This window comes from Lampris incognitus, chromosome 9 (assembly GCF_029633865.1).
Source record: "Lampris incognitus isolate fLamInc1 chromosome 9, fLamInc1.hap2, whole genome shotgun sequence".
Classification (NCBI taxonomy): domain Eukaryota; kingdom Metazoa; phylum Chordata; class Actinopteri; order Lampriformes; family Lampridae; genus Lampris; species Lampris incognitus.
The window spans coordinates 16,085,677-16,157,765 of NC_079219.1; the positions used below are offsets into that span (position 1 = coordinate 16,085,677).

The window sequence follows — 72,089 nt, forward strand, 5'->3', positions numbered from 1 at the left end:
TGAAGTATGCAAGTAGAAAAGACTTGTTCAGTGTTAATGCCATAGTGTTAATGGTTCAGTAAAGGGTCTACTGTTGAAGCAACTGATGAGTAGACCACATCTCAGTTGGAAAAGAGGGACGTGGTGCATTGGATCGAGCACTCGGTGCTCGATTGTGTTGGACTGTCACCACTACTGAGTTCTGTAATACACTGGTTGAGCCTAGTAGTGTGTGATGTCTCCGTCAGTAAAGATCAGACTCGTGCCGCATCCTCGTCTCTGTGTACTTATATATAATAGTGATTAAGTTAGTAACCCACGAATAACAACACTACAATAGCGTACATAAGAGAAGTCACAACAATTAAAGATAGCTCTAAATTAGTCATTGAACCAATTTCTGTACTTTTAGCTTGTTAATATCTTCAAAAGGACACCATCTTATTTATCTGAGCTAATACATCGTCATACACCAGTCATGTAGTAGACCAACAGCGCTACCTAGTGGTGGTTAAGCTAGGCTCTCATATACCCCGGATGTTGACTGCTGCGACTGTCGGAGAGTTACAATAAAGAGGACCAGACGTTGGGAATTGGTCTCCGGCTCAATCACTGTTATGGATATATTAGCAGTATAAGATACATCCAGGTAATATAGAGAATATATTACAGTGGCGACGACGGATGGGATACCTTTAATATGAGAAGGTAATCCCAGTAGTTAATAAAAGCGGACGAAGCAACGTGACGCTACAAGCTAGCTTACAGCCAGCTAGCGAGAAAAGACTAGCTAGCCAAGCCAAGCACAAGCATGGCGCATTTCATCGGCAATATTGCTGAATACAAGGAAGGTAAGGAGGACTTCGAGTCGTACCTTGAAAGATTGGAGCAATGGATGATCGTTAATGAAGTGGAGGACGGTAAAAAGGCCAATGTTTTCCTGTCTGTGATAGGCGCAGAAGCCTATGGCCTACTAAAGAACCTCTGCATGCCAGAAAAACCGAGTAGCCTCACGTATGCAGTACTGAGCGGGAAACTAGCATCCCGTTATAAACCCAAGCCACTAATCATAGCTGAACGTTTTAGATTTCAGAAAAGAAACCAACTAGAAAATGAGTCAGTGTCTGATTATGTGGTTGCTTTAAAGCACCTGTGCACACATTGTGAATTCGGTCAGCATTTAAATGAAGCACTGAGAGACCGATTTGTTAGTGGTTTAAAGGTGGAGGCTATTCAGAGAAAGTTGCTCGCAGAACACAATCTGACTTTTGCAAAAGCATGTGAGCTGGCCTTATCTATGGAAATGGCGTCAAAGAATACGCTGGAGTTTGCCAGCAAACCAAGCGGCGCTGCAACTGTGAATAAGATAGACAAGAAGAGAACAAGCAAGGGTGCGTGGAGAAGCAAGTCGTCCACCAGCGAGTGGAAAAGCGAGCAACCTACCAGTGATAACTCTAGACCACGGAGAACGGAAACGCACCAACCCTGTTACCGATGTGGAGGTAACAACCATGCAGCTCAGGTATGTAGGTATAAAACCGAGACATGCCACAAGTGTTCCAAGGTAGGGCACATAGCAAGAATGTGTAAAACTAAAAATAGACAGGGACATACACAGTATGTGGCTGAAGACCACAGTCCAAGTGAGAGAGGAGATGGAAATGAGGATGAACTGTTTGGTGCGTAGCCGATGAATACAGTGTACTCCACGAATACAGTTGGTAATGGAAAAAAGGACATTAAGGTCAATATTAAGTTAGAAGGAAACCCTGTAGACATGCAGCTTGACACAGGAGCTGCCGTAACCCTGGTATCTGAAATAGTATACAAGGAACATCTCTCACACCTGCCACTGAAAGAAAGTAAAGTGCGTCTGTCAACCTTTTCCGGTGAGAACATTCCCTTGATGGGCCAAGTGACTGTCAATGCGAAATATGACAACCAGAGTGGAGATTTACCTCTTGTGATTGTGAAAGGTGACAGACCAGCCCTCCTTGGCCGTAACTGGCTGGCCAATTTTAAACTAGACTGGGCAAGCATATTCTCAGTTACACCAGCATGGGGCAGTGATAACACAGATGTAGAGGCAGTGTTACAGAGACACAAAGCAGTATTTGCTGAGGAGCCTGGCACTATTCGTGAATTTAAGGCAAATGCCAAAGTGAAGCCAGATACAAAACCTGTCTTCAGAAAGGCAAGACCAGTGCCATACGCACTAAAAGACGCAGTTGAAAAAGAGCTAGACAGGCTGGAAAAAGCTGGTATTATCTCAAAGATAGACCATAGTCAGTGGGCTGCCCCGATAGTAGTTGTACCCAAATCAGACAAGCCAATTCGTATCTGTGGAGACTATAAAGTCACGGTTAATCAGAGTGTGGAAGAGGAGACCTATCCACTACCGAACGCCGAGGATCTCTTCGCCACACTGGCCGGGGGCACTCTCTTTAGCAAATTAGATCCCTCACATGCCTACCAACAGCGTGAGTTAGAGAAGGACTCAGAGAAGTATTTAACAATAAATACCCACAAAGGACTGTATGTTTATCACAGACTTTCATATGGAGTGTCGAGTGCACTTTCTATGTTCCAGAATGTGATGGACCAGATACTACAAGGCTTAGAGCATGTGACCTGCTTCCTCGATGACATACTAGTCACAGGCAGAACAAGAGAGGGGCACCTGAGGAACCTAGATGAGGTTTTGAGCCGACTGGACAGCTATGGGGTAAGAGTGAAAAGAGCAAAATGTGACTTCATGCAGGAGAAAGTAGAGTACCTGGGGCATCTGATAGATAAAGAGGGACTTCACCCCACAGAGACAAAGGTTGCCGCCATCGTAAATGCACCCCAGCCCACAAACGTCACAGAGCTACGGTCATTCCTAGGACTGTTAAACTATTATGGCCGTTTCATGAAAGATCTGTCGACCATATTGCAGCCACTACACCAACTCCTGAAGAAGAAAGTCGAATGGAAATGGGCACCAGAGAGTGCAGCAGCATTCAAGGCTGCCAAAGAACAGTTAGTGAAAAGCTCGGTAGTACACTACGACACGCAGAAACCACTGAGATTAGCTTGTGACGCATCCCCTTATGGGATAGGTGCGGTAATGTCGCACATAATGGAAAATGGGGACGAGAAACCAATCGCCTTTGCGTCACGTACGTTGACAGAGGCAGAGAGTAAATATAGTCAGATAGAGAAGGAGGCGTTGGCCATAATATTTGGCGTGACCAAATTTCATAAATATCTCTATGGCCGCAAATTCAGTTTAATAACTGACCACAAATCCCTCCTTGCCATCTTAGGACCCAAGTCAGAAATGCCTACACTAGCCGCTTTGTGTATGCAGAGATGGGCACTGAGGCTTATGGCTTATGACTACAGTATAGAGTACAGAACGTCAGCGGACAATGCAAATGCGGATGCGTTATCTAGACTGCCGGGGAAAGAAAATGACAACACAGCAGAGGAGAACAGCATCTTTTATTTCTCATTAGTAGATGAGCTACCCGTGCAGGCTACAGCGATTGCACAGAGCACTCTCAAGGACCCAGTCCTATGCAAGGTACTGGAACTGACCCAGTCTGGATGGCCGAGTTACATCAACGATGACACACTGAAACCGTACTTCAACCGAAGGAATGAACTGTCTGTGGAACAAGTGTAGCACACTTGATAAGAATGACACTTACAAGGGCTGGTGTTTTTGTTGTTTTACTCCATCTGTCAAATAGACATTACAAAGGACACGTTTTCAGAGCATGGCTCACTATACGAACGGCAACACTCATCTCCAATTTATACACAATAAGAGCACCAAATATATTCTTCCATAAATTCACATTAGTCTAGCCTACCGCTAGCAAAGCTAAACAGTATATAACGTTACGGAACATGGGGGGATCAAAATAGCAACACACATAGGCCTACCTTCATATTTACACAGTGTGGAGACACTAAACATAGTAAAGGGAGACTAATCACACATACAGACAATGTCAAAGCCAAGCTACAGAACAATGGGTTCAGACCGCGGGAGCTATGGCTATGCTAACGTTAGCAACTCGCTAGCAATCTAGCTAACGTTAGCCAGTGATATGACGTTATCAAAATAAATATGAAAGTCCCTTCGTGGGTATTTCTAATAGGCATCCATATCCCACCTACACATCATATTTAATCACCATCCTAATTCCATATGTCTAACTAGTCTGCTTACCTGTCAAATAGACATTACAAAGGACACGTTTTCAGAGCATGGCTCACTATACGAACGGCAACACTCATCTGACGACCCTACCCGAATGTCCCAGAGTGCACCGCGAGAGCCAGCACTACGTCACACAGGCTAGAAGCAATTAACCTGCAGTGCCCTCCTGTGGCGAGAACCGGCTATCACAACAACACAGCAGACAATTCCCTCTTTATTAGTAGTGAGTGGTCAATGAAGGTAAGTATATAAAATAAAAAATAGATGGGGGGCTACTAAATCCCAAGTACCCCACACAAGGATGCATTCTGTGGGGAATTCGAATCATCATCCCACCAGCATACAGAGAACGACTACTGTACGACCTACACCAAGGGCACCCCGGAGGGTGCAGGATGAAAAGTTTGGCGAGGGGCTATTTATAGTGGCCTCAGTTGGACAGTGATATCGAACGTGCAGTGCAGCAATGTGATGCTTGTCAGAGTGTGAGGAAACTACCTGCAGTAGCACCACTACACTGCTGGCAGTGGCCTACGAGAGTGTGGAGGAGGCTACATATTGACTTTGCAGAGAAGGATCAGCAACACTTCCTAGTGTTAGTAGACAGTCATTCAAAATGGCTTGAGGTGATCCCCATGGCAACAACTACCGCCGCCAAAACGATCGAAGTGCTGCGGAGCATCTTTTTATCCTACGGTCTTCCTGAGGAGATCGTCTCGGGCAACGGTCCACAATTCACCTCGCTGGAGTACAAAACATTCCTGAAAAGCAACGGCATTAAGCAGAACTTGGTGCCAGCTTACCATCCTGCTTCTAATGGTGCCGCAGAGAGAGCAGTCCAGACGGTGAAAGCTTCACCTCTGAAACAGCTGCTCGATGAGAAGAAACAAAGCGTCACTATTACAGTGAAACACAGGCTCGCCAACTTCCTGTTGTCATACAGGACCACACCACACAGCGTTACAGGTTGCACACCAGCAGAACTGTTCCTCAAACGTCAGCCTAGGACCAGGTTCAGCCTGCTAAAGCCAGACCTCGCTCGAGTGGTGGGGGCCATACAACAAAAGCAGAAGGACTATCATGACCAACCCGCCTCGAAGCTGAGACATCTGTCAGAGGGGGACTCAGTACTGATCCGAAACTTCCATGGAGGAAAGGAGAGGTGGACGAAAGGGACAGTGGAAAAGAGACTCGGACCAGTCACCTACCTGGTGTGGAATGGAGTGAACTGACGTTCAGTCCACATTGACCATCTGCTGTTCGACCGACCCTCCAGTCCTCCTGAGGCATTTCAGTTTCAGGATGACCAGATGGGCATCAGCAACACCTACCCCGCAGTTGCGGATTTGGGGGGGAAAGGCACACCTGGAGCCGTAGGTGCTAGCCCGTACTCACCTGAAGATACACCCGTTCAAAGGATGCAGGCTACGGAGAAGCTTGCAACACCCTTACGAGGTTCGGTGGGCAAGGCCGTGTCACCTCCTCACCGAGCATCCACTTCCCCTGAGGTGGTTAAGCGCCGGTACCCTCAGAGAGAGAGGGCACCTCCAAAACGACTGTCTCTGTAAGATCAGCGAGTTCCTGAATAAAAGAGTCCTGAGAGACTAAATTGTTCAACTCCTGTTCAGAAAAATATGTGAAAAAGAGTTCCTGAGACTGATATGTAAATGGGCAAATGTGGGTCGAAGTGGGTTGTGTAACCAGTAATGACCAAGTAAAAGATGTTGAAAGTAATTTGCCATATCAGCATGTTTTAGAGTGATAATATTTTATTAGGGGAACTTCATAGTTTACGGGGGAGGAGTGTAGTAGACCAACAGCGCTACCTAGTGGTGGTTAAGCTAGGCTCTCATATACCCCGGATGTTGACTGCTGCGACAGTCGGAGAGTTACAATAAAGAGGACCAGACGTTGGGAATTGGTCTCCGGCTCAATCACTGTTATGGATATATTAGCAGTATAAGATACATCCAGATAATATAGAGAATATATTACAAGTCAGAGCACTCAGGTCAACAAACCAGATGCTCTTACATGTTCCCAGATCCAGGCTTAAGAATATGGGTGACAGAGCCTTTGCAGTGGCTGCCCCTGATCTTTGGAACAACTTACCAGTACACACAAGATCTGCTCAGATCCTAGACACTTTTAAATCTTTGTTAAAGACCTACCTCGCTGGCATTCAATTCAAGTTGAGCTGGACACTGTGATTTTATTATGCAATTATACTTTTACTCTTATATTTTATATTTTTTATTTTATTACGTCTTCTTTACATGTATTTTTATATTCATATGTGTCACTTATTTTATATTGTATTTTAGAATTGTGCGACACTTTGGTTCAACTGTGGGTGTTTTAAATGTGCTATATAAATAAACTTGACTTGACTTCAAATATGTGATCTGGGGCAAACCATTTCCTCTGGACGAAATTACAAAATGTACTCATAATTTTTCTTCTGCTAGTATAGTCAGATAAAAGTATCAAACCACCTGTTTAAAAAGCACCTGAATGCAATCAATCCATCCATCTAGTCTTTTAAAAGAATTCTGAAGGAGGACCCCCAGAACCCCCCCCCTTAGATTGTCCCACCCACACTTTCAATGCTGCCTACGCCCATGTGGCAGTTGGATCTTACCTCAAAAGAAAGAGCAGCAGCAGCCTGACAGAGGAGGGAAGGTGCGAGTGATTCCGCCTTGGACACCGCAGCGTTGCCACCTCTTCTTCAGGTAGGGTTTGCTTGCCCTCCATTAACTCAACCCATGCTGACGAGCTGCCATCACGTTTGATATCAACACATTCAGCACTGCTTCGTCATCAATAGATTTTAAAAACGAAACAAAACACGCACACACAAAAAAACGTCAAAGATTTCGTCAATACTTGCATACTTTGAGTGAGGACTGAAGTTTTATTTTAATTATTCTTAACCTACTTTAGTCGACGAGTCGTAGTTTAAAAACGACACTGAGATGTGATTTTTAAGGGAGCGCATCGGTGTTTCGTTTTTTTTTTTTTTTTTTTTTGGTCAACGTTGGTTTTGACCCATTTATCACAAATCCCGGCCGTTTTCCCCAAAGGGCACCGTCGGTTTTCCAGAGTTTGGTGAAATGACTCGATTTCCCCGTTTCTAACGTTCAGCCTCCAGGTTCTGTCGTTACATCGATGTTATCGCGGAGCAAGACGTTTGAATCTGGTTTGTAAAAAAGATCTTTTTTTCCCTTCTTTTTTTAACTTTATCGGAGGACTGCTCTCAAATCAATCCGCGGTGGACGTCTGAACACTCACTGCGGTGCTTCGGTCTGCCGACACACCGCACCGAGCGACTCTTAGGTCCCTGTTGATTTTCATGCCAGACTGAAATTATTGAGACCAATGGCCTGCCCGGAGGATAGGAAGAACGTCGTCACACACACACACACACACACACACACAAATCATCTTTAAACACCATGCCAAACTTTGGAAAATTGTCGAGAGCAACGTAAAAGTCTGCACGATTTGTATTAAAATGGGCTGAAACATGCAGAAACACCCGTCTAAATGTTCCCCTGGGAGCGAACGCGACGGCTAAAGACAGCGGGCGGTTTAGGGATGGAGGTAAAGGCGCAAAGAGAGAAATCCAAAATGTAGTAAATCTGCCCCCCCCCCATCTTTAGTCGTTTCTTCTCAAAACCAGCTTTAATGGGTAACTTAATGTCCATGATTTATTCATCAGTGAGAACAACTTGTAGCAGCCTTTGTCACTTGTGTGCCATCAGCTTAGCAATTAACACTTGCTACCCTTATTAAAAGGCAATCAAGTGGATTACACACTACATGGGACCACTGCCCAACTGTAATGTTGATTGTAGAATCGGTAAATCACCTGTCCAACAACCTTTACCACATTGTCATCACATTTTTCCAGTTTGCCTAAGAATATGTTTGCCGTGGCCCCATTTGAGGATGCCTTGAAATATTCCTGGGAGACTCATTTGGCAGTACTTTTTGTGGCATTTTGACTTGTTTCACTTGACTAACAGAAAAGGATTAAAAGATTTCAGAAAGCTTATCAGAGATGTTTTGGTTGGGAAAAACTTTCCCAACCAAATCAAAAATGCCAAAAAGTGCACAAAAGGAATTTTCCAGGAAACTGTCTAGGCATTTCCACGAGACGACCAGCCACACTGTGGTTCGTGGTCATCTCAAACGGGGCTACCGCTGCACTCGTATTCACTGCATCTGGTCAAAAATGTCAACAACGGTATTGTCTCCATTTCCAACAACGATAAAGATGGCAGTTAGTGGTATGTAACTTGATTCCCCGGTCCAGACGGATAAGATAATGTTATTATGATTCCTTACTGGAGAAAAATCACAGATTTCACCTTTAATTCTCAATGGCTTTTTCAAAATAGACACACCCAAACTAAATTTTGTTCAGTAACTGACTGGAAAACATTCACAGATTTGGAATATCATCAGCCAAGTGCAGCAGTAGCCAAATCAGCTGACTGAGGAGGGGAGCAAGGTGTGGCGAACCGGATTGAGTTTCCTGGACCTCCCCTGAAACTTGAATCCCCGAGGCCAAGCCACAACCATGTCTTCAGACCGCTACCTGCTGTACCACGGGCTTCTTATGCCCACTGTGGTTCACACAACGGAAAGCCTGAAATATGCCAGGGCATTCCCCGTAGAAGACACAGATGTGTTCGTGGTGACCTACCCCAAATCAGGTACAATCTAAAGTACAGGAGACAAAGTGACTTCAAAACAATTAAAATAGCAACAGGTATTTCACTTTTTTTTCCATTTGTGAATTGTTATGGTATTTTTGCGATTGCATCATCACTCCGAAGTCGTTGCGTAATGTAGCAGTACCATGTTAATGTAACACATTTAGAAATTCGGTCAGCAGTGTAGATTTATTTTTGACACTTGATTCATTTTTTTTTTCATTGAAAATAAAAGTCCCTTACAAGGGCATTTTTTTAAAGCCTGACTGAGCCTATAGCATAGATGCAGTACATTGGATGGGTAAAGTTGTTCAGCTTGGTGATTCAATTCTCTCACAGTGGGCAAGTGTTATCCTTCTGAGGGACCTTGAGAGTTTCATAGGCACACTACAGCACCTATCCTTTTAGCAAGATGTGTTGGGGAGCTTGAAAGGGAAAGACAACCTTCCTGTGGAAAAATCATGTTGGCCAAGAGACTGCGGCACATCCTCTCCTCGACTCTCAGTGTAAAGTGCTTCCAGAGTTTCATTGGTATTGCTCCTGCTCCTCTCTTTTTGAATTGGCCGCAAACACTAGCTGGCCCCAAGAAGCATCTAAGCCTTACTCCATTCAGGTGTAAGTAGCATGGAGTGATGAGTGTCCACACAACAGATAATGTAAGGATAAATCAAGTCAAGTTTGTGTAGCACAAATTCACAATGTAGCCCCAAAGGGCTTTAAAATCAGTACAATATAAAACAGTATGCAACATACAACACCCTCTATCCTTGGACCCTAAACCTGAATGAGGAAAAACGCCACAGGAAAATCATTATCAGGAAAAAATGAAATATGGGAAAAACCTCCGGAAGAGTAACAGAAGTGGGATCCCTCTTCCAGGATGTACAGACATGCAATAGGAGTCAAATGCACAAAATACACAAAAATAACTGAATTATGATGTAACATCATAGATTACACAGAGCAAGATAATGTAGAATACATAGTTAATGCATGAAATTTAGCAAATGTAAATGTGTTGGGTAGTAAACTTATAAAGAGTGTGCAAGGTATAGTTAGTGAAACTGTTTCCATTACAAGACGATGACAGGAAACCCACAGATGCAGTTAAAAGGTGGGACCCTGTGCCACAAAACCAGCTCTGCTCAGTGGAGCCGTGCAGCAAGAATAGACTTAACATTCACACAAGAGGTGAGGCAGACTTAGACACAGCATTCACACAGAGAGAGAAGAGGAGAGCAGTGATGCGAGTGATTGCTGAAGTCGCCATAGGTAAAACAAATAGTATAAAAGCAATTTTAAATGAGAACAGTGCAAATGACAGCATAAATCTCCAGGAGGGTGGTGGGACTGACCAGGGGAAAACAGGACATATCACAAACAAGCTCAGGTGGCTCAGGTGGTTGAAAGACAGAGAGCGAGAGAGAGAGAGAGAGATGATTCATGGTCATCAGACAGTCCGTAGAGGGAGAAAAATTCTCCTGGAAAAGAGAGAGAGAGGCGCACAAGATGGGCACTCGTGCTCAGCGATGCAAAAAGAAGGTTAGAATGGTGTGATGCACTCAGAAAGTTAAGGAACATTCTTGTTGGCAGCACAAACCCAAGAGATTACTGCTAAAACCTAGTTTTATATTAATTGAGACTGAGACCCTCCCAAAAGAGGATAGTTGTGACAATGCTCAGAGTGAAGTCACACTACCAAGGAAAAAAGACTAGTTTGTTTGTTTCTTTATTTACATATCTATAAAAAAAATCAAACCAGATACAATGCATAAATTGTAGAGAATGTGAAGGAGAATTGCCTAAAAACCCTCCAGGGGCTTGAAAAGTGGCATTCTCCAGGCAGCACACTACAAGAAACAATTACAGAAATGCAGTATGCACAATTGTATGCATTGATCAATAATTCCAGACTTAGTAAGAGATGGAGACACAGTTCAGCACAGCACCCAACAACCCTGCATCCCATAAATACCCATGTTACACAAGTACAATGAATCAGTCATAGTCACAAGACACACACACACACACACACACTGGTTTCATGATACGTGCACGTATACACAAACACTATCATTAACAGACTAATAATACACACGTGATATAGCTTAGAGTTTTCATAAGACAATGAAGTTAAAGGAGGGAATAAACACAAATCATATACTGTATATATGTGTGTGTATGTGTGGGGGAAAAAAAGAAAAGCAATATTCATAATAGGCCTATAGACTTGTATGACAAAGGAAAATATTGGTTGGATCCAGCTTACCCAGCATATGGAAAATACTGGTTGGTTAGGAGAAGTGATTTCAGGGCTGTTTTAAAATACTGCAAAGAAAAATTCAAGAAAATACAAAGGCAGATAATTCCATATTTTGGACCCTCGGTAGAATATACTAAACTGAAATTGGGAAGTATGAGAATGGGGGTCTAAGGGGAGAAGAACTACATGTTGAGTAAGTATGAAATTGATAATTGCATGCAAATATATCATGGAAAAAAAGGAGGGAGGGTTTGTTTTTAAGGATGGGTCACTTTGATAAACACTGAGGACCTAATTGAAGAAATAGAGGCTGAGAGGAATGTCTTCAATGTGCACAATTTATTATTCTTAGTGCTCGTTTTTTGTTTTGTTTTTTTGGATGTGTATTTCTGTCTTCTCCATTGCACGGCTGTGGGCTGGGAGAAATGGGCTGGGAGAAATGGTATTTCATTTTTATTTATGTGCGCAGGTACATAGTGAAAATGACTAAACAATAAATCTTGAATCGATTCTAAAGACGGTCTATGGGCTCAAGTTTGATCTGATGAGTACTAGCCCAAGCAATATTACAATAATTAATGTACAGCTAAACCATTGAATAATATAACATAGTGGCTACCTCAGTGTTGATCAAGTGATGGATTTTGTCTAGTGTTCCAATACTCTTGTCCATTTTCATGGTTATGGCCCTGATATGAGTTTTCCAAGATAAGGATTCATCAAGCAGGCCTTTAACTCTAAATATTGCACTCAAAATTAACTGGCTTAGACAATTCATTAATACCCCATCATCTTTATGGAACTTTATCCCAAATTTTGTATTCTCCAAAATTGGTGGCCTGGAGTTTCTTTTAATATGCAACTATACTATTAGTAAAATCCCAACCAAATTATCAACCTTTCATAAGCAGATGCTTTTGGCCTGGTCTCTCGTGTTTAAACAGAACTCATCGCACAGATATTACGTTTGGAAGAATAAGGACATTCTCAACAAAAACAAGTCTTCATTTTTTGAAACTGGTTCAAAAATGATTTAATTCTTGTTGGTCAACTCCTTGACTTAAATGGTTTGTTGCACAACTACTCAGACTTTCTGAGGAAATATCAAATTCCCATAACAGTTAGGAATATGCTGTCATTTTCGATGCAATTCTTTCTGGAATTATAACACTGCTGAGGGGTATTTACTTCCCATATTTGCATATGGAGTAGCCCCCCATGCTTTAAACAAACATGCGCAACCAAAGCCCTTAGGGGCGTCCTGATGGACGACCTAGGTTAGGTGAGGTGATTTACTTCCCATGGCCGCTTAATCACACTGTCAAATTATCTGATACCACTGTGGATGATTTGTGCTTTTCAGCAGAGCATCAGAATAAAAACAGAACAATTAGGGCTTTATTTCAAGAAGACACTGTCACAATTCCTTACATAATCCCATTTTGGAATGGTATAATAGAGAGAATGTGCCTTGGAGAAAGTCCTTACCTTGCCTGGTCCTTACCTTTCAAATATTTTATGACTAATAAAGTGAGAGAAGTTACGTTTAAATAAATTCACAGGTTCTACCCAGTTAAGTCTTTCCTTAAGAAGTATAAAAAAGACATTGAATCTGAATGCTCATTTTGTAAAAATTAAATTGAAAATGTTTCACATGCACCCTGTGGACCCACCACATGCAGGCATGAGCATTGGGGTAGGGTGCAATGCAGGCCGGGCGGCAGGCAAGGGCAGGGACCGGGGCATGTTGACTTCAGGCATCGCAGATTGGTCCTCGGGACGTGGAATGTCACCTCTCTGGCAGGGAAGGAGCCTGAGCTGGTGCGGGAGGTGGAGCAGTACCAACTAGATGTAGTTGGGCTCACCTCGAACCATAGCATGGGCTCTGGTATCAAACTCCTGGATAGAGGCTGGAGTCATTACTTTTCCAGAGTTGGCCAACGTGACAGGCGCCGGGCGGGTGTGGGGATACTCGCAAGTCCCCGGTTGAGCGTCGCCATGTTGGAGTTCTCCCCGGGGAATGAGAGGATCGCCTCTATACAACTGTGAGTCGCTGGGGGGAAGGCTCTGACTGTTGTGTGTGCTTATGCACCGAACAGCAATTTGGAGTATCTGGCCTTCTTGGAGTGTCTGGGTGGTGTCCTGGATAGGGCTCTGCCTTGGGACTCTATAGTTCTGCTGGGTGACTTCAACGCTCATGTAGACAACGATGGAGGAATGACCTCCCCAATCTGAACCTGAGCGGTGCCTTGTTATTGGACTTCTGTGCGAGTCATGGATTGGCAATAACAAACACCATGTTCGAACATAAGGTAATTCATAAGTGTACTTGGTACCAGAATACCTTAGGCCGAAGATCAATGATTGACTTTGTGGTCATATCATCAGATCTGCAGCCGTATGTTTTGGACACTCAGGTGAAGAGAGGAGCAGAGCTGTCAACTGATCACTACCTGGTGGTGAGTTGGATCAGATGGCGGGGAAGGCTGCCGGACAGACCTGGCAAACCCAAACGTGTAGTGAGGGTGAACTGGGAATGTCTGGCGGAGGACACTGTCCATGAGGTCTTCAACTCCCACCTCCGGAAGAAGTTCTCGTGTATCCTGAGGGAGGCTGGGGACATGGAGTCTGAGTGGTCCATGTTCAAAGCCTCTATTGTAGATGCGGCAGGCAGGAGCTGTGGTCATAAGGTCATCAGTGCCTGTCGAGGCGGCAACCTAAGAACCCCCTGGTGGACACTGGTGGTGAGGGAAGCCGTCAGGCTGAAGAAGGAGGCCTTTCGGACTTGGTTGGCCCAGGGGTCTCCTGCAGCAGCAGACAGGTACCAGGAGGCCAGAAGGGCTGCTGCTTCGGCAGTCTCAAAAGCAAAAACTCAGGTGTGGGAGGAGTTCGGCGAGGCTATGGAGGAGAACTTTTGGTTAGCCTCAAGGAAGTTCTGGCAAACCATCCGGTAACTCAGGAAGGGGAAGCAGGGCTTGACTCAGGCTGTGTTCAGCCGGGGAGGAGAACTGTTGACCTGGACTGGGGATGTTGTAGAGTGGTGGAAAGAACACTTTGAGGAGCTCCTGAACCCGGTTAACACGTCCTCAGTAGAGGAGGTAGAGTCTGAGGACTAAGTGGAAGCCCCACCCTGGCAGAGGTTTCTGAGGTAGTTAAAATGCTCCTCGGTAGCAAGGCGCCAGGTGTGGATGAGATTCGCCCTGAGATGCTGAAGGCTCTGGACATTGTTGGGTTGTCTTGGTTGACATGCCTCTTCAGTGTCGCGTGGAGACTGGGGACAGTACCTGTGGAGTGGCAGACTGGGATGATGGTTCCCACATTCAAAAAAGGGGACTGGAGGGTGTAAATGACCCATATAATTTTGTCATAATATTTTTTATTATTATTGATTTGTATGGTGCTCATTATTGATTTGTATTTGGTGCCTAAAGTACAGTCCTGATTGATATATTAACAGCGAATTACACTTCCTTTTGTTATGTGACCTTTATTTTGAAAAACTCTAGTCTCCCATGATGCTGTGCGCTGCTGCGAGAAAACGGCAGAACTAAACTGAAAGTCGGAGATGATGGTCATGTTCGCTATGCACAGAACGAATTCACAACTTATAGTTCATTGATCTTCATCATTTATTTAGCAGCTAGCTGGAAGGCAAACAGCTCTTACGGTGGTTCTATGGTGTGTCTACGGTGTGACTAGTAAATGCTGCAATAAATGGTCTGATACCGCACCATGGACCCATCAGTTGTTATTGGAGTGCATCGTCTGAATAAAGTGTGCTCCACTTATTGGGGCATCGCATTGCTCAGCCTTCCTGGGAAAGTCTATTCTAGGTTGCTCAAAAGGACGCGCCAACCAATTGTTGATCCTCGGATCCAGGAGGAACAATGCGGATTCCGTCCTGGCCGTGGAACAACAGACCAACTCTTTACCCTTGTGGAAGTGCTGAGAGGGGCGATGGAGTTTGACCAGCCAGTCCACATATGTTTTGTGGACTTGGAGAAGGCTTACGATCATGTACCCTGCGGCACTCTGTGGAGGGTACTGCAGGAGTATGGGGTACCGGAGCAGTTGCTACAAGTCATCCAGTCCTTGTATAATCAAAGTGAGAGCTGTGTCCGCATTCTTGGCACAAAGTCAAACATGTTTTCGGTGGGTGTCGGACTCCGCCAAGGTTGTCCCTTGTCTCCAATACTGTTTGTGATAGCCATGGACAGGATCTCAAGGCGCAGCCAAGGTGAGGAGTGTGTCCATTTTGGGAACTTAAGAATTGCATCTCTGCTCTTCGCTGATGTGGTGGTTTTTTTGGCTTCATCATAATGCAAACTCCAGGGGCAGTTTGCAGCTGAGTGTGAAATGGCTGGTATGAGCACCTCCAAGTCTGAGGCAATGGTTCTCTACCAGAAAACGGTGGATTGCTCCCTCCGGGTTGGGGGTGAGTTGTTGCCTCAAGTAAAGGAGTTCAAGTATCTCAGGGTCTTGTTCACAAGTGCGGATAAGATGGAGAGGGAGATTGACAGGCAGATTGGTGCAGCATCAGCAGTAATGCAGATGTTGTACCGCACCATTGTGGTGAAGAAGGAGCTGAGCCGAAGGAAAAGCTCTCAATTTACCAGTCAGTCTTCGTTCCAACCCTCACCTGTGGTCATGAGCTTTGGGTAGTGACCGAAAGGGTGAGATCGCAGATACAAGCGGCTGAAATCAGTTTCCTCCATAGGGTGTCTGGGCTCAGCCTTAGAGATAGGGTGAGGAGCTCGGACATCTGGAGGGAGCTTGGAGTAGAGCCGCTGCTTCTTCGCGTCGAAAGGAGCCAGTTGAGGTGGTTCAGGCATCTGATTAGGATGCCTCCTGGGTGGGGGGGGGGGGCCCGGGGTAGACTCAGAACTCGCTGGAGGGACTACATGTCCAGTCTGGCCTGGGAATGCCTTGGGATCCCCCAGGAGGAGCTGGAGGGCATTGCTGGGGAGAGGGATGTCTGACGTGCCCTACTTAGCTTGCTGCCAACACGACCCGAACCCCGAAGAAGCGACTGATGATGAATGAATGAATGTTTCACATGTGTTTTGGAATTGTTCTCATACAGAGAAATTTTGGTCAGCCATCAGACATAGTGTACATCCAAACATATTTCATTGCTGATTTTTCTTTCTATTCTAAGGATATTTTCTTTGGTATATTTGATTTTAAGGTACAATGTGAAGGAAAATACCTAATAATAAATCTTGTATTTTTATTTACTAAACATTACATCAACAAGAACAAATTCAATGGTTCTAAACCATTTTTCCGCGTTTTTAAAAATGAACTCAATGAATATATGGATGCCATAAAACATTCAAAGAACTGTAAAGCCATGAGGACTGTACTTTTGTATGAATCATTTGTGAACTTGCTGGACTGATGTTGGAGCAGCCTGAACTGAATTTGGTGCTGAGTTTTGACCTTTTTAACGACACTCTTTTTTGCCTGTACCCCTGGGCCTTGTGTTGTTCATGTTATATTTTGCATGTCTTTATCTGTTCTTTATATTTTGTATTTGATACTTCTTTCAATAAAGTTTATAAAAAAAACTGTGGACAGTCACTCTGTGGGGGGTACTGCTGTGGGGGGTACAGCTAAAGATCTGATTTGAGAAGCAAATCCGATTTGCCTACAGTCTGACCAAAGCCTAAGAGATTCCCTGAAAAAAATACTTTATAGATAATTAACTACAATACAAGTTTTGCGAGTCTGGCTTTGATATTTCCTGGTTGTACTGGAGGGTAAGGGGCTGAAGAGCAATGCGGCAGTCATCTGTTGGTAAAGACTTAGCGGCGTGATATGAGGCAGCAGAGATAAGGAAGGATTTGCATTGGAATGTTCAATGTTATGTACTGCAGCTCACATCCAGCTGGGTTGGATACCAGAGTTCTCCAAGAGATTCAAAGATTCAAATGTTTATTTGTCACATACTTAATGTACAAATGCGATAAGCAGTGGAATGATTTTTTTTTTGGCAACTCCAAAACTGTGCAACATAAGAAATGAACAAGAACAATAATGAAATGAGAATAAAATAAAAATTTAAGAAAAACATGATACAGTTTTTTTAAAAAGTGAAAAAAATATATCTGGGGAGTATACAGAAGGTATATCCCATGTGTAGCGAGAGCAGGGAGCAGGTTGAGGCAAGCCTGGATGGTATGCATTGGAGAGAAGAGGAATGAACGTTAGTTGGAGCAAGACGGAATACATATATGCGTGAACGAGAGGGAGAACAACAAAATGGTGAGGATGCAAGGAGTAGAGATGATGAAGGCGTATGAGTTTAAATACTTGGGGACAACTGTTCAACGTAACGGGGAGTGCAGAAGAGAGGTGAAGAAGAGAGTGCAGGCAGGGTGGAGTGGGTGGAGAAGAGTGTCAGGAGTGATTTGTGACAGAAGGGTACCAGCAAGAGTTAAAGGCAAGGTTTACACGATGGTTGTGAGACCAGCTATGTTATATGGTTTGGAGGCAGTGGCACTGATGAAAAGACGGGAGGCGAAGCTGGAGGTGGCAGAGTTGAAGATGCTAAGATTTTCACTGGGAGTTACGAAGAAGGACGGGATTAGGAACGATTATATTAGAGGGACAGCTCAGGTTGGACAGTTTGGAGACAAAGCAAGAGAGGCAAGATTGAGATGGCTTGGGCATGTGGGGAGGAGAGATGCTGGGTATATTGGGTGAAGGATGCTGAATATGGAGCTGCCAAGGAAGAGGAAAAGAGGAAGGCCAAAGAGGAGGTTTATGGATGTGGTGACGGAAGACATGCAGGTGATTGGCGTGACAGAGGAAGATGCAGAGAACAGGAAGAGATAGAAACGAATGATCCGCTGTGGCGACCCCTAACGGGAGCAGCAAACAGTAGTAGTAGTTGTAGCAGTAGTAGATACAGAGGGTATATCCCGATAAATCCATATATACAATGTTCAGTTGCTGTATACAATACAAGTACAAGTAAGTACAAGTGTGCAAATAGGCTGAATGAGTAAAGCGTCTGTGGCAGAAAAGTGGTAAAAGGAGATCCATCTCCCTTTCGGTTTAAAGGTATATAGAGGGCTTTTCCTAGTTTTGTCACTTGGTGTTACTTTAGCACATCGCTTCAAGATAAATAGGAGAAGCTAATGTCATGTATGGTTATGTAGACATAAAGTAAATAAGTTTAGCAGACATTGCATGTTCGAAGAAAATGGCCCAGCTCTAGATGAGTTTTTATTTCCAACTCATCCTTTTAATTTACAACGACAATCAAATGTGGACTCACTACAAAAATTCTTTTTTTGGTGTGCTGCCAGTCATACTCTTTTTCTTTTTTTTTTACTTTCTTTGCTTTAGCTTTTTCCACGGCTGCGAAATTGTGCCCAAGTGTTTGATTGCAACTCTACATTGTACTACATAAAACACGCCATTTCCTTTGCTCAGCTGCACATTCGTGTCATTTTATTGGTCGCACACAAGCAAATGGATAGGAAGATCGGAGCTTTCTCATGCTATGCAGTTTATTTCACTGAGACTTACCATTAAAAAAGCCCCCCATCGTGTTTTAATTTAACTCATTTGTTCTTATTCGGCTCTCTTCCCACTTCATTCTACTCTTGTCTGTTCTGTTCTTTTCTGCAGGTACCACCTGGATGCAGGAGATCCTCCCATTGCTGCTGAATGGGGGGGATCTGACGCCTGTACAAAGCATTCCTAACTGGGACAGGGTTCCCTGGCTGGAAGAAACCAGAGTGGCAACGGTTGTGGACTGCTTGGCATCTCCACGAGGATTTGTCACACACCTCCCCTACCACCTCATGCCCACTTCCTTACAAAATTCCAAAGCAAAGGTAGTTGGACATATTTGTGTGAACATCCTGTCAAAACATAGTTAATCTGCTCATGCAGAATCTCCAAAACTTTCCTGAAATACTCAGTGTTATTAGTACAATGATTGGCCAATGTAAGTTTGTATTTTTGAAACGTATTAGAAAGCTGTTATTGGTCTTTTTTAAAAGGCTCAATATTCAGACAGTGAGCTGCAATCGATTGCAGTTTTAATTTGGAGGCTAACAAAGATCAATAATCAAAAGCTGTCAGTCTGCACCTTGGCTAATGTTCATCCTTGAATGTAAAAAGAAGATATGGCATTTGCACATGCAAAGCTTTTAAGAGATGGCTTAGTTCTTAAGAGCTTTTCTGCTTTATCATACTTGGAGACTTCTGAAAAGGTTGTGTAGCCTGTAAACTCACGTTTTAATAAATGTTCTCTAGTTTTACTGCTACTTTGCATACGATGTAAATTAATTTATATCATCTTAATAGTCTTCTTTATTTATTCATCTCACTTAGGTTTTCTTGTCATGATGCTGTTGCATGGTTTATGACCCAATGTCCTCAAATGCAAATTAATGCAACCAAATCTAGTTAAACTTGAAAGTCAAGTCAAAAATTCATTTGTATAGCATCCGGGTGGCATAGAGGTATATTCCGTTGCATACCAACATGGGGCTCACCAGTTCGAATCCCCGTGTTACCTACGGCTTGGTTGGGCGTCCCTACAGACACAACTGGCCGTGTCTGCGGGTGGGAAGCCAGATGTGGGTATGTGTCCTGGTCGCTGTACTAGCGCCTCCTCTGGTCGGTTGGGGCGCCTGTTCGGGGGGGGGGTAGTGTGATCCTTCAAAGGGCTACGTCCCCCTGGTGAAACTTCTCACTGTCAGGTGAAAAGAAGTGGCTGGAGACTCTACATGTACCGGAGGAGGCATGTGGTAGTCTGCAGCCCTTCCTGACTCGGCAGAGGAGGTGGAGCAGTGATCAGGATGGCTCAGAAGAGTGGGGTAATTGGACAGGTACAAGTGGGGAGAAAAAAAAAGGGGGGGATTAATTTGTATAGCCCTAAATCACAATTCAGTTCCAGAGGATTGAATTCCTCTAAAATTTTCAAATGTGCTTCAACATTCACGGAATTGTTTGTACATCTGTCTCTGGTGTTATTGCAGTGTCACATTACCAGAACAATAAAAATGAAAATGATTTTTTTTCCACCTGTACTTAAGGTCATCTATGTAACAAGGAACCCAAAGGATGTCATGGTCTCATCCTACTACTTTCATCAGATGGCCTGTTTCCTTGATGACCCCGGGACATTTCAGGAGTTCTCTGACAAATTCCTTAAGGGACAAGGTCAGTGGATGCTTTACAGATGAGAGGTTTAGTCAGAGGGCTGTGTATATGCACTGCCTGAGTTTGTATACAAAAACAGGTTGATAGTTTCTATACCCATGCATCTTATTTTGTGTTTTCTTCAGGAGAAAAGGCTGTTTTATATGTAAAACAGCAGTTAGTATTGTGAGCAGCAAAGTATTTGAAATAGTTTGAGAGAGGACTGCTGGATAAAACTTAAAGCCTAATTTTCAGCTTGTCTCAGTTATTTTTCTTAAACTCAGGAAGAAACAGCGCCTCGCTTGCAGTTAAACTTCACTCCTCTACCTGTGTTGTCCACAGTGCTGTTTGGAAAATGGACAGACCATGTGAAGAGCTGGAGACACACAGAGCTGGGAGACAGAATACTATATATCACATATGAGGAAATGGTTCAGGTAAAAGCCATCAAAAATCAGTCAGTTAATCAGTCAGAGCCCGGAACACTTAGTACTGGCATAGACCTCTGCTTGGGTGCTGTAAGGGGCATTGGGTAGAGAATTGATATTCTCATTCACTGGCCTCAGTAGCTGAGGCCTTAATTATTAATCACCAAATTGATTTTGTCACATTTTTGCAATGTGCATTTCTTTGTTGTTTATTTTGCGATACATTTTGTTGCACATTCATTCTTGAATAAGCAACTTGAGTTTAGTTGGCGCGACTCATCACTGACTCACTATGAAGATCCAGATGAGCTATTCCTATGATCATTATCCAAATGTAGTGGTGCAGTAGCAAACTGACCTAAACTCGGCAGAGTCAATTTCAGAACCACAGAACCTGTTGATAAGAGATTATGGGAGATTGAATGCTGTGGGGCACATCAGCACCACCTACTGCATACTTTGCCACATTTTTGCTATGGGCCTTTCTTTGTTGTTTCGTTTGCGATACATTTTGTCAAATATTCATTCATGAATAAATAACTTGTGAGTTTAGTGGGGGCGACTCATCACTGATTCACTATAAAGAGCCAGATGAGCTATTCCTATGATCATTGTCCAAATGTAGTGGTGCAGTAGCAAACTGACGAGCGTTAATCACCTTGGCCAAGTTAGTGCTTATACGTGCAGAGTTACTTGTGCTAGAAAGAAAGTTAAGTCAAAAAACACCCATTTTGATCAGGGACATGGCAGGCAAAGTGTGCTTAAAGGCAATCTTTGTAATCTCGGAGGCTATTTCTTAAACGATACAAATGAAAATGTTTTTCAATATACAATACGTACCCTTCTAGGATTTGCCTGGAGCTGTAAGATGCTTTTCCGATTTTCTGGGCAGAAACCTCAGTGAAGAAGCCATTCAAAAGATAGCAGACCACTGCTGTTTTGACAAAATGAAGACCAATCGTATGTCCAACTACTCTCTGGTTTCTGAAGAATTTATGGACAGCAGCAAGTCACCATTTCTTAGGAAAGGTAAGGCCCTTTGGAGCATTCAGCAGAGTTGGGGGGGAAACACAAGATGTGCCTGCCAACATCTGCAGTAAGAAGTTTAAAAACCCCTCAGAAGTGCAACACCCTTTTGTCTAAATTTAGAGATTTATCTTTCACATTCCGACATGCTTACATTAAAAAAACGTTTGATATTTGATGCGCTAATGCTTAGTTGATGGAATTTTATTTGCCGACAGACAAAACTCCATAGTCATTAATGCATTCAGGAGGCACTGGGAAGAATCAGGGCCTGCTGACTTCCATGGCTGAAGGCAGAAGGCAATTTTGTGTGTAACAGAAACAATAAAAATTAACAAAATGAAAAGAAAACAGATGACATCCTTGGATAAAATATCTCCACTTTTTAATTTGTTCCATGTTGTGTTGTTTTTTTCTTTCATTTTGTGTTTTATCTATGTGTGCATTGCCTCCTTATCCGTGGCCTTGTTGCAGAGATGTTTACCAGCACCTAATACATATTATGTTGGTGTTGCTTTGAGACATGGCCAGTGAGCATAATTGGATGGGATATTTTTCCATCCGTGTCACAGATTTTGAGTGTTTGCTGTCCATCCTGTCTTCCATCTGACTTTGTGTCTGTCTGTGCCTATAGTAACCTGAGGACATCACATTAATTATTTGTTCCATCCTGATTAAAGTGGTCTCAGTTTTAAGGGTGGTTAACAATTCAAATTTCAGGAGTTTCTATGTGTGCTTTTTTACAAATCTGCAAAATTTAATCATTTCACTGAAGTATACTTTTTTTTTGGTTATATTTATTAATGTCTCCTCCGTCTTTTACACTGATTGGTAGTTTGAAAGTTGGTACAAATGAATGGCACAAACCTTTCCGTTCTCATTCCTGGTTAAGCAATAAACCTAACGGCCAAGCCTCTTGAATAGGATCACATTTCCAACCTGGCTATGGCTGATGAGGTTATTCTGGTGTGACATACGTGTTTATAAGAGGTTGTTATGTTCGGAGTGGGGCTCAGTCATTTTATCAACCTGCATTTAAACATAGTCTCTGTGCTACCGTCTGTTTGTGTTTGTCTTTGTTTAATGTGGTGTACAAACACATACTACAAAGAAACCTTTGTTGTGTTTGTACATCACATTTAGAGTTTGTTATTTAGCAGATGCATTTATCCAAAGCGACTTACAAGAGAGCCAGCAACCAGCAGATATATTTGTATGTCAACCTGCATGGATCTAACAGCACTGCCCTGTAATCATATCATAGCAAGAAGAGCATGTCATGTCAAGTTCAATTCATTTAAGTATGCAACATGAAGATGGCCAATATTGTAATAAAGTAATAGGCGATCACAAATTAGCTGGACCATATATCAGTATCAAAGTCATGCTTGGGGACCATCATTGGATTAACATAGGCCAAAATGGAAAGCTTCTTCCTCAGTGAAATAAGTGAGTCTGCATCCCTGATGGAAGAATGGAGTTCATGCCGCCATTTTTGGGCCATGCGAGAGAAAAGTCTTGACCTACACTAGTGTTACGGACTAGTCGGGTCTAGGGGTTAAGGGTTAAGCACACAATAATAGTCCTAACCTGGAGTGTGTACAAAAGATGAAAAACGAGGGGAGAAACAGAAAGAAGGACTGATTTCCAAGACTGAGAAATAGCCGGGAGGTGGGCTAGCTTACCGAGGTAGCAGGCTAGCAGGTCCCTCTGACAAGGCCATATGGGTCTCAGCTCCCGTAAGCGGCAGACTCCGTCTTGGTAGGTCAGTTCAGTTTAGGTTGATGGTCTTGAGCTGGAAAGGTGTGAACTTGTTGTGTCCTGAAGAGCGTTTTCAAAATGGCATATCCTGAGGCGTATGTATGCAAACTGCCGCCATTAACTAACTCCAGGGGATGCACTGGCACCTCACAGTGACGTCCTCTTATAAATGCTGCTTAACCACGCCTCCAATTATTTCTCATAAGAAAAGGAAGAGGGAAAAAGGCAAATATAACCCCTACCACTTCTAACATTCCTCCCCCTTACAAAAAAGGGTTTCAACCTATTTGTTTTTTTTTCTTTTCGTTTTATCCTTTTATATTAATAATTTTAATAATTTTCTCGTTTCTTAAAACAACAACAACAAAACTATGTGCAATTACAATATATTCATTTTTCTTTTTTTTAATCCATTGATTCACAAGCATTACTATCAACAATTCACTCCCAAACTTTTCAAAATACCCAAACCATATGCTCATCACCTTGACAGGGTGTCCGCAATAACATTTTCTCTGCCTGGCAAATGCACTATCATCAGGTTATATGGTTGTAAAATTAAACTCCAACGGAACCCTCTCTGACTGGATGTTTTGAACTTTGACAGGAACGTAAGTGGGTTGTGATCAGTGAGGACTACCAGATCAGCTCCAGCACTAGAGACGTACACTTCAAAGTGTTGGACTGCTAGGACAAGAGCCAGGGCCTCCTTCTCAATGGTGTAATATTGCTTTTGATGGCAATTCAGTTTCTTAGATAGATATGCAACCGACCTGTCTATTCATGGCATATCAGTCTGTAGCAGCACCGCCCCCACTCCAACATCACAAACATCCACTGCAAGCTTGAATGGGACAGAAGTCTGGAGCAACCAGCACCAGTTCACGAGCTAAAATAGCTTTAACCATTTCCAGAGCTGTCTGACAATCTGCTGACCGGCTAAACTTAACTCCCTTCTTTAACAGGTTTGTGAGTTGTGTTGTCACTACTGCGAAGTTGGGAACAAACCGCCTATAAAAGCCACACATGCCCAAAAGGCACATTAGCTGACATTTTGTTTTCAGAACTGGCGGGTCTAAAATGGCTTGCACCTTGGCAGTCCTTGGTCTCACTGAACCTTGACCCACCTGGTGCCCCAAATATGCGACTTTCTCCTTTCCAATCTTGCCCCAACCTGACAAGCATGACCGCTACAACAGTACGAAACCACATCTTTATGCATTTTGGGCCAGTAGAAATGTCTACTGATTTTCTTTTGAGTTTTACAGATGCCTAAACGACCTGCTAAGGATACGTCATGGGCTAAACACAAGACTTCCTTCCTGAAACTCTCAGGCAACACAATTTGAGTTACAACGGTCCACAGTTCATCCACAGGACAATCGCGAGGCCACCATTTCCTCAACAAGACTCCACCTTGAAGAAAGAAACCTTCAGTCACAGCTGTCATGTCCTCAGCATTATCAGCCATCTGTCTTAATGGAGCTACAGAAGGATCTTTTCCGTGCTGTGATGCAAGGGCTTCCTGAGAAAACTGGGAGCAGGGGGACACCTCAGCTAGCCTAGCAAAAAAGATATCAGCCAAACCGCCACACAGTTCATCCTGCTTGCTGGAATTTCCCTTTTCAGCAGCCAGAGCCTGAGCACGTGTCACCACACATGCCATAAACACCTCCGGATGTTCTCTCTCCAAAACCATGGTCTCAGGGACCTCACAAGGTGTCTCACTCACAGCAGGTGTCACACAAACCTCAGTACCAGCCAAATCATTGCCCAACACAAAGGCAACTCCTTCAATCGGCAAGGAAGGAACAATACCCACCACTACCGGTCCATTTACAATATTAGATGCCAGAAATGCGTTGTGCAGAGGGGCACTAATAAAACCATCTCTTACCCCCTTCACTAGGGTAGAAGCTTTTAAATAGGTGGCGGGCAGTAGATCTATCACACCCTGAACCATTAAGGACTGTGTGGCACCGGTGCCCCTCAAAATTGATATAGGGTCCATTTCGCCATCGGGTGTACCAGAAACTGCCCCTTTTGATACAAAATCTTCAAACCCCTTCACCATTGGGCGGGAAGGTAGGTTCAAACTACCTACTTCACAGGGCCCAATCTGAGTCTGGGTGCTAATCAATCCCACAATTTTCCCATCTCCATTTTTCCTCTTGAGACTAGGACAACTGGACTTTATATGGCCAGGTTTTCTGCAATAATGAGAGATGACATATTTTTAAAAAAAATAAGTCTTCTCATATCTCTTCCCTGGCCCTGGAGACTGAACAGAGGTGGGAGTAGATTTTCTCATGACAGCCTCATCAGGCCTGTCAGTTACAGCCTGCCTCCTGTCTGCCAAACTTTCCTTTCCATGGCACTTCTCTGTGAGTTAACTCATAAGAATCTGCTGCCATTGCAGCTTTTCTTAATTTAGTAATGCCCATCTCATTTAGATGTATCTCCATATGCCGGGGTAAACTGGTTTTGAACTTCTCCTCCAGCATAAGTTGCTGCAACTCTTGAAAGGTGTGAGTGTTAGTGCTTGCTAACCACCTGTCAAATACAACCTCCTGTTGCCTAGCCAAATCAAGGAAAGTTTCACTTGATTTTCGCTGCAGAGACCTTAACTTTTGTCGATAGGCTTCTGGCACCACCTCATAGGCTACCAGAACCACCTTCCTCACAGTATCATAGTCTCTGCTGTCAGAAGCATCTAACGCCACATAAGCTTCCTGGGCTCTGCCCTCAAGCACACTCTGGAAAAGCAACGTCCACCTATTCTCGGGCCATTCTAGCTCTTTGGCAATTTTCTCAAAAGCATCAAAGAAAGGGCCCACATCGTCCCAATTAAATTTTGGCATGAGCCTCAAAGAGCTGGACACATCAAAACAAGCTACATGCTCACTTTAAGCTTCTCTTGTTCTAATGTCAGCTTTGCTAACTCAAGCTGAAACAGCCGCCCCCCCCTCCCCCTCTCTCGCTCTGCTCGTTCATGTACGTCATCTTTTAGGTGTAACACTGAAATCAGGGTCTCCACAATCCCTGGCTTTTTAGTCCCTGGAGTGACTGATGTCTACCAAACAATATTGAGCTACTGCAAGTAAATCTTCTTTTTTAAGCTTACGCAACTCATTGCGCCCAAAAACCACCTCCACAAAACTCCTCTACATTGAACGTTGCCATGGTTATTGTTATCAAATTCTCCCAAAATAGGCTAACTAAAAGAGACAAGACTCTCACGAAATTACCTCTAAGTTAACTATTACCAATTAGCCTTACCAACAAAACATATAACCTGCAACAAGAGGTAGCTCATAAATCGCTATTATTCCCAGAAATTGATATGAACAGGCCGCACACAGAGCGCTCATGATGTTACTCGAAGACCACAGGCCACACCAGTACACAACTGCAGTACACACCAGCAAAACACCTGCCACCATTAGCCAAGTAGCTATCAGCTGACCAGCCAAACCAGCCTGTTAGCACCCTGTAGACCTATATCCCCGTGTTTAACCTCAACACACGGTCCGCAGTGGTGTAGCGGTCTAAGCATTGGCTTTGTGTCGATGCAGTTGCCCACTGGGGACCAGTCTCATCAGATCTGACTATGGCTGGACTCGATGAAGCAGCAATAATTGGCAACGCTGTCTTCGGGAGGGGGGCAGAGTCAGCTTGTGTTTGTCACATGAATGCGTCTCTGGGTGTGTCGGAAAAAGCAGTGGTTCGGCCTGGATTCGCCTTGTCACGAAAGTGGCGAGGAGTCTCCTTGGAGACTGCAGGCCGGAGAGATGCAGTTGGTGAATACACGCAGTACGAGGGTGGGTGTTTGAACTAAAAATGGGGATCGATTGGCCACTAAATTGGGAGAAAAAGGGGAAAATTAGAAATAAAAAAACAACCTCAACACACACGATAAATGCATTCACTAACCTTCCTTCTAGCTAGCTTATCTATTTTAAGTGAGAAGTTACCACCGTACAGCTATTCTGCACGTAGCTGTATGTCTGTGGCCTACTTCTAAACCTAGCAACATATGGATTTTCCCGAGCTGAATCCAACTCAATTGTGCCTCTTCTCACAAACAGAATGCTTGGATGTAACTTGCTAACTGACATCTAATCGCTAACCGGTTTTATCGAACAGATGCATTAATCTTCAAATAAATCACGGACGAGCGCCCCAAATTATGTTACGGACTAGTCGGGTCAATGGGTTAACGGTTAAGCATGCAATACTAGTCCTAACCTGACGTGTGTAGAAAAGATGAAAAACGAGGGAAGAAACAGAAAGAAGGACTGATTTCCAAGACTGGGAAATAGCCGGGAGGTGAGCTAGCTTACCGAGGTAGCAGGCTAGCAGATCCCTCTGACAAAGCCTCGGCCATATGGGTCTCAGCTCCTGTAAGTGGCGGACTCTGTCTTGGTAGGTCAGTTCAGTATAGGTTGATGGTCTTGAGCTAGAAAGGTGTGAACTTGTAGTGTCCTGAAGAGTGTGTTCAAAATTGCATATCCTGAGGTGTATGTACGCAAACCGCAACCATTGACTAACTCCAGGGAATGCACCGGCACCTCAGTGATGTCCTCATATAAACGCTGCTTAATCACGACTGCAATAATTTCTCAGTGAAAACCATTCCAAGTATGTAAGAAAAGGAAGAGGGGAAAAAGGCAAATATCACTTCTACCAGCCTTAACTCATTGTGTCAATTGCAGTAGCTAGGTCAAAAAGGATGAAAACTGATGAAATGGAGGCAGCTTTTGCTGAGTGAGTAGGTTGTTCTGGGAGGGAAAGGAGGAGACATGATTGCACGCTGCTTGTTCACGAATTTTAGCTTGGAAGACTTGTCAATAGTTTTGGACCAGAGAAGGTCCAAGACAAGTGATCCTATAGTAGCTATTTTTTGTTGTTGTTGTTGTTGTTGTTGCTGTTGTTGTTGTTGCTGCTGCTGTTGTTTTTCAGCAGCAAGTTGAACAGAGATAGTTTAAAATTGGATGAAAAGATATTAGATGAGTTAAAAGTGTGGGTGTTAGATAGGAGCTGATGATGAGGGTCATGGACTAAAAGGGGTCAAAAGAATGGGATTAGGGGAACAGATTGTGAGATGTTGAGAGAAGAGAAGTTTGGAGACTTCAGTTTCAGACCGCAGACATCATGGAAGTCTCAGGACCGGCGGTCAGAGGTTGAATGACTGAGGAAGCAGGAGCAGGGAATTGTTTCTTTGATGGCTATTTATTTAAAATGCAAGGATTAAAAAAGTGGCATGTTGAGGCATGTCTGCCTTGATTGACACATCTGTCAACCTGCCTGTCACTGAGGATTCACCCTGCTTTACACACGACCCACCCCATAGCCCAAATTTGGTATTTCTGACTCCAACAACTGACAAGATGGCAGCGAACATCAAGCCAAACTTTAGGCTTCAAAATGCCCCATCAGAGACCAATAGGTGATGTCACAGACACTATGTCCATCTTTTTTATACGGTCTATGCTATCACACCACTAATATGTGAGTGTTTCTCTTTTCTGATCCCATTGTGTGTGTGTGCATACATGTGTGTGCATGTGTTTGTGTGACAGGCATTTCTGGGGACTGGAAAAACCATTTCACCCCAGAACAAGAGGCCAACTTCTCAGCCATCATCCGCAAAGAGATGGAGGGAGAAGAACTTGTATTCCCCTTGCACTTGGACTAAAGAACAGCTATGAGACAGGAGAAGAAGAAACCTGACAGCCCAATGGTATCAGAAATCAGAACTGATCTATCCCTAAAGCCTGCCCCTCGAACGCAAATTGGCCAGTGATAGCTTAGCACCCATTGCCCTCGGACATTTTCATCATTTGCCTCCACAGAGCTGTATAAAACTCTGTGGAGGCAAATGATCACATTTCGTTTGTGATTTATGGGATTTTGTGCAGAAAATTGTCAAGTGACATGCATGGGGTACCTGATAGGAAGTATCCTGAGAGGCGGAGCAATGGGGTGTTTTTCGTCTCGCTTCCTAAATCAAAACAAAAGCGAGGAAAATGTCCTCTGTGAGACCAGCTGTGTGGCAGGCCACATTATCAGCTCAGTGTTGACAAAAAAAAAAAATGTTGTCCCAAGATCCAAGTCATTTCATATTCAGTGTCTGGAAGTCCGGGTCCGACGTTTATATGTTACTGCATAATACAGCTGTACAGTGCACATTTCAAGTACATTAAGGTTAGTAAAAGCAATGCAATTTAGGTGAGCTATGCTAGGCAACTGAATAGCTCTACATTAAGAAAAAAAATAGCCTGCATCAACGTTTTCCTTTAATGGTTCTCATTTATTTTTTTAACGAAATAGTCAAACTATAATCATATTAGTCTTCTGTCAAGTAGAACTCATTTTATTGGACTTAAGACAAGAAATCATTTCAAATTGCTGTAAATGATAAATTAAATCAAGCCCTGATGTGATCCAATTCTGCCATTTTGCATGTGGTAGTGAATATCTTCTTAAATCAACATCTAATGCAGGGGTCCCCAATTACTTTTCATAGCGGGCCACTTTTAAGGCCACTTTTAAAACCACGGGCCACTCAACCTCCAGCAGCATGTTGTTCGTTAGTTTGTTTTGGTGTCGATACGTTGCAGGTATTATAATTTAAACAGAGATTTTTCATCTATTTTTCGATATATTACTAGTCTTACTTTTACTAAGAAATTAATTATTTCACATACAGTAGTGGCCAAAAGTTTAGTCCGGGTGCCGAATTTGTAGGTTTTCAATAGAACGATGATTCGTAAGATTCCAATGTTTATTATATTTAATGAAAAGAAACTAACAACGAAGAAATGTTATAAACATAAGCTTTTAATAAAGGTTTTATAAAGTTATTGTCTGAAAAAAAACATAATATCACTGGCCTAAACTTATAACCAATTGAGTCCATGAGAATTTGCCCTCCGGATTAAACTTTTGTCCACTACTGTAGACTCACCGCTCAGTGGGAGAAATGACTGCGTCGGGAAGCGGCCATGGTCCTGAAGCTGGGCTCGTACTCCGTTGTTGCTATGCGAACATACGCAGAGTTTAAGCTAGCTAGTTTCTGCTTTCTGGTATCTGATTTCGGTGGAAATCTTTCATTGAAGCTGCTGTGTTTTGTTTCGAAATGGCGTTTGATGTTAGCAACTTTGCTGACCGCTATCGTTTGCGAACAGATCAAGCAAGTTGGCTTAGCATTGTTATGTTCAGGTAGAATGAAGCAAAATTGATCCGTCCAATCTTCATTAAAAAGTCTATTTTAGTTGTCGACTTTGCGTTTCTTTGTAGCCATTGCAAGTGGGAACTTACTTATTTGGTCTTATGCGTCTGTCTCGATTCTCGATTCTAGCCCACTATAACAGAAGTATTTTCAGTAATGCTGATAAGGTCATGTGACGCGCAAGTGAGGGGGGCTGAACTAGCCCACAAGGGGAAATGCGGGGTGGAATTGATAGTTACAAGGTAGCATTTCTTGTTGGATTGATTGCTGAAATTGTGTTTGGAATAGTGTTCCCAAACAAAATGTATAGAAATTCCAGAAGGAAGAAACAATTTTTTATTTCCAAAAAAAAATAAAAGGTTTTTTTTTTTTTTTGTTTGGGAAATAAAAAAAATTCTTCCTTCTGGCATTTCTCCAAAAATTCTCGCGGACCATAAATCAACCCGTCACGGGCCGGACATGGCCCGCGGGCCGCCTATTGGGGACCCCTGATCTAATGTTACAAAGCAGACCCATCCCAGTGAAATTGTGTATTTAACTTGCATCTGAAACTGTTCTCACAAAGAAAGTAACGGATGGCTGGGCAGAATCAATTTATTTGTAACAATGAAAACTGATGACTGAACTGATAAATTGATGACTGACAACAGAAAGTAACAGGATCTAACAAGACGGATTTTGACATCACATACAATACTGTAGCGAATTAGGGGGGCAGCCCAGGAACCGTCGCCACAGCTGGGGCGTGAAACTGTATCTCCTGCACCGCGGGTGACAACGTTAACCAGTTGACTAAAGGGTCCGACCCGTTAGCCAAGGGCTAACGTGTCTACTTATCCGTGCACGTTACAGTACCCCCATCCTTCGGGAAGCGTGTCCCCGCGCTTCAGGATATCAGCTCCCTCATGCCTCTGGGCACACGTGTTTCCGATGGCCTCATGGTCGCACCATCCCACTTCTGACACCAATGTAGCGAATTAGGGGGGCAGCCCGGGAACCGTCGCCACAGCCGGGACATGAACCCATATCTCCTGCACCAGGGGCGACAACATTAACTAGTTGACTAAAGGGTCTGACCCATTAGCCAAGGCCTAACGTGTCTACTTATCCGTGCATGTTACAATACGTTCATATTAAACAGAGGCACGTTTGTCTGAATTAGCAGCAATACTTAAGAGGGGCAGGACTTAGCGATAGGTCATTTAGGCAGAGAGATGGAGGGTCTTTAAAGGAAAATTCAAAACATTTTTTGCAACCTGGGTTTTATTTTTTTATTTTTTGCCATTGTGTATCGGTTATGAAATAATTTTACTCGCTGGTTTTGTTGAGTCTTAAACCTGTTCTAATGACAACAAAAAATGTAGCCTCAGTTAGACTGTGTATTTAATTTTCCCAATTTCTATAACTTCTCAGTTGCGCTGGCCGAGTAGTTTATCGATTCCTACTACAAGTAAAATGGTGATCCCTGCAAGTTGAACCAGGAAGTAGTTCAGCCATGTGATCCATCATTGATAATATTAGACATTTTAGGTAATAACGTTAAAATTGCTCCTTCATTTTCATTTCCAAATATGTGGTTTAGCTAATTGGATTAAATTGGGCTTGTTGAAATATGTCTGACACTTGTGTTTCGTTGCCCCATAAGACGCTCTTGTAAAGCCACATCCAGCATTAGTGCCGAAGCCAAAATCTCCAAAATGAAACTGGTGAGTAAAATGTTATTATAACCGATACGTGTGATGGCTAATACTATGAAAATAAGACTGTTCGTAAAAGAATTGAATTTTCCTTTGTGACGAGAGAAGGCGTATGTATGTGTGTGTTTGTCTTTGAGGCTATGTTCAGAATGCAGAGGCCTTAATGCTCATTTCAGATGTTTTGTTTAGATCCATTTTTTTGTTTCATTGTTGACACCAAATTTTGAAGTAGAGCCATATCTGATATCAGAGTGAACAGACATCTTCCCTAAAACAACTTGCATGAACAAATGAACAACAAAAATAGTTTTTGCCCCCGTGCGCAGCCTTTTCACCAGCAATCCTTTCAAACACGGGTTAATTGTAATATCTGTCCTCAGATTTAGGTTGAATAGGGGTCTTTATCTGAAATCACCAACTCTGATGTCTTTCCACTGACTTCCATCAGTGTCATTTATCTCTCAATCTTATGAGATAACTCCGTCCCTGCTAGTACCCCACGTGTGTCACAGATGCTAATCTCATTCTACCAGTTTCACTGAGTCAATAACAGTGATGAGTCAGTGAAAGATATGCTGTTGTGCCAGATCAGCCAGCACTGATTCTCTGAGCCATGGAGACTCAAATTGCATGGCCACATATCAGATATGTAATCTGATCCAGCCCGTGGCTTTTTAGTGAGGAAAACGTGAAATTAGTAAATACTGTAAGGTCAATGACTATGTGTTTGAGACACATGGGAGAGAGAGAGAGAGAGAGAGAGAGAGAGAGAGAGAGAGAGAGAGAGAGAGAGAGAGAGAGAGAGAGAGAGAGAGAGAGAGAGAATTATATACAGGGGAGAACGTGCAGATTGTGTGAATTTTTTTTTTACTATAAATGGATGTTTGAGTAAGGTATTCTCCTCAATATTATAAGAATGGGAACCTAATCCCAGATACTGAGACACTTTAGAATGGAATCATCGAGCTATAAAAATATTATTGTTATTATTATTATTATATGATGTATATCAGGTTATAATATAATGATAATATACATTTATGTCGCTGATAAATGACTATTACCCTCAGTCTGCAAAGGCAACTTGGGCAGGTTGTTGAGTTGCTCATGTCTCTTGACTGAAACACTCCCATATAAATTAAAGCTGACGTCTATGTACGTTGGGCATGTGCGGACAAGTAACTGCTCCATCACAAGCATGCCATTCCCACCTCAAACCTGCAGATTGTTGTTTCATATTACATGACCTTGTACTTATATACTTTTACTTATACCATACTTGGATATTTTTTTAAATTCCTTCGTTACTATAGAAAAAAAATTAACTCATTTGGTTATTCAGCATATTTTCATTATCATTGTTGCTACATGCTGACTATACAGCGTTGCAAAGGTTAATTTTGAAACGTAATATAGGTTACAGATTACTATTTACCCTGTTAAATATGTAATGAGTAATGTAACTATTTTAATTACATCATCAAAGTAATGGAATTTTTATCATTTGATAAATGTTTGATTACTTTTCTAACAAATGTTTTAAACCAGGCAATAAAGCTGAAAAGTCCTAAAAACATAAAATTAAACCAGACAGTGTAAACCTCACAACAGTACTCAACACTGATTACTGTCAAACTTTTATTAAAAGTTTTTCAAAGTTCTTACCCCCGTTTTCTGGAAATGTGCCAAAAGAAGGCATTCCTGCACAGCAAAAAGATGCAAAGCAACAGAATTTTTTTATATTTTACATATAAGCTTTTTACCGAAAAGAATGTATTTGAATGTAACAACATATTAGTAAACCTTTTTAAATCATTAACATTTAGATTAGCAACTGTAATTTAATTTAAAAAAATTTCTCAATAACTGTAGCGGATTACAATTACATAACCCTGTTACATGTAACTAGTTACTCCCCAACAGTGTGTATATATAGGTAGACCAGGATTGTGTCTGCATTCATACTAACCATATAACCTACTACATATTTAAAAGTACTATCAGTAAATTTTTGGTTTTACTGTAGCAAATAATGGCCGTCATGTGTCGGGGGAGGTTGGACAGAATTGTCAATCTATACCACTTACAAAACGATAGCTTTGATAAATGTTGCTCCAAAAGTTGAATAAATATAGGTATTGCTTTTGAGAGGAGGGGTAAACTTCACAACTCTTAAGGTGTAAAAATTGATGCTGAGTTGACCATATTAATGTAGAACAGATAAGGAGCATTGTAATTAGATATATATAGCCATGTGTGATAAGTAATAAATACTGTACAGTGTTTTAAAACATGATTGCCCTTTAGATTGATATTTCTGTAGGATGTTAATATTGTCAGTTGTATCATCTGCGGACCACCGTTGGTCAAGGGGATGGGGCATAAATTTGCTGACAATGCTGCAATTCCTACTGGTTGTGGATGATAGTCAGTCAATAAAATAAAATTACTGGGTTTGCCTTTAAGCAGTATGTACTGCATATGCCTACTGCAGGGATGGGCAACATTGATGATAGAGAGGGCCACACAAATTTTATCCTCACTACCAGAGGGCCAGATTGTGACCATGCACTTCCAACAGTGGGATACTGTAACCCCATCACTCAATTAACCAATTATAGCTACTAATTTAATGAAAACAACAAAAAAATACCAGTAATCAAAGTTTATTATACCAACATTTCTATTTAATGAGCTTAACACGGAAACAAAATGTCCACATTCCTGAGTGATATACCATTATTTCAATGCAATGAGGTCTCAAAAATCCTCATTCAATAATGGTACAAAAGTTAACATTCGCACTAAGTGCAACAACTAATATTCATGTTTGTAGCGCATTTCGATGCTAACTTCGGTCGTGATAATCAAATCAAACATGTTCAAATCAAACCGCAAGAGGGGCGGCACAGTGGCGCAGTAGTTAGGGCAGTCGCCTCACAGCAACAAGGTGCTGGGTTCAAACCCTGGGGTTGTCCAACCTTGGGGGTCATCTCAGGTTGTCCTCTGTGTGGAGTTTGCATGTTCTCCCCATGTCTGCGTGGGTTTCCCCCGGGTGCTCCGGTTTCCTCCCACAGTCCAAAGACATGTAGTTCAGGTGAATTGGTCATACTAAATTGTCCCTAGGTGTGAATGTGTTGGCCCTGTGATGGACTGGTGGCCTGTCCAGAGTGTTTCCCTGCCTGCCGCCCAATGACTGCTGGAATAGGCTCCAGCATCCCACAGCCCTGATTAGGATTAGCAGCTTGGATAATGGAGTGGAATGGAATAGTGCATTTCTACACTGCCCTCTCATTCCATGACATGTTCCAAATAAACATCCATTTAGCTCAAAATGGTAAATGGACTGTATTTTATATAGTGATTTTCTAGTCTGACCACTTAAAGCACTTTTTTACAATGTATGCCTCATATTCACCCATTCACACACAGATTCATACACTGATGAAGCCACTGAAACTCACCCCCAGGTGGCTCAGGATAAAGTTCTGTCTTAATGAGATACTCATGAACTCTCTTGTGCATCCAATCTGCATGAGCTGGAACAAAGTGTCATCTGTTGGCCTGTTTCTCTCTTGACTTGAAGTGCTTCATTGTTGAGAAGCTGCTCTTGCAGATGTAAGTGCTCCCAAACATGCTGGCCATTGAAAATGCAAAAACCCTGAGGAGTAGAAAGCGGGACTTGGGTAGTAATCTCCAAAATGAAATTCCTCTCTCACTGCGCTTTGCTTGAAAGAAGGGGTCTGATTGTAGTTTGCAAAGTTCAAGTTGCAACTCTGGGGGTTGCTCACTGACAGCAGCAGAGACGGGGTCAGCGAATAATGCAATGCATGGCTGCATGGCATGGAAATCTTGAAAGTCTTCCTTGAACTACTGTAGTGTTTCTGTGTCTGCTCTGTACCTGAGAAATGTTTTCTCACATTCAGTGACATCTTTGCGCATCTTCACAGGCAGGAAAGTGTGCCAAATTTGGATGGTCGGATGAAAAGCCTTCTTTGAACAGGGCTAATTTATGCTTAAATGCGTTCATGTGTGCATAGAGATCCAACACAGTTTTGCCTCTTCCCTGCAATTCCATAGTAAGGTGATTAAGATGCAAGGTAATATCCACAAGGAAGGCCATGTCGCAGAGAAAATCTGTATCCCTGAGTTTACTGAAGTAAGCATTTGTATCACATTAAATACCATCCTCCAAGAACACTGGGATTTCAGAGTACAGCGCAAAAATCCTCTCCAAGCACTTCCTGCAGCTCATCCATCTGATCTCAGTGTGCATCTGTAAATCCCCATAAGCGGCACTCACTTCATCCAAAAAGGCTACAAACTTCCTATGATTGAGAGACCTGTTCCCCCCTCAAATGAGATTGGTAACCTTGGTAACTAAATCCATGACATGGCTGAAGTTCACTGTCTTAGCACAGAGGACCTCCTATAAGATCAAAATTAAATAGGATTTAGCCTATGAATAGTTAGCTGGCAATAACGTCACCCACTTGCTGTATGATACAGTGCAATATTGGACAGTCAATGCCGCTCTATTGGAGGAGCCCAGTGAATCCAGTGCATCTTCCTCGCATTGATGATGCGCCATGGTAACAACAGCTGAAAGCTTGTCAAAGCCCTCATGCTCACAACACTTTAAATGGCGTTGAAAACATCCTTGCCCTTGGTAGTGTCATGCAAAGACACCAATTTCCATAACTCCTCGTGCACTTCAAATGAACTGTCAGTGTCTCTTGTGTAAAAGAGAAGCTGGCTAAAAAGCATACATCACACCTGTGTACTCTCATCCAACACTAAGAAGTACTTGCAGCCATGCATTACTTGTTTTAGCTTTCCCTCGACATGATTTTGAATGTCAAAAATTCTTCACATCACTGTGCAACGGGACAGAGAGACCGTTTCAAAGTTCTTAGCCATGTTATCATCTCCAAAAGCTTTCACCATCTCTGCTGCACATAGCATCACTGTTTTGCCATCTGACAAGGGCTTTTTTGCTTTAGCAAGCTCAAGGCAAACAGCATAAGATGCCTTGAGAGAGGAGTCCTGTGTAGACGTGGCTTTGGTAAAAAGGCTCTGCTGTCGGTGTATTTTTCCTTTAAGGTCAGCGATGATAGCGCCTCTGGCACCTCCGGTGTACATGCCATATTTGTCTTTGTGCGTGGTATTGTAGTGGCGACTCAAGTTGAAATCCTTCATGGCTGATTTTGTTTCCAGGCACACTAAACACATAGGTTTGCCTTTGAATTCCGTAAAAAAGATATTCTGTTTCCCATCTTGCCTGGAAGACACGGTTCCCTAGGTTACGTGTTTTTTTTTTTGCCACTCATATCGCTCCTCCTCGTGTGTCGTTGCGGAAGAGGCCCGCCAAGACCAGGATGAGACCATGTGCAAGCAGTTTCTTGTCTACAAGCCTCTTGTGTTTCGAGGGAGCGCCCTCTATCAGTGGACAGTATAATTACAAGTGGGATCCGGTTCAAACGTAGTCAAATTGGCCCACTTGCTTCCAACGCCTGTGAACCCAACAATTTGTTGATATTTGGAAATTGACCTGTGGGCCATACTGACTGAGGACAGGGGCTGAATGCTGCCCACGGGTGCCAATTGCCCATGTCTGGCCTACTGCATACTCATGGTAAGACTGGTTGCTATTATTAAAAAACCGCCTGGGCTTCAGTATACTCAAACAGTACATCACATTTCTGAATAACCGTTTCCTTGCAATTGCAAAAGTCCCCCTTGTTTTCTAATCATGTCCCTTTAATACGCTCGATCAACAACGAATAGCTCAAGAACAGCAGGGCTTTCCACTTGTTGCCTCATAGATAAACATTACCAGCCAGCTATGTGGCTTTTGCTGTCTCTCAAGTAACTACTACAATTGTATGATGAGTGATTGCTTAAGATCAAACTCGAAACTGCGTTGAACTCACCTTTTTTCTCGTCTCACTAATATGTGACTGATTTTAAGAACTATTTAAAAAGGATTTAGAAAACTAGTTGGAAAAGATATGAAATGACTCAGATAAATGTGGATACCATGCAGATAAAAAAAAGAGTTAACCTAGGATTAACCTGGCTGGCTAAAAGCATACAGTGTTCACCATATCAGGAAAGGTGCTGCATTTTTTTTAATTTTTTTTAGAGATATAGACCGATGCCGACGTCAGGTATGAAACAAGTGCTCAAAGTATGCTGATGGCAGGTGACAAGATAGCCTGCCTGGCCCCACATCCAGTACAGATTCAGAGTTTGTTTGGACAGATATTGTTGTACATGAGATTGAAACTGATGGTGTATTACATAAGACTGAAACTGTCTCCCTCCCTCACCATGTTGGTCATCAGTTCTCATGTGTCCCAAACGTCAACCACAACAATCTATCTATTATAGCACCTTCTGGCAGCAGCACTATGTACCACAATTCAATTTATCCCATTAGTTTGTTGTCCCTCCGTTACCAGGGTATTGTCGTTTTGTACAGATTGAAACCACCCTGTCTGTTGTGGGGTCCAGAGGCCAGCCTGTGTCAGGAAACCTTAGCAACTGGAAGTGTTTTAAATGCTTTCCATTGCTGAGGTTTTCTTAGTGGGGCTGTTGCCTGACTATATCCTTGTTTTGTACCCCTCTTCAGTGATGAATAACTCTGTCCATACTAATACACTAATTTTATTTCGTTGTACTCAATCATGGCTTCTATACGGGGCTTACTCTTATATTTTAGACGACTTTGCAGATTATACTGCAGACTTAGTTACTTGCACTGACAAAAATATAATAATGGGTGATTTTAACATTTATATAACTCGTCACTTGCTACCAGCACCGGTCCCACTGCCTTGAAAACTACTGTGATTAAACCACCATTAAAAAAACATAACCCGGGGTTACCCAGCTTCTATAGGCTGATCTCAGACGTCCATTGTATTTTAAAAGGTAACCTGCCTAGCGCTCATGTCACACAGAGTTAGAGAGCAAAAATAAGAACTAAACATCTAGCAGTTATCACTGATCCAATCAGTTAATATGAATAACAAAGGAGTTTAAATGAAGAGTTTAATTTTTAAATGTCAAATATCCAGTTGGGAAATCATTGAAACTTGAAATTGGTGATCTTAAGAGTTTTAGGATGGGTCATACCATTTTCGACATGCAAGAATGTTTGTTGCTACGTGTCTATGACACACTGTGGCCTTGTGTTTCATTTACTTAAATAAAGATTAAACATGACAATTATAGTTTTTGTTGTTATTTGTTAACTGCTAATAAATAAAACAATTTGTATAGGGGCAAGTAAAAATTAACTTTGGGCAATTAGATTTCTTGACCCACTTGCCTGACCAGGGAAGTGGAAAAACAAAAAAAACATTAATGTTGGACCCTGCCTTAGCACTGTGACCAAGCTCTTGTGTTGGTAATGTGTAATCAGTACTTTTTGACCTAAATAATTAAAATTATTGCAAGACTTTGGAGTTTTATTTGAGTCAGTTGGTGTGTGACATACAGTGGATTCAGTTCACTATAAATATATAATCAATTGGGGAAAGTGGGTTGTCTTAAATTGAAATATTGTAAAACTTTATTGTAAGGACTCTCACACTGTCAGAAAGGGTACAACTTTGTACATTTCTTTTTGTAGGTCTTGAGTACACAGTATTACAACTTGTTACACATATACCTATTATGAGATACAAACATTGGTAATTAGCACCTTACATTATATTACATGATATATATTTTAGCTGCACCTTACAAAATATAAGTGTACAGTGCTGTGAAAAAGCATTTGCCCCTTTCTTGATTTCTTCTCTTTTTGCATATTTTTCATGTTGAAAGGGTTCAGATCTTCATAGAAAATGTAACATAAGACAAGGAGAGCCCAAGTAAACACAAAATACAGTTTTAACTGATCATTTCATTTATTGAAGGAAAAAAGTTATCCAACAGCTATATCACCCATGTGAAAAGTAATTTTCCCTCTGAACTTAATAACTGGTTGTGCCACCTTTACCAACAACTGCAACCAAACGCTTCCTATAATTGGAGAGCCGTCTTGCTCATCACTGAGGAATTCTGGCTCACTCTTCTTTCAATTCAGCGACACTGGGGGGTTTTCAAGCATAAACTGCTTGTTTAAGGTCCTCCCACAGCAACTCGATAGGGCTCAAGTCAGGACTTTGACTAGGCAACTCCAAAACCTTCATTTTGTTTATTTCTATCCATTCTGAGGAAGTCTTATTCTTGTGTTTTGGATAATTGTCCTGCTGCATAACCCAGTTACACTTCAGCCTCAGATCACAGACTGATGACCGGACATTCTCCTTCAGAATTTTCTGGTAGATAGCAGAATTCATGGTTTCTTCAATGATGGTAAGTCTTCCAGACCCTGATGCAGTAAAGCATCCCCCACACCATCACACTACCACTACCATGTCTGACTGTTGGTATGATGTTTTTATTGTGAGAGCCCTGACAACATGAAGCTAGGACAACAACCTCCATCTCAACGTCAGCAAAACTAAGGAGCTGATAGTGGACTTTAGGAAGCTGCAGTGGGGAGGGCACACCCCCATTTACATCAGCAGGGCAACAGTGTAGGGAGTCTGCAGCTTCAGGTTCCTCAGGGTGAACATCAAGAGAGGACCTGACCTTGTCAAACCACACCGGTATCGTCTTCAAGGCCAAGGCGGTGAGACGACAGCCCTTCTTTCTTCACAGGCTAAGAAAGTTCAGCATGGACTCCAGGATACTCTGCAACTTCCACAAATGCACCATCGAGAGTACCCTGACTGGCTGCATCACCGCCTGTTATGGCAGCTGCACCAACCTTGACTGCAGGGCTCTACAGAGGGTGGTGAGAACAGCGAAGCACATCACCAGCACTGAGCTACCAGCCATGCTAGACTTCTACACTCAGAGGTGCAGGAAGAACACCCAGTGGATAGCTGGGGAACGCAGCCCCATATTCACTCGTGTTACTGTCTGGCAAATGGTACCAGAGCATCTGCACCCAAACCAAAAGGCTTAAGGACAGCTTTTTCACCCATAAGACTCTTGAACACAGACTCTGGACACTTGAGCACACACACACACACACACACACACACACACACATCTCTCTCACTCTCTTTCTCTGAGTGCATGCTGGGAGTGGAAGAAGGTGAGAATGAATGTGCGTTTCAGCGTAAGTGCGTTTTCTATTTTTTCTATCTTTCGTTGGGTTTTTTTTTAGTTTTATTTTGAAAGATTTATTGTCATAGTGGTGTTATTTGATTTCAGAGTGGTTTCGACCAATCCGGCTGTAAGTCATGCAGACCCGTGGAGTTGGGGACATGGGTTTGGAGAAACTCACACACCGACATGGAGTTGAACTGTCCAACTTTCAATTGCTCTGTGGAAGATTGCATTTTAGCGAAAGGTGAAATTGTCAGTTATGACAGTGTAAAGTCCACATCTAGAATGAATACTGGGGTCGTTATTTTTCTGGATAGTGTTGATAAAGTTAATGTGATTGTTGAGCAAGGTGTGGTGATCCAAGATACCTTTGTTCAGGTGGTGCCGCTGGTTAATCTGGCCAAAAAGATCATTTTATCCAAAGTCCCTCCATTCATTAGCAATGAAATTTGTGGACAGAACTGGTGAGACACGGACAATTAATGTCCCCTATAAAAGTGATTCCTCTTGAGCTGTAAATCTATGCATTTAAAATATGTTGTTTCCTTTAGAAGGCAGGTCTTTATGATTCTGAAGAACAACATGAGTTAAATTTGATGTTGAAGCTTACAGTAGATGGTTTTGACTACACTGTTTATGTATCTTTGGAGAAAATAAAATGTTTTGGCTGTGGAATGGAGGGTCACCTCATCTGTTCCTGTCCAAATAAACTTCAGAGTCAAATGATCGTAAGACTGCAGCACAGAGCCCTGAGCAAACTGGGACCGCAGCACTGAACGCAAACCAGGAAAAACCACAGCAGGAAAAATAAAAAACAGTGAAGCCCAGTTTCAGGCTGCTGGTTCAGGTGCTGCTGATCCAGGTTCTGCTAACCCGGAGACTGCTGGCCCAGATGCTGCTGACCTGGGTTCTGCTAATCTGGGAGCTGTGGGTTCAGGTGCTGCTGATCCGGGTCCTATAGATTCTGTTGTAGAGGTTATTGAAGTGTCACACAGTTACTATTAACTGTGATGTGGACACAGCCTGAAACAAAGGAAGCAGAATGTTCTCTGGAGGAGGAAAGTAAGATGTTGATAAACAAAGACTCTTCTAATGACAAGGAAGAGAAGAGGAATGCTGATGATGTGATTCAGCCTTCTAGTAAAGCAATAAATGTTTCTCATCAGGGTAGGTGTCTGCAGTTGGATGAAAGTGAAGGTGATGAGGAAAGTGATGTGGAGTCTCTAGCTTCCTCACAGACATGGACTCACAAACAGAATGGATACTCTTTAGTGAGTATTAAAACGTTTCTGCAGGATACTAAGGGAGCCAGAAATGTTAAAGTTGTGAAAGTGTTCCCTGATTTACAACTCTTCTTTGATTCAGTGGAGACTTTTCTGAGAAGTCCTGGTGGTTTGGGGGAGAAAGCTTTCATTGAAAAGAAACTTATTGCTTAAAAAAAATTGTTCAAAAGGTCAAAAACAGTTCGACGATGATGAATTAGTTTTTCAATTTAGAGAGAGAGAGAGGCTGAGACAACACATCTCTTTGTTCTAGTAGCTGCTCCAGGGACCAATCATAAATGGCACTCATTTCAGTGCAGTCTGTCAAGTGGGGCCAACTCTGCTCAGGTGGTTCTGTGTGTCTAACGTGGTGACTCTGGGACATGTAGTCCAGCCTACAGGTGCAAACATGGACAATGCAGCTCCTCTTGCCTCCCACTTAGAGTTGAGATCGACTCGTGTTCTCACTCCTACTGCTTAATAAATGGAGAGAAGCTCTCACAAGTGGTGAGCGAACATGGTTGAATCGGTATTGTAGTAACTTGAACAACACGTATACTTTATAATAAGAAAGCTTTACTTGACTGAATAGGACCGATACATAGCTGAATTGTAGTGCACTAACCGTCCGTGAGCACTAACATGGCACAAAGCATAATAGACTGATGGTCAGAACACATTTACTTCCTGTGTGACGTCCTAAAGGGTACAGGGACCCCATAAAAGAATAATAATAAAACTAGTTCCGTTTAACTCATTATAACACTTACAACACTTCTCCCCCCTTAAGCTAAATTTCCCCTGTGGACAGAAAAACATTTAACAACAGAAGTCTTGTACACCCTCAAATTTGTTAGCGTAGGCCCGTGAACATAAACAATAACCTGACACATGACACTGTAAGCATCTGATGTAGGTAAGCCACTTATGCAACACATGAACACCCTGACTTCAGTCTCTGTCTTAAAGGGTTAGTCTGTCAGGCGGTTTGTGACTATGCTGAGAGCGGCATAGTACTATCCCCGGTGTCTCAGCAGACATTGGTGGGGTCTCTCCCACTGGGCCTGGCTTCGTCAACACAGGAGTGGGTTGCATGTGTGAGCTTTTGAGTTCATTACTCACTCCTGTAGTCACCACGGCCCCTGGATGATGCTCCTGTGCTGGGCCTTGTGCCGTCTCCCCTGTATGCCCCTCTGCTGAGGTGTCTGGACGCAGAGGAGTGTCGTGGCGCTGACGGATGGGGTCCTGGTGCCTGCAGAACACTCTGCCATCCGTTAGTTTCACCACGAAAGAGATAGGACCACTCTGCTTTAGAATGACCCCTGGCAGCCAATGTTGACCACTGCCAAAGTTTCTCACATACACACAGTCCTTTTCCTCAAAATGTCTCTCTCTGGCACGCTCATTGTACCTCTCCTTTTGTTCTCCTGTTTCCTCTCCACCCTTGCTTTAATATCTGGATGCATCAAGTCCAGGTGCGACTTTGGCTTCCTGCCCATCAGCATTTCCGCAGGTGTCAGCCCTGTCATTGTTTGCGGCGTTATGCGGTACTGAAACAGCCAATGTGAGAGCTTTGTTGTAATGACCTCCCTTCCTGTCATACGTTTAAGCCCTTCCTTAAATGTCTGCACAGCTTTCTCGTCCATACCATTTGAGGCAGGATGGAACGGTGCTGCACGGACATGGCAGATGCCGTTCCTTTCCATGAACTCCCTGAACAACTCACTGGTAAATGTTGCACCATTGTCACTCATCAGCGTGTCAGGAATTCCAATTCCAAATACTTGACGCAGCTAGTCAATCGTCAGCGGGGCTGTGATGTTGCCCATCAGGTGTAACTCTAGCCACTTAGAATGTGCATCTACAATGACTAGAAACATCTGCCCCATAAAAGGCCCTGCAAAGTCCACATGTAGTCTGGACTATGGGTGGTCAGGCCACTGCCATGGATGGAGTGGGGTGGGCGGTGCCATTTTTTTGTTTATCTGACACTGGGAACAGGATTTCACCTTGTTTTCTAGATCCTGGTCCATGTTAGGCTACCATGCATATGCCCTGGCAAAGCTTTTCATATGGGAGGCTCCTGGGTGGGCCTCATGGATCTCCTCCATTACTTGTAATGGCTTGAATTAATTGTGACAAAAAACAATAAACCTACAAGCCATGAGGGGGCTGAAACCGGCTAGAACTTAATAATTGACGCGTCCGTGTTGAAGTAGGCCACTTGTCATCTGTCCATCTGTCACCAGTCAGCAGTTCTTCAGCTTTCATACCCCTGGATGCGTCATCAGCGGGGTCGTCTCTGGTGTTGATGTACTTCCATTGAGACACGTCAGTTATTTCTCTAATGGTTGACACCCTGTTTGCGATGAAGGTATGAAAGCGTTTGTCCTCGTTTCTTATGTACTTGATCACTGACATGCTGTCTGTCCAGAATGTTGATTAATCCAACGGCAGCTGAAGCTCAGTCTTCAACATCTGGTCCACTCGGACTGCCAGGACCGCAGCTGTCAGTTAAAGACGGGGAATGGTTATATGTTTCAGAGGTGTGACTCTCGCTTTCCCCAGGAGGAATGAAACATGGATACTGTTCCTGCTGTTCTGCTGCCTAAGGTAGGTAACAGTGCCAAATCCATGTTCACTACCGTCAGCAAAATTGTGTAATTCTTCACGAGTGGGGCGTCCAAAGTCTTAAGGCTTAACGCATCTGTTGACTTTGAATGACGTCATTTTTTCCAGTTCCTCCAGCCATCTTGTCCATTGGTGTGCAATATCTTTGGGAATTTCATCATCCCAGCTGAACCCTCTTCCACACAGCTCCTGCAGCATGAACTTGGCAGGCAGTGTAACTGGGCTAAGGAAGCCCAGGGGATCGTACACTGAACTCACGATGGACAGCATACCTCGCCTGGTATGCGGTTGCTCCTTCTTCACCATCTTGAATTTAAAGGAGTCTGTTTCCACACACCACAGTAGCCCTAGGGCTCGCTCCATTGGAAGCTCATCTCTGTCCAGATTCAGCTCTTTCGAGTCCCTTGCCCGGTGCTCTTCTGCAACTGACTGCAGCACTGACTGGCTGTTGCTGGTCCACTTGGTCAATGTGAAGCCGCCTCTCTGACAAATCTCTGAAAGAGCTTGGACCATGGCAACTGCTCCCTCCTCTGTGGGTAGGCTCTTCCCAGCAACCTCTGTGTGCACAGTAAAAAATGATCATATGCTGCCATTCAATTAAAGGGTGTTTTTTATTTGATTGGACCCGATATAATTGTATTTATGATATTTTGGGTCTATATATATATTAAAATCACTTTAATTCAATGGGAAAAAAAAGTCAAAAACTTTGCTCGTTGAGAATGTCGTTGAGGACATTGTTGGATGGTTTTCACATTTGATCTGCGCTTTTGATCTGATCCATTGAGGACAGCGTGGGATTTGTTTGTGCATCATTTTCATGTGTGGATGTAAACGCGGACGCACGGAGAATGCCGACCGTCAGATCAGCGCACCGGAGCTCCAACGGTACCCAACACCAGCTGCCAACTTCTTCAGTAGGCCTTGAGCCGAGGTATGTGGTAGCTACCCATTAATGTCCATTTAATTGTGTGCACACAACTTTGCATTTGCTAGCGTAAATTCCAAAGCATTGGTAGCTGAATGACTGGGTGTTCTAGCCTATCGTTGACTTTGGATTGAACCAACTTGCGCGCATAAAGTTATTGCGGATTGTCAACATGGACGGTTCTGAGGACAGTAATGTTGACAAACCCTTGGGGGCTGAGGCGGCTGCGGACAGTGTTGTCACAATGGGAAAAAGGGAAATTAAACCGACCTATAAGGTTTTATGTGTAAGGTTGGGGAAGTTGGAAAATGAAAGATCAGAGAAACTAAACAGAGCTAAAAAGCTGAGGCAAATAATTGAGGTATTTATGCAGGCTACTGATGTGAAAGGGGTACAAGGTGTATATGTGATGAATATGGTAGGCTGTGCGAGACAGCCAAAGGTCTGCATAATGATGTCATGTCTGTGTTACCTATGCCCCTGGATGAAATTGAAAAACAAAACGCCTGGTTTGGGTCAAGAATGGCAATTGAGGAGAGTTTCCATGTTCAAGTTGAACAATGGTTGGCGCAAAATATTGGTAATGTGAGCAATGTGGTTGACGTGCACCCAGACGATGTGCAACCAGATAATGTGCTCTCTCAAAATGTGGATGATGTGAAACCAGGTGACAGCGCATTAAATGTTGAATGTAGACACTCTCAAACCAGCAGACAGAGTGGTAACAGTACAGCCTCTGAACGTATCAAGCAGAGGCAGAGAGAGCTGCACTGCTGGTGAAAGCAGCATCTTTGAAGGAGAGACAAGCTCTGGAGGCTCAGCAGGAAGAGTTAAGGAGGAAGAAGGGAGAGAAAAGCTCTGGAGGCTCAGCAGGAAGAGTTAAGGAGGAAGAAGGAAGAGTTAAGGAGGAAAAAGCAGCAGCTGGAAATGGATGCTGAATTGGTTGCATCCGCTGCTAAACTGGCTGTTCTGGACACTGCATCAGAGAGTGGGAGACGGTTACGAACCTCTAATGGAAAGATCTCGCATGTCGAAAATCACACTGGACCTCCTCAGCCAATCTCTACTGTGCTAAATCCAGCAGCAAAGCCATTAAATCTTCCTATGCAAGAGCCCGTTGTCAAACCAAAGACAAAACCAACTGTTTCAATCCAACAGCCCAGTGGCAAACCAAAGTCAGTCACTGTTTCACTGCAACAGCCACAACAGCCTGACTCCAGTGTCAAACTAAAGGCTAAAATGTATGGAGCTGCTGCACAACCGCAGCCCTCCCAAATGCCACCACAAGGTGGAGCTGCTGCACAACCACAACTTCATGTTATGCCTGCTCGTACTGGGCCACATGCACCATTGTATCAAACCTCCCCAATGCCACCATAATGTGGAGCTGTTGCACAACCACAATTTCATTCTATGCCAGCTCATACTGGGTCACCTGCACCATTGTATCAACCTTCTCAAATGCCACCACAAGGAGACTTGAGCACCATCATGCAACGGCAGAACGAAATCACAGACGCCCTTGTGCAACAACAGCTCTCAATGTCTCTACCATCCAGAGATATCCCTGCATTTAATGGCGATCCGCTTCAATATAGGAGCTTTATAAGAGCATTTGAGCATAATATTGAATCAAAGGCTAACAAAGCAGATTGCTTATATTTTTTGGAACAATTCACAAAAGGACAACCACGAGAGCTGGTAAGGAGTTGTCAGCACATGATGCCTGATAGTGGTTACGACATGGCAAAGAATCTCCTGCATGAACATTTCGGGAATGAGTTTAAGATTGCTACATCTTACATTGAGAAGGCTTTGGCTTGGCCCACAGTTAAGTCTGAGGATGTAAAGGCGCTACTGGCCTATTCTCTGTTCCTGCGCAACTGTTGCAATGTGATGACAGAGCTGCAACACATGCAAGAGCTCGACATGCCTACCAACATGCGCATGATCATGACCAAGCTGCCCTACAGATTTAGGGAAAGATGGAGGACAACAGCTCATGAGCTACTGGAGCGACGACATAGCAGAGCTGTTTTCAACGATCTCGTCACATTCATGGAACGCCAAGTTAGGATCTTTTCTGACCCACTTTTTGGCGACATCCAGAACCGACCAATTGGCAAAGAAGTATTGAGCAACAGAAGCAAGTCCCAGCCTCAGTCCAAGTACAGCAGAGCTAAAGGCAACAGCTTTACTACAACTGTGACCCGTCTGGACTCCAAAGAACCAGACTCAGGCTCTGTCCAGAAGGGGCATGATGCCAAAGTGGAGAAATCTGGATCGTGTGTGTGCTGCTTTCAGAGTCACTCTCTGGCGGAGTGCCCGCAGCTGAAAAGTAAGAAACACAAGGATAAAATTATCTTTCTGAAGCAAAAGGGGATTTGTTTTGGCTGTTTGTGTTCCAGTCACATGAGTGGTGATTGCGACAAGCGCCTAACCTGCAAGGTTTGCAGAAAAAATCATCCAACCATGCTTCATATTGACAGGCCTTATCTCAGCACAGACCAGCAGCCTAAGGAATCTGCAAGTGTCACTTCAGCTGTCAATCCAGTTGTCACTACAGCTATCACTACAGCTTCAGCGCAAACTTGTGATCTTACTGGGGCCGGTGGAGGTGATTGTAAGCTGTCCATTTTGCCAGTCCAAGTCAAGTCCACAAAGGGAGACAAGAGACTGCAAATGTATGCTTTTCTCGACCCTGGTAGTTCTGCAACATTTTGTTCTGACCACCTAATGCATGCATTGAATGATTTCTGCGCACTTTGGGACAGGAGAAGGTGGTCCCAAGTACCTCACTGAAAGGTTTGGAGGCGTCTGGTCTCAGTGGTGACACCTTCTATAGCCTCCCAGAAGTCCTTTCGCAAAGGAAAATGCCTGTGACCAGTGACAATATTGCCACCCAGGAAGATTTGGTGAAGTGGCCTTACCTGTCTGATGTCCAAATCCCCAGCATTAAGGCAAATGTTGACTTATTGATTGGTACCAATGCACCCAGGTTATTGGAACCTTGGGAGGTGGTCAACAGCCATGGAAATGGTCCGTATGCTGTGAGAACTGTTCTGAGCTGGGTGGTCAACGGGCCCCTTCAAGCAGATAATGGTTCTGAAAATGGGCTTCCCGTGGCCAATGTCAATAGGATTTCCATGAGCAGTTTGGAAGAGATGCTGAGCAACCAATATAACCATGATTTCAACGAAAGGAATTCAGAAGAAAAGGGAATGTCAAGTGAAGATGTTCGATTTCTGAAGATCATGGATGAATCAGCACAGCTAATGGATGGACACTACAGGGTGAACATGCCCTTCAGAAGGGACCAGCTTGCTCTTCCCAACAACCTCTGTGTGGTCAAGCAATGACTACTTGGATTACATAGGAGGTTCAAGAAAGATGAAGCGTTTCACAAGGAATACACCAGCTTTTTCACTGACGTTATCAAGAATGGATATGCTGCGGAAGTGCCTCGGCATCAGCTGGATCATGGAGTTGGGCAAGTCTGGTATGTTCCCCACCATGGTGTGCATCATCCAAGAAAAGGCAACTTATGGGTGGTGTTTGACTGCGGTGCTGAATACCAGGGAACTTCACTGAACAGTGAACTGTTACAAGGCCCTAATCTCACCAGTTCGCTGCTTGGTGTTCTTGTAAGATTCAGACAGGAGCCAGTAGCGTTCATGGGAGACATAAAGTCAATGTTTTACCAGGACAAAGTTCCTGAAGAACACCGAGATTTTCTCCGCTTTCTCTGGTGGCCTGAGGGCAATACAAGTCTGGAAGTTGTGGAACACCGAATGATGGTGCACCTGTTCGGGGCAGTTTCCTCCCCAAGTTGTGCGAGCTACGCACTAAAGAAGACGGCTGAAGACAATCACAATCACTTTGCTGCTGATGTTGTTGACACGGTCAAGCGAAACTTTTATGTTGACGATTGTTTAAAGAACCTACCCACAGAGGAGGAAGCAGTGGCAATGGTCCAAGCTCTTTCAGAGATTTGTCAGATCAATGACTGAATTTCCACAAGGTCTGTTGCAATAATACTCCACAATTATTTATTTACACCGCAAAAATATCCGATGCACAATTGCATGAAAGATATAAAGCAAACGGCACTACCTTGACAAGTGCACAACGAACGACATGACGTGACGTTCAAAAACTTGTTTGCCCTCACCGGTAACAAACACACCTGCATGTCATCAGGACCATACACATTATATAGACAGGCAATGCATTTCCGCTCTGACAGGTAGAGCCACTTACTGGGCAATAAAGGGAACTGCCATAAAGAACTCAGTTTCATACAGAGGCATATTGCATAACAATAAATAAATGCAAGCAAAATAAATGAAATATGAAATATGGCACTAAACCAGCAAATTGGCTCTAACACTTGTGAACGCCCCTGAGGTGGGACCACCACTCTGGAGCCCCAGAGAACACAGCCGTCTTAGACGCTCAGTTCATCTTTTCATTTAGCATAAGGTCTCAGTCTCTCATCCTCTACCACAGGGGGCCAACCCTGCATGAGGAATCTTTTCACCTGAGACAGGACCGGGTCCCTCCCTGTCCCCTGTTCAATTTGTTTGGCATTCACAGGAGAAGTCGACAGTCTCTCCAGCAAGAAAACTGTCTCTGGAGGCACCACGGTCTGGGTGGGTGTGTCAGGCAAAGGGTGCCGACTCAGCGCATCCACGTTCGCGTTGTCCTCCCTGCTCTGTAGACTATAGTGTACTGGTAGGCTGACAACGTGAGGGTCCAGCACTGTACTCTTGCTGATGCCATGGAAGGAATACACTTAAGCTCACTAAAAAGGCTCATCAGCGGTTTGTGGTCAGTACATATGGTAAATGCCCGACCATAGAGGTACTGGTGAAAACGTTTAACAGTGAACACAACAGCTAGACCCTCCTTGTCTAGCTGGGAGTAGCCCTTTTCAGCTCGTGTCAATGACCGTGATGCGAATCCAATGGGTTTTTCTGACCCGTCCTTCATCACATGTGAAAGAACTGCCCCGACGCCATATGGCGAGGTGTCACAGGACAGGATGATCTCTTTGTCTGGGTCGAAATGAACCAGCAGCCTCGCTGAATGCAGCAGTGTTTTCACATTGGCGAAAGCTGTCTCCTGTGCAGGCCCCCACTCCCAACAAGAGCCCTTGCGGAGAAGTGAGTACAGGTGCACCAGCCGTGTTGAGAGGTCTGGGAGGAACTTAACATAGTAGCTCACCATGCCCAGAAATGACCTGAGCTCAGGCACGTTTTTGGGGCTTGGAGCTTCCTTGATGGCCCTGACTTTGTCCTCCACTGGACGCAAACCCTGGGCCATGATGGTGTGGCCCAGGTATGTCACTCTTGGTGCTTGGAAAATACACGTGCTATGCTTCAAGTGGAGCCCTGCCGCTGAGAGTCTCTTTAGCACCTGCTCCAGGTTGCTGAGGTGCTCCTCCTTGGTCTCTCCAGTGACCAGGATATCATCCAGATAAACTGCTACATGAGGAATACCCTGCAACAGACTGTCCATTGTCCTTTGGAAAATGGCCAGGCTGGAGGCCACTCCAAACACACACTAGGCGGTTGTACCTAAACAACCCCTTGTGGGTGTTGATTGTGGTGAACTCTTTAGAGTCCTCATCCAACACTAACTGTTGGTAGGCATGGCTCATGTCTAGTTTTGAAAATGTCTTACCGCCAGCCAGGGTTGCAAACAGGTCCTCAACTCTCGGGAGAGGATATTCATCTAGCTGGTGTAGATAAATGTAATGGTGTGATGTTTAATAATGATGATTACGACGTATTAATTGCAATAAGGGATATAAGGATATATTAATAATTGGGAAAACATATGCATGAGGAACAGGGCTTGTTACAAAAACATGAGGGGCTATAGTGGCAGTGGAAAAGTACTGAGTATGTTAGCAAACAGAGGAATGCAGAAGTAAATTAAAGGAAGAGAAGTGGGGGGCAATAAAAGGATAAGATGTCCCAAGAAGGAGAGTGTGTCTATTTCCATGGAAGGAGTGAGGGTCCGCTGACCTTAGATAAGGTTAGCGGCTCTGAATAGGAAAGGGAACAACAAGGGTGCTGTGGCCTTGGGGGGAGTAGATACAGGAGGTGCTGTGCTCTGTGGTTTCAGAAACAGGAACTACGACAGCAGATGTAGAAGAAGATTACCTGGAGTCCGGATATCAGTGAGGCGGAAATGGAGTCAGATGAACGGACCAATCACAAAGAAGACCACACATCCATATTGAGGCAACACTTTGTATAGTATAAAGACTGGGTCAGGGAAAGGAGAGACAGTCAGACTTCGTGAACTGACACAATCTGTTGTTTGTCAGGGATAGGAAGATCTAGACCCAGAGCTCTGTATGCTTTATCCATTTACTGCTAAATAAAACGGATGGTTTTGAGACCGAACATCTTCTCCTATTGCTTTATCAACAAACACGCAGGACTACGCTCTCACATAGATGAAGATGAGTTGGTAGAGTGAGCTGAAGTCCAACACTGGGAGGCCTGGTTGACAGTGAGTTTGTATTCTGCACAGATACGTACCATGCCGTCGCTCTTGAGAACTGGGACAATGGGGGCCGCCCAGGCTGAGAACTGGACAGGATGCATGACTCCCAGCCTCCATAGTCTGTCCAGCTCCTCCTCCACTTTGCTTTCATAGCATAGGCTATTCTTCTGGGCTTGAAAAAGCGAGGGGTAGCCTGAGGATCTACATGCGGTTTAACTGTAGTTCCCTGCAGTGCCCCCAGCTCATCTTTGAAAACCTCAGCACACTTTTGAATGACATCCTCAGTCACCCATGTGTGTTTAGTCTCACCCCAGTGCAGCTTAATTTTCTGGAGCCAGTCCCGTTCCAGTAGACTGGGCCCCCTACCTTTTACTACCAGGAGCTGTGCACTTGCTTCTTGGCTGTTACACTGAATGCCCACCTCTAGTGCACCGACCAATGGTATGGTCTGTCCTGTGTATATCCGTAGATTAATACTCGCTGGGGTGATGGTGGGTGCCTTGGTATCGCCCCAAGTCCCTCTGTAGATCTCCTCACTGATCATAGAGGCAGAGGCCCATGTGTCAACCTCCATCCTCATCTCTTTTCCATTGACTACCACTGTGGCATACTAGATAGGCTCAGCACATGGCTCCCTCACCTTGAACATGTTGACAGAGTATTCAGCATGTGACTCCTTCCCCTTGACATGTTGACAGAGCATTCTTCCGCCTGCTCTGTATCCAGATAGTGTGTGGCACACTACCTTTCTTATTCCCCCGGGACACTTTTATTTTCTTTGTTACTTCCCCTCATCCCCTGGACCTTTAACGGGGAACGTAACAATTGGGGGCTCGTCCGGGATTAAAAAAAATTGGAATAAGACAGTTCAGAGGTGGATTCCTGGTGTGTTAATCATTGCTGCGTGCAGCTTGTCTCCAGTGGTGGGCGCAGTGAGTATTGTAAATTCGTTTGGTGTTTCAGACAGCTTCCCTGGTTAGAACAGGGGAGTGTCGGGCGGTCCGCGGTGGTGTAGCGATCTAAGCATCGGCTTTGTGTCGATGCAGTTGCCCACTGGGGACTGCGGTTCGCGCCCCGGTCTCGTCAGATCCGACTATGGCCGGACTCGATGAAGCAGCAATCATTGGCAACGCTGTCTTCGGGAGGGGGGCGGAGTCGGCTTGTGTTCGTCACGTGAATGCGTCTCTGTGTGTGTCGGAAAAAACAGTGGTTCAGCCTGGAGTCGCCTTGTCACGGAAGTGGGGAGGCGGTCTCCTTCGAGACTGCCGGCCGGAGAGATGCAGTAGGTGAACGCATGCAGTACGAGGGTGGGTGTTTGATTGGCCACTAAATTGGGAGAAAAAAGGGAAAAATCAGAAATAAATTTAGAAAAAAAAAAGAACAGGGGAGTGTCCAGCTGGGCTGTGATCAGTCTTTCCATCGGACACTCTTTTGTTATTTTGCGTTTCTTGTTTTAGGAGTAATCCTGGGTGGGGACAACGTTCACTGGCGGGGGTAGGCTTTTCGGGGCTCAGGCCGCCGAAGCTCAGCCTTTAAAGCCGTCCGAGCCCGGCACGCTCCAAGAAGACAGGTGAAGTTTCAACCAGGTAGGAACAGGAGAAGTTTGTTTGTAAGGCTAACCATATGTTTAATTTCAGCTTGCCGTGATTTGCCACCGGTGGATGTCACTTTTTGAAAGTGTGAGGTTGAGTGACTGTAGCGGAGGCTAATTAACATTCAGCCCGTGTGTGGTGTTTGTTGTTTTAGCTGTGGCTACTTTTGAGTCATGTGTGTCTACTCCTGGTTCTAAGCTGGCTGCGCAGTTAAAAGTCCGTCTTGCTCGCCTCCAGTTGGAAAAGGGGGAAAGGGAGAGAGAATTCCAGCTTCGCAGCGAGTTGCAATTGAAGAAATTGGGAGGCAGAGACGGCTATTAAAATGCGACAGCTAGAGGTGCAGTACGAGCATCAAGTGTCCATTCTGCATCAGGCTGCGGTGTTGGTGGACGAATTCGTGCTCCTACATAAAAACAGCTTTGTGCCGCATAAAATTTCCTTCCCCTGCAGCGACTCCTCACGAAATGCTAACCTGCAAGTTACTCAAGCTTCACGGATTGGTACTCCTCCAAAACCTAAAGTGGAGAAACTGTGTTTTTTCTGCCACAGGTCTGGACATTTGGTTGCCGATTGTGAGGCGTTAAAACGTAAGCGGAAAAACCGCAGTCGGAGGGTGGTCATGTCTCAGATAAGCGGTAATAGGGAGGACCTAAACCAGCCCCAGAAGCAGGAGGCCAGTGCCATGCAATGCGGGTTGAGGTGGAGGAGCTTCGTTTGGAGCTGGCGAATCAAAAGAGTACTCTATGCTCCTTAAGAAGGAGAGTGAAACCTATGTTAGTGTTCTTGTTTCTTTCGTTTTGGTCTGATCTGAGTTTGTTTTGTTATCTAAGCCTGGATAGTTAAGACCCACTATCCTCAGTTGCCTTTTCTTATTGTATATAGGGTTAGTTTTTGTCAATAAATTTATTTGTTTTTACAGCTGCTTCTGCCTCCCACCTTTCTTATTCCCCCGGGACACTTTTTTCTTTGTTACTTCCCCTCACCCCCTGGACCTTTAACAGGGAACGTAACAATTGGGTTTCACCCTCCTTCTCAAGGAGTATAGAGTAATGACACAAGAGCTTGCTCTCTTGTTGACAACAATGGCCCACTGGCCGTGTCTCTCTCACTCTCTAGCTGCAAACCATGGCCCATTGGCACTGTTGTGTGTCTCTCTCCAAGGTATATACCCAGCTGATGAGGAATTGGGGTCACCTGGGCTCAATCAGCGGTTCCACAGGAGGTGGGGCATTACCTGGAGAGGCAAAATTAGACACACGGCACTAGGGCCATAACACCCCCTCCCATAAAAACAAACCCTAGGTTTGTATATGAGGGTAATTGTACATAACACACGGCACTGGGCCCAATGAGCCAATGCTGCCACATCCCATTCCTGAACGACCTTGGCAGGTCATAGCCACCGACCTGTTCAAATGGAACAACACTGACTATATAGTTGCAGTTGACTATTATAGCAGGTACTTTGAGGTAGAGAAAATCCCAAACCTCACTTCTCCAGCTGTCATCCGGAAGATGAAGGCCATGTTTGCAAGATTTGGAATACCCCAGTCTGTAGTGAGTGATAATGGTCCCTGCTACAGCTCACAGGATTTCAAGAGCTTTGCACAAGCATGGGACTTTGAGCATGTCACAAGCAGCCCCCTGTACCCACAGAGCAACGGGTTGGCTGAGAAGACAGTGCAAACAGCCAAAGCCCTCATGGACAAAGCACACACACAGGGTCAGACCCGTACCTCTGCTTATTGGAATACAGGAACACACCAGTGGATGGACTCAACTCCCCAGCACAGCTGTTAATGAGAAGAGCCTTACGCTCAGTCCTTCCAACCACTGCAAAACAGCTACAACCAGAACTCGCTTGTCGCAGCGCAGTCCATGGGAGGAGAGAACTGTGCCAAAAACAACAAAAACAGTATTATGACAGAAATGCCAAAATGCTACCTGTACTGCTGACAGGAGCCACGGTCCGAGTCCAACAGCCAACTGGAACATGGAAACCCGCTACAGTTGTCAGACCAGCTGAGACCCAAAGAGCCTACATCATCACAGATGAAGGTCAAGCGCATTGACGCAATCGACGACACCTTCTACAGACCACGAATGTGATGCAGGTCAGGAAGTTAACACACACGACCAACAGGTGGAGCCCCAGACCACTGAGTCTCAGACTGTACAGCAAAATGTGTCAGGTTCCCCAAGAGTGTCACCACAACACGGTCACTACCAGGTCAGGACATGTGGTTAAGCCAAAAGTTATCTTTGACCTGTGACTGTTTGAAATCAACCTAAAAAAAAACAACAACAAAAAACAGAAAGGTTGATATTGTGTTGCAAAAAAATGTTGAAAATGTGAATTGATGTTGCACTGAAATATGTGTATTATTGTTAATGATGTCCCAGAAAGTTGATTGAGCTACTCAGGGCCATTGAAGATTCATTTGCAGATTTATTTCATTGGTGCAATAATTGAAAATGTCTATTTTGTTATTGATAGATTTATGTTGACATTATAGCTTACTGCACTTGCATATCACCAAGTTTTTTTTTTCTTTAAAAGAAGGGGGATGTAATATCCATAGGTCAGGATATAATGGTATGATCCACTAATGGTCTAGTCCAGCACGACGCTAGGTGATGACATCACTGACCTATCCTGGAGATTTTGGAAATGCAGGAGACAGAAGGGACTGTGTATGCATGGCAGACCACAGTAAACACGGAACACCAAACGTTATTTAATGTGCGGACATTGCTTCATTTGAGACACTGCAGAGTGACCGTTAGGAGACAACCCTTTTAAATATTACACCTGTGTGATGTCCTAAAGGGTCCGGGGACCCCATAAAAGATTAATAATAAAACCAGTCCTGTTTAACTCATTATAACACTTAAAACAATTATAACTGCTCTGTTAAACCTGATGAGAATGATGTTTTCCCTTCAGTGAACGTTTCCCCAGATTTTAAGGACTGTACAGGACCTCTTTTAAAAAGTGGGAATTCCTCTGAGTTTTAGAATTCCTCTAAGATCCAAATGGAAGGTCAATCTATAAAATATTTGTTAAATTTTCACACAGGGACAAATTAAATGGTAAAACTGACGCTCCATGAGTCTGAGTGATAGTGTTGGGCCTGAGTGTAGAGCGCTGTACAATCCACCATAGTTCAAGAGCTGCTGACCTGCAGTGGGGTTTTTTTACATGGCATCATCGCTGTGAATGCTTTTGTCTGTCATTAATTCTGTTAGCCTTGATTGACCATTTTGCACTAATCGTGAGACTATTTTTCATTGTTTCATGGAATGTTGTCGACTGCTGCCACTTTTTACAATGCTGGAAATGTTTTTGGATTGTTTGGGGACATCTTTTCATTTTCTTTCTGAGCTACAGGTACTCATGTTCATTCTGAGCTACAGGTACTCTCAGAAAAACAAAGTCAAATGCCAGCTATGCAAGTAGAGTTGACTTGAGTTTGAAATCGTGTATGTTGTTATGAATACTTGTTTAAACTAGGGCTGTGCGATATGGCGATATATATTGTGTGGCGATAGAAAACATCGTTTCATATTGAGCTCTACCGTTTATTTCGTTGTGTCGCAAATCACACTCTTTACGGCAATGTTTTTCGTCATTTGGGCGATCCTTCCCGCTCTTTGCACAGCAAGGGCGAAGGCAGGAAATCTGCATGAAGGCAATACAAACAAAGATGGAGGACAGTGAAGGTAACGCAGAACGGGGTAATTCCGAACAGAAGGTTTCCGACCAGCTAGAACAAAACGAGGAGCTTGTACCTAAAAGAGGGGCTACTTCTATCGTGTGGATGTAGTTTGGGTTTGAAAAGTCTGAAACGGACCAAAAAACGGTACTTTGCAAAATATGCCGCACGCCGGTCCCAACAGACTCAAACACCACTAGCCTCTTTTACCACCTACGCAAGAATCATGTCAAACAGTACGGAGAGAGTCTACTGTAAGACTTAAAATATTATTGGAACCATAAACCATATATATCAAACGATGGTGGGGTAACTAAATGTCATGATGTGAATTATATTACTTGCTACTTGTAGAGAGGAATGCTTGTGTAGCGAAGGCCAGCGAGAGAGAGGAGATAAGAAGTCTGGAACAGAGAGACCCTCGAGGTAGACACAACATGTCAACACAGGATGAACTCTCCCTACCCAAAAGGGGGATAGCGAACAGAGAGGGGGGTTGTGCAGACAGAAGGGATAGTGTAGAGAAGTAAAACAAGTCGGTAGGAATGCTCAAGGCCGTCTGTGACGCATGAACAAGGGAAGTTTAGCATATAAAGAATCTCACACACAAAGAAAGACAGACACATAGGGAGGATTGGCTGTTTGTGTCTCCAGATATCTGTCGAAATAATAAACTGCGGAGTTATCTACAGAGACGTCTCGACTGTCTTTTCTTCACATCAACGGACTCGGATGAGGGGATAGCGAACGATACCCCGACAATTTATAGGGGCTCGTCCGGAATGTGAAGAAAAATCTAGAATTGGACATTACGGCCGCCCGCCGACTTTCCGAGAGCTCAAGGTCGACCTGCAATAAAAAGGTAAGCAGAACCTGTTTTATCGAACTCTGCATATTGACCAAAATGCCAAAATGATATGAGCTCATGAGGAGGGGAAGTGGGCAGACCAAGAAAAAGAAAAAAGGGGGGAGAAAAAAAATACAAAAAATACAAAATAAAAATAAAAAAGAGAGGAAAAGAAAACGGGGTTAGAGTCCCCGTTAGTTCCTAGGTTGTGGCAAACCCACTCACCCCCTGACGAGGGAGTGAGGATAAGGCTGGGAAAACTCTCCCGGGGAATTGAGGACCCCCAAAGAAAAAACTAGGAAGCCTAGAAGGGCTAAAAAAAGAGGTTAGAGTCCTCAGTGATAAGTCATAACGAGAAAAAATGGAAGATAAGAAAGAAAAGGAGGCAGAAAAACCGAAGTGGAAATCACTTCAGGAACAAATAGAAGTATTGACGAAGATAATAGTAAATGCAAGAAAAAACGAAAGTGGAAAAGAAAAAGCGAGAGTGAAAGCCGGGGTTCAGACAAAGATAGAAGAAGTCATAAAACAGGGGGAAGGAAAATTAGAAGACGCAGTACCACTGGGTAAAATACTGTGGAAACAGGAAAAGAAGTGCAAGGAGAGTGGGGAAGAAGCCGGTAAACAAAGACAAACGTGCGGTCTAATGTCGCAACGTAAATGCCATGAGAAAGGCTGAGGAAGGTAGATTAAGATGGTACAACTATGCCATCATGTGGCAGGGGATAAGACATTGCCTGAAAGAATCAGAGGAGAAAAAACAGAAGGAAGATAGTATACCTAAAAAAAACTGATCCCCCACCTTACGACGCCAACGTCCAACCTACTGCACCTCAGGGACCGCCAAGAGCAGGGCTATACCCCGTACTGAACGTTACGGACGGCCACTTCCAGATAGAAACCGCACCCACACCAAGCGCATCCGACCCTAGACCAGACACAGGAGCCAGAGCTAAGACAGATAAGGGAAGTAGAAAAAAAAGAGCTCCTCGGGGACAGAGGACTCCGAGGAAGCGGTGCCATTTAGAGGGAGAATAGCGAGAGAAGGGGAAACTAGTAGAAGGAGGAGAAGGCAGAGCGTCAGGACACGACCGGTACGAAGAACCGGAACATTGTCCGGGCTATATCAAGGTGATGACGAAAGTGAGGTGTGTTGCAGGTTAGAGGCGATGAGCGGCGACCAAGGCGAATGGGAGACGTCAGAAAAAGATACAGAAAGTGATACAGATAAAGAAGGGACCGAAGCGGAAAGACTGCTGACGTCGCCAGCAAAGCAGATGATATAAGCAGAGGAAAGATTGAGTAGGCAAAGACAGACCGCGGAAGGCACCGCCCTCCCGGCACTAACCAGGGACAAAAAGGCTCGCCTCCAGTGCCCGATCATCCAAACCGGGGGGGGGGGGGCATAGATACAAACCCTGGAATCTGGGGGACGTGCAGGCATTAGTAGATAAGCTCCCACCCATTTCGGAGGGAGGGGGAGCGTGGTTGAATGAATTGGATAAATGAACACAAGGAAAAACGTTAGCTCTTGGCGATTGGAGGGCGGTGGCTGCCCGCAGCATGTCAGGTCCCGAGTTGAGGGATATAGAGAAAGAGGCTGACATAGAATATGAGCCGGATGATGTACCTCTGATAAGGGAAGTGGCTGGGATAAATACTGCAGTCAGAGACAAATTCCCCCCGCCCAATAGGGGACATGTTCCAAAGCTAGAATGGAGCAGAGATCACACCCTGCCATTCCTTTTAGATGTTTCTGAAACAGAAGATGTGGTAAATGGCATTCTGTTCCAGAAAAAGGGGGAGATGGAGGAGAAAAGTCCCTACTAAAAAGTATGAGAAAATGTAATTGTATTGAGGCATACCATGCAATGAATGTGTTTCACATGTAATGTTTAAAACACATAGGGTAACACCACAAGGGAAAGAAAACAAGTGTCCTAGTTTAGTACAGCAAAACCATTTGGACAAAATAAGACGTAATTAAAAGTATGAGTCTGGGACCATCTTTTTCCTCTCCTGTAAAAACGGAGAGTTGTCGCAAATTTAGGAAGAAATAAGTAAGAGAAAGAATAAGGACACAGGTAAAGATTTGTTGTTTTTCACAAAATGTGGGGTGGTTTCCTGGTTTACGAGACTTTTTTTTGCCTGTGTGGAAGTATAGCGCCTCCAGAGTAAAAGGGGACACTCGGGGAGTGATAGCTGAGCGAGATTTGAAGTGAAGGTACGGCCGCCCCGTGTGGGTAGAAGCCTGCTGTATCATTCTTGCTCGAGGTGATCAAAAAAAAACCGGCAGTTGACATTGGGTGACCCGACGGGGCCCCAACCTCTTCCGTGGCTGGGTTCCCCACCCTCCCCCGGACCTAGAGTCCACTTGGTTGGCGCGTCAGTGTATGTGAACAAAGTGTGTCTTGAAAATGTCTGATAAAATTAAAGCAGTGATAGATGGCTGGCAAAAACTACCCCATTACACATTAGGCAGGGTGCTGCACAAAGCCCTAATGTTAAGAGCATACAGGAATCTGCCCGGAGAAAGAAATAAATTGGCAAAGAAAAATTAATTAGTGACTTGGGCACATGAAATGCTTGAAGAAGGCCTGCTAGGGGTGTGGACTGATCCACCACCAAGCGCACAACCACTAGAACAATATGAGGCACAAGCCTGCGTTAAAGCAGCTAAGGCGGGAGAAAAAGTTGAACAGACGGGATGTCTAACAAAGAAATCACAGATAGGAAAAGCAGAACGAGAGGCAGACAGACAGGCCATCATGGCCGTCTGGTTTTTCGAAATGTTACAGACTATGTCGAAAACGCCAAAACCAACTCAGCCAGAAACAAAGCAGAAAAGCAGAAAAGAGCAGGATAAAGCAACCAAAGTAAAGGAGGAAGAGGCTGAAAAAGGGGGGCCCAAACTAGGGGACAAGATATACAGGCCCCTCTAATGACTGTTAAAAGCGGGGTCATAGGTGTAAGCATCGCCCCAGACAACGCAGAAGACGCTCCCGTCACTCAAGCAGTCCTGGAGCAGAAACTTGCGCTGATAAGCAAACACACGAACAAGATAGAGGAGAGAGAAAAAAAAAGAAAAGGAATAATAGAGCTGTGGGGAATGACCGCCCAAGAACAAGAGAGACGGGGAATGTCGTATGCTAGTAGCTTAGAAAGACATACTGAAGAATCAGAGGAAGGGAACGAGAACGTAATGCAAAAACCAGACAGTAGGAATAGAGGGGACGAAGAGTGGAAAGAGATAGATGAGGGAAAGAAGATAAAGCCAGAAGCAGCAACTAAAGCTAAGACTGGGAAAAAGAAAGTTGTACAAAATGGAGACAGTAAGAGTGAGGATAATACAAGTGATTCAGAAGGAAACAGCACAGGAAGTAATTAAATGGCTGGTTAAAGAACTCATACCCAGATATGGGTTGCCAAGAACCATCGGATCAGATAATGGTACCCACTTCACAAGTGAGGACCTTCAGAAGGTTGAGGAAATGTTTGGGATCAAACACAAATCCAGTTCAGTCTATCACCGTGCCTCCCAGGGACTGGTGGAAAGAGCAAATAGGACAATCAAGGAACAATTGGGAAAATTATGTAGCGAACTAAGCCTGAAATGGCTAGACGCCATACCATTGGTACTGTTCAACATGAGATCTCAACCAAATGCAGCACATGGGTTAACCCCTCATGCGGTGCTAACGGGTAGAAAAATGCCATGTCCATTCACCACTTGCCCTACCACAGACGGACACACTCTTATAGGACAAAGAGAAGAGATTGGTGATTATGTAACAATGCTTAACATAGCGGTGAAGTGTTTGTCCTCACAGGTACAGGAAGCACTTCTGCATGATTCAGACGACGTCGTCCCACCACCGGTGGAAATAGGGGAATGGGTGTTGAGGAAACAACACTGAAGAAATTGGAGTGAACCACGTTGGCTCGGCCCATTCTAAGTGGCCCAAGCTACTGACTACTCCCTAAAAGTCTGGTTGCAAACAGACAGACTAAGCAACTGGTGGCACAAGACTCAGTGCTGCAAGACAGACGCTCCGACCGAGCGGACACTGACTGACATTAGAAAAAACCTGAAGGACCTCGACAGTGACTATGACAACCCCGACGAGACCTAGACATGACACAGGAAATCCATTTAGGCTACTTGGATGTGACAGACTCCAAGGACTGATCACCCTATGGTGTCTCTCACTGATGATAGCAGGACCACTGTTGTGGTGGAAAATGGCTCAGGCCTCACGAGAACGATCTAACCTAGAGTCAATTCATATTAAGAGACCTGGAACCCCACTAACTGACATCGCTAACGATACCAAGCTGACCCAATTACACCACCACATAACTAAAAGAGCAGTCAACACAGCTCTAAGGGACAAATGTTTATCAATTTACGGGGGAATAGAACTAAATTATACTACAGGGAAAAGCTACACTTTCCAATTCGACCTAACACGGTGCCTGATGGCACACTTACCAGGGCATTGACAGGTCTAAAGATGCTCTCAGACGAGCTCCAGGAACATTCGGGAGTAAATGACCCATTTGGAAACTGGATGTCAAAATGGTTCGGCAAATGGGAAAATTGGCTGTCCTCTCTGGCCGGACCCATATTGGTCATAATATTAGTGTTGATTATTGGAGTTTGTTTCTGTATACCTATGTACAAGGCCTTATGCATTCGATGCATGGACGAACACATGAAATCTAGTATAACATCCCTCCCACTGCCCTACCAGATGACAGAAGTAGAATTGCTCAGGCCTCTCAACCCAGACGGAGAGAGCCTGTTAAAAGGTGAGACAGGAACTTTTAGGGAGGATAACCACTCTCTCAACAGTTACCATTCTGGAATGCTCGGTATGGGCCGCCCCCCACGAGACGAAGGGGGCCTAGACAGACCAGACCTCAGCGAGTTGGATTCGGATGACCCAGACAGCCTGCTGGACAGCCCTGTCTGAAAGAGGATCCGTAAAGCATGCATTCTGCATTTATGTCTCTATGCTTGTAGAAACGGCCTAGCCTCCCTCAGTTAACTACACTTTGTATTACTTGTATACATCTCTGCTGTGTGCAATGAAGAAACGCTTGCTGCTTGTATTTAGCACCTATGTACCCACACGCTACACATAGGCCTCGCAGGTCATTGAGGAAGCCACAGCGGTGCCTTGCAAGGATGCCTGGGGGACATCCCACCCTGGGGTGGAACCAATGACCGAATACTGATATAGATACCCACGCACCACACTTAAAATATTATGTGAGGTGATAAATCACCTCAACAGGGGGACTAAAGGAGCTGGGCCTGAGAGTAGGAACATTGTACGCCGGCCTGATAGAGACGGCCTTGGAGCAGGAACGCCATGCACATAAACCTGATTAGGACACGCGCTACACCTGCAAGACATACAGGACGATCTACAAGAAGCATCCACCTCTTCGGTTGGACTCGAAGGTTCACCGACCCTCCCCGAAGCCGACACTGCTAGCAGAAGTCAGGGTGAAAGTGCTGGTAACCTCTCCCCTAGGTCATAGATGAACTAGCCGGACGATCACAATTCCCGGCCATAAGTAGACGTAGACGGAGAACCGAGGGGCAGAGGACTAGACAGACCAACGTATTGACAGATATAACTACGAATGACAGTCAGGCAGACAAGGGGAACAAGGTTTATAATGGGGATAATGACTATGATGTTATGCCTTTGTTTAGGGTTGTGGGCCCTGGATCCGTCCCTTCTAAGAGCCAAAAGAGATGAAGAGAAAAGGGGAAAAGAGTTCAGGTGCAGTCAGGGACCAGGCGGGAAAAGGGGGTGGTACAACTCGTGGGTTAATTGGACCCATCCAGTAGGCACCACTGCCACATATCAGGTAAGGCTTTGCGACCTGTTCCTGTGTCCAAAAGGTCAGGAAGATTATTGGAAAAAACAGCCAGTCTACATATGCCGGAAGGTGTTGTGGCCCAGCTGTTCTAAATGGTCTTATGTAGATGCGTACACAGGGGATATAGGGAGTCACCGCAAAGAAGATTACGGCAAATATATGAAAGTTCAATTAGGAGGAGATGGTAAGACCATTATGATCTCGATAGAAAAAACAGTTGACCAACAGAAAGGGATCGAGTTCGGATTGGCGGGACACACTGCCAGTACAGGGTATGACGAAGGGCCTGGCCTATTAGAAATGTGTCCGCATAAAGGAGTCAATGACACCCTGTATACCATAGGCCTAGACCAAGCAGGGGTGGACACACAGAGTTTTTTCCGTGTCACATGGGTCGCTCCCCAGGACAGCCAACACGCCAACATCACAGGTGAAGGGGCGGAGCCAGACCAATATGATGTAGTAAAAAGGGTCGACCCTGAAAAGATAGACCCGTCCGACATAGTCTACTACGCCACTGGGTACGCGGGTAAAAATATGTGGTTGGAAGGGCTGGCTGCAACAGCGGCAGAGAGAGGGATGGAGGGTTGCGTGGCCTGCTCTTCGGCCCGTCCTGTGTTGATTACGGTTCCCACGCCAACTTATATCCATGATGCCATGGGTTTCTATCGTCTGATTGCCATAATGATGAATGCAGCCCCTGACTATTGTTCTAGCCTGAACCGTGTGTACCCGTTGGTCCAGGCGAAAGGCAATCACGATGTTATACCACCCGCCTTTGTTCCGGTAAAAAATAACTTCACCTGTTTTCTAAATCACAATGACTCCAGCACTAATGTTGGCGAGATCCCGATAGACTGGTGTAAACACCTCATTAATATGACGGGATGGACCAACGTCACCAACATGCACTATCACCGGGCCGATTTGTTTTGGTATTGTGGAGGCACCATGCTTAGGCCTCGACTCCCAGCCGATTGGGTTGGACGATGCGCCCTTGCCCGTCTCTCTCTACCTGTGACCCTGATTGGGCCGAGGCAGCAGAGGGGACGGTGGGGGAGGCGACGGAGGCAGGCAACGGCCCATAGTTTTGACTTATCAAAAGGGGGCCCCACGTATGTTGACGCAATAGGCGTCCCCCGAGGAGTGCTGGATGAATATAAGCTAGCCAACCAAGTCGCTGCCGGATTTGAGAGTATGCCCATCATCAGTGCCCTCTTTCCCGTCACTCCTAATAAAAACGTTGACCGGATCAATTACATACATTACAATATACTCCGCCTGGCCAACTTGACGCGAGATGCTGTGGCCGGGTTGTCGGAACAATTGGCGGCCACTTCTTTGATGACTATACAAAATAGAATGGCTTTAGATATGTTGCTGGCTGAAACTGGGGGTGTATGCTCAATGTTCGGAGATCAGTGTTGCACCTTTATCCCCAATAACACGGCCCCCGACGGTTCAGTGACCAGGGCCCTAGAGGGTTTACGTACCCTTTCAAAAACTATGCATGATCATTCAGGTATTAGCAATCCTTTTGAAAAATGGATGACTCACTTCTTTGGAAAATGGAAGGGACTGATCATGTCATTATTTGTATCCCTAGCCGTTTTTATGGGAATTTTGGTTACCTGTGGCTGTTGTTTCATACCATGCTTTAGATCTCTCATTAACCGACTAATAGTTACAGCAATTGAATTGCGAGAGGGGGACTTTCCACCTCCCATGATGCCCCTTCTGGTACCGACACCTGTGGAAAGGGACCTAGATGAAAATATAAAACGTACTTGGTGATCTCCGGTAGGAGATCAAAAGGGGGAAATGTAAGACTTAAAATATTATTGGAACCATAAACCATATATATCAAACGATGGTGGGGTAACTAAATGTCATGATGTGAATTATATTACTTGCTACTTGTAGAGAGGAATGCTTGTGTAGCGAAGGCCAGCGAGAGAGAGGAGATAAGAAGTCTGGAACAGAGAGACCCTCGAGGTAGACACAACATGTCAACACAGGATGAACTCTCCCTACCCAAAAGGGGGATAGCGAACAGAGAGGGGGGTTATGCAGACAGAAGGGATAGTGTAGAGAAGTAAAACAAGTCGGTAGGAATGCTCAAGGCCATCTGTGACGCATGAACAAGGGAAGTTTAGCATATAAAGAATTTCACACACAAAGAAAGACAGACACATAGGGAGGATTGGCTGTTTGTGTCTCCAGATATCTGTCGAAATAATAAACTGCGGAGTTATCTACAGAGACGTCTCGACTGTCTTTTCTTCACATCAACGGACTCGGATGAGGGGATAGCGAACGATACCCCGACACTACGAAGGAAAGCCGCAAAAGCACAGTCGAGTGCTCAAAACAAACCCCAGACATTTTATATTTTGTTACATGCTCAACTGAAAATTTGCGCAGAGGTTCTAAATAAAAGGAGAAAAATAATCAAATATGAGTAAGTACCTTTTATTTGCCAAGTATGTGATTCAAAATGTAATAAGAAATAGGCCTTTCCATGTGGTCTGTTGTCAGAGTTGGAATTGTTCAGCGTTTCTGGCGTGCATACCCAGTGCTAGACCGAAATAAATGTTAACTTTACGGAGGACTAAATACACTGGGGCATCAGTTCTGCTCTTACCGGGGTCAACGTAGAATCGTTTTTGTCACAAACTTAACCAGTCTGTGCTTTTGCACTTTCCCCATTGTCAGGATAATAGACCATGTAGGCTGGGCTATTCTTGTCATACCTGACAAAGATTCCTTTCTCACACCTCAAGTCTAGTTTTCGCTTGTCATGCTTATAGGCATAACACACTGACCCAAACTTTTGCATCCTAGAAATGTTAGGCTGTTTTCCTGTCAACATTAAGTAAGGCGTCTGTTTTGTGCGATTACAAAAGCATCTGTTCCTCACTACAGCTGCTGTCTGCACTGCATAGGTCCGTAACATTTTTGGCAACTCGCTCTCTATTAGTATACACCTTGCCATGTCAAACAGGGTTCGCCAGTTTCGCTCAGCTGTACCATTCTGGTGTGGTGAATATGGTGCTGAGGTCTCATGCCTAATTGCCGACCTAGGAGGGCGTCCCCGCCGCGGGGGTAGGGCCAATTGCATTGACTCCCCAATGTCCAAGTGAGCGGGCTTGAGACGGTCTATAGCGACCCGCTCCGGCCTGCCCCCCATGTCCACCACAAAGTTCTTATCCCCCGCCTCCAGGACGCGGAAGGGCCCGTCGTATGGGGGCTGCAGCGGGGACCGATGGCTGTCGTGCCTAATGAAGACATACCTCGCCGATGGCAGATCCTTGGGGACGTAGGACCGGGGGAGGCAGTGTTGAGACATCGGAACGGGAGCGAAGGCACCGGCAGCGCTCCGGGACGAACTGAGGTGAGAGGCGGCCGACCAAGGAGCCGTAGCATCCGGAAGAAACTCCCCCGGAACCCGCAGGGGCTGGCCATACACCAGCTCAGCGGAGGAGGTCTGGAGGTCTTCCTTCGGGGCCGAACGCAGGCCGAGCATGACCCATGGGAGCCGGTCCATCCAGTCGCAGCCAGTGAGGCTTGCCCGCAGAGCGGCTTTCATGTCCCGATGGAACCGCTCACAAAGTCCGTTGCTCTGCGGGTTGTACGCCGTAGTGCAGTGGATCTTCATCCCCAGGTGCTCAGCGACCGCCGTCCAGAGCTCCGAGGTAAACTGGGAGCCCCGGTCGCTCGTGATGTCACCCGGTGTGCCGAAACGGGCCATCCAGCAGCCGATGAACGCCCGTGCTACCTCTGCTGCCGTCGTGGAGGACAAGGGAATAGCCTCTGGCTACCTGGTGGCCCTGTCCACAATAGTGAGGAGGAACGTATAACCACGGGAGGGGGGCAGGGGACCCACCAGGTCAACATTGACGTGGTCAAACCGCCTCTCTGGAACCACAAACGGCGCCAAAGGGGCCTTGGTATGGCGGTGCACCTTGGCATGTTGGCACGCCACACACGAGCCGGCCCAGGCTCTAACATCCTTACGGAGCCCAGGCCAAACAAACTTGACGCTCACCAGCTTGGTCGAGGCCTTCACTCCCGGGTGGGAAAGGCCGTGGACGGTGTCGAAAACTCGGCGCCGCCAGGAAGTAGGCACCAGGGGGCGCGGTTGACCGGTGGAGATGTCACAGAGGAGGGTGGTGTTGGCCGCGTCGAACGTCACGTCCTCCAGCCGTAGCGCCGTAGGGGTCGACCGGTAGACTTGAACAGTCGCGTCCTTGGCTTGGTCCGCTGCCATAGCGGCGTAGTCGAGTCCCCAGTGAACGGCGTTAACAACCGCCCGTGAAAGACAGTCGGCGACGAAGTTATCCTTGCCCGACACGTGTTGTATGTCCGTGGTAAACTCGGAAACCGCCGCGAGATGGCGCTGCTGACGCCCAGACCACGGTTCTGAGGTTTTGGCCATACAGAACGTCAGCGGTTTGTGGTCCACGAAAGCGGTGAACTGTCGGCCCTCCAATAGGAACCTAAAGTGTCTGGTTGCGAGGAAGAGACCCAGTAGTTCCCTATCAAAGGTGCTGTATTTGCGCTCGCTCTCACGGAGTTGTTTACTGAAGAACGCCAACGGCTGCCAGCCCCCCCCCCCCACCCACTGCTCACACACCGCCCCCACGGCGTAGTCGGAGGCATCCGTTGTAAGGGCTATGGGGGCGGCAGGCAACGGGTGAGCTAGCAGCGCAGCGTTGGCCAGCGCGGTCTTGGCGGCCACAAAAGCCTCGTCCATCCCCGAAGACCAGTCCAGCTCGTCCTTAGACTTCTTACCCCGCAGGGCCTCATACAGGGGACGCATGATGTGGGCGGCACGGGACAGGAAACGGTTATAAAAGTTCACCATGCCCAGGAATTCCTGCAGCGACTGTACAGTGCGGGGGCGGGGGAACATGGTGACAGCCTCAACCCTGGCAGGGAGGGGAACGGCCCCCTGTGGAGTGATGTGGTGCCCGAGGAAGGTGATGGACGACTCCCCGAACTGACACTTAGCTGGGTTGATGATGAGGCCGTGTTCGCTGAGCCTGTCAAACAGCTGTCTGAGGTGCGTCATGTGTTCCTCCGCCGACGCGCTGGCCACGAGGATGTCGTCTAAGTACACAAACAAAAATGGCATGTCGCGGAGCACAGAATCCATAAGGCGCTGAAACGTCTGCGCCGCCCCTTTAAGGCCGAAAGGCATACGTAAAAACTCAAAGAGCCCAAAGGGTGTGATGACAGCCGTTTTTGGGACATCCAGTGGGTGGACCGGCACTTGGTGATACCCCCGCACTAAGTCGATTTTGGAATAGATGGCAGCGCCCGCCAGGTGGGTAGAGAAATCTTGTATGTGCGGTATGGGGTACCGGTCGGGGGTCGTGGCATTGTTTAGGCGACGGTAGTCCCCGCACGGGCACCAACCCCCGTTGGCCTTACTAACCATGTGAAGAGGGGAAGCCCACGGGCTGTCAGAACGGCGGACAATGCCGAGGCGCTCCATAGTCGAAAACTCCTCCCTGGCTATTGCGAGCTTGGCCGAGTCGAGGCGTCGGGCCCCGGTGTAAACTGGGGGGCCCACTGTGGTGATATGATGTTCCACGCCGTGCTTGGCCACCGCCGAGGAGAAGGTGGGTGTGGTGAGCTCGGGGAAATTTGCGAGCAGGCGTTGGTATGGATCCCCGGTGGAGAGCGTGGTAGCGAGGCACAGCGCTCCAGCCCCCCCAAGCGTGCAGGGATATGACGCAAAAGAGACGGCATCAATCACGCTACAGTTTTTAACATCCACCAGCAGGTTGAAAGCACAGAGGAAATCCGCACCGAGGAGCGGGGTGGATACAGCAGCCATCACAAAGTCCCAGCCGAAACGTCGGCCGCCAAAACACACGTCCACATGTCTGATACCGTACGTCCGAATGGACGTGCCGTTGGCGGCGTCCATCTGGGGGCCGTGACTGTCGGTCATTGTGTCCACAGCTTGTGCTGGTAGTATGCTGCGTTGAGCGCCAGAGTCAACAAGGAGTCTCTGATGAACAACAGCTTGCAGTCACGGCCGGCGCCCATAGCCGTTAACGAGCGCCGGCCTTGGCGTTTCCCTGAACCCTGTAACTGCAGGGTTTGCGACACCGTTTTGCTTTTGCCCCAAACCTGGCATGGTAATAACAGCCGCGGTGTCCATATAGTCGTACACAGGTGGTGGTGGGGCAGTCTGGTGGGGTAGCAGGGTGTGCACAAACTGTTGCCGGTTGGCCAGGAAAACCCTGTCTGCTTCAGCAGCCAGAGAACGGTAGTCCTTGGAGGCGGCGAGAGGAGAACTGGCCAGTGCTGTGCGTACAGGTGCGGGGAGCTGCCTCAGAAAAATGTGTGTGAAAAGAAAGGCCGGATCAGCCGATCCCAGCACAGACAGCATTTTTTCCATTAACTCAGACGGTTTGCCGTCGCCGAGGCCATTCGGGGACAGTAAACGGTCTGCCTTCTCCAGCTCAGACAGTTCAAATAGTTTCAGGAGGAATGTCTTTATAGCATCGTACTTGCCAGCAGCTGGCGGAGCTTCCAACAGTGTCATTGCTCGCGCCGTTGTCGATGCGTCTAACGCCGCCACTACGTGGAAGTACTGCGTTGCATCCTGCGTTATCCCTCTCAGCTGGAACTGGGCTTCCACATGTTGAAACCACGGCCGTGGATTATGCTGCCAAAAGTCGGGTAGCTTCACAGTAGCGGTGTAAATGCTAGCGTTAGCAATAGCCATGTTGTTAGCACCGGCGTCGTCGTTGTCAGACATACTCGTATTAGTAGTTCGATCACGTCGGGGTCACCAATGTGGAGTTAGAAAACAACGAGACAGGAGACGTGAGAGTAGACGTAGTCGAGGTAGTTTACTAGCTCCAACTTTGCATGTCATACGTTCGACAACGACACTGAACTGTGTACCGGAAGCGGAAGTGCATTATCTGACCCCTCACCTCTTCCCTTAAAGGTACACTGTCCTCTTAGGTGAATGTCTCAAGTTATATAGATGTGGGTCACCACACCATGCAC

At 45.0% G+C, this 72,089-nt stretch overlaps 1 protein-coding gene across 1 annotated transcript; it reads left to right on the top strand.

Moving 5' to 3' along the window:
* The first annotated feature begins 6,851 nt into the window (after nt 1–6,851).
* LOC130118272 (sulfotransferase 2B1-like) lies at nt 6,852–30,800 on the top strand. Its single transcript, XM_056286679.1, has 7 exons — nt 6,852–6,924; nt 8,646–8,913; nt 18,818–19,026; nt 20,236–20,362; nt 20,684–20,778; nt 21,618–21,798; nt 29,139–30,800. Exons 2-7 carry the CDS (start codon nt 8,778–8,780, stop codon nt 29,252–29,254), a joined length of 864 nt encoding a protein of 287 aa, XP_056142654.1. The 5' UTR covers nt 6,852–6,924; nt 8,646–8,777; the 3' UTR covers nt 29,255–30,800.
* Nucleotides 30,801–72,089: the final 41,289 nt, after the last annotated feature.

Excerpts from the sequence above, each read along its gene's own strand:
- LOC130118272 (XM_056286679.1), top strand. The coding sequence starts at position 8,778 with ATGTCTTCAGACCGCTACCTGCTGTACCACGGGCTTCTTATGCCCACT. Across the intron at positions 20,363-20,683 it reads CAAATTCCTTAAGGGACAAG|TGCTGTTTGGAAAATGGACA; the intron begins GTCAGTGGATGC and ends TGTTGTCCACAG. Across the intron at positions 20,779-21,617 it reads CATATGAGGAAATGGTTCAG|GATTTGCCTGGAGCTGTAAG; the intron begins GTAAAAGCCATC and ends GTACCCTTCTAG.